This window comes from Diadema setosum, chromosome 4 (assembly GCF_964275005.1).
Source record: "Diadema setosum chromosome 4, eeDiaSeto1, whole genome shotgun sequence".
Taxonomy (NCBI): Eukaryota; Metazoa; Echinodermata; class Echinoidea; order Diadematoida; family Diadematidae; genus Diadema; species Diadema setosum.
The window spans coordinates 13,087,097-13,139,965 of NC_092688.1; the positions used below are offsets into that span (position 1 = coordinate 13,087,097).

The 52,869-nt window shown below is 39.4% G+C and overlaps 3 protein-coding genes across 3 annotated transcripts in view; 2 read left to right on the forward strand and 1 right to left on the reverse strand.

Annotated features, from left to right (window-relative positions):
• The first annotated feature begins 8,845 nt into the window (after positions 1-8,845).
• On the forward strand, positions 8,846-22,971 carry LOC140226882 (extracellular tyrosine-protein kinase PKDCC-like). Its single transcript, XM_072307310.1, has 3 exons — positions 8,846-9,802; positions 18,657-18,852; positions 22,760-22,971. Exons 1-3 carry the CDS (start codon positions 8,861-8,863, stop codon positions 22,969-22,971), a joined length of 1,350 nt encoding a protein of 449 aa, XP_072163411.1. The 5' UTR covers positions 8,846-8,860.
• A 15,009-nt stretch (positions 22,972-37,980) lies between these two features.
• LOC140227625 (uncharacterized) lies at positions 37,981-47,052 on the reverse strand. Its single transcript, XM_072308043.1, has 10 exons — positions 46,997-47,052; positions 45,110-45,415; positions 44,507-44,601; positions 44,016-44,149; positions 43,215-43,385; positions 41,976-42,135; positions 40,730-40,814; positions 40,328-40,481; positions 38,722-38,875; positions 37,981-38,116 (listed from the first exon to the last, which is right to left on the reverse strand). The coding sequence occupies exons 1-10, from the start codon at positions 47,050-47,052 to the stop codon at positions 37,989-37,991; spliced, it is 1,443 nt and encodes a 480-aa protein (XP_072164144.1). The 3' UTR covers positions 37,981-37,988.
• A 5,504-nt stretch (positions 47,053-52,556) lies between these two features.
• The window catches only part of LOC140226883 (E3 ubiquitin-protein ligase RNFT2-like), an 8,721-nt gene continuing 8,408 nt past the window's right edge, over positions 52,557-52,869 (forward strand). The window contains exon 1 of the mRNA XM_072307311.1: positions 52,557-52,869. This exon is cut by the window's right edge and continues 255 nt beyond it. Within this exon, the coding sequence (XP_072163412.1) occupies positions 52,725-52,869 (145 nt within the window). The 5' untranslated portion in view covers positions 52,557-52,724.

The window sequence follows — 52,869 nt, forward strand, 5'->3', positions numbered from 1 at the left end:
GAAATCCTATTACTCAGCTCTGAAATCCATTCTTTTGTATTTGCTGCTCCCTTGAAAGAAAGCAAAGGTTATCCCCCCATGGTGAGACAAAAGAGAAGATGACAGAGAGATTGGGGGGGGGGGGGGGAGAAATTTATTGTAATTCTATTTGGAATTATATACTGATTTTATTTCCAATACTGTCTAGACATAGCAATATGTAATACAGAGACTTAAAGTCTTTGTTTTTGTTTTTATTCTGCCTTTTTTTTTTTTTTTTTGCCTTCAGCAAGATGAGTCCGCAGAGGTTACGTACACTCCTAAAGAATGCAGTATAACGATTTTATGCATTTTGTTACAAGGAACATTTTGGGGTATGCATATTGTATGATGCTAGTGAAATAACGTAATGATGGTTACTATTGGGAAATCAAATTCTAATGCATCTGGAAGGCAGTTTTATGTAAAAGATTTCATATATACAATTTTTCCTTTCATTTTGGATGGATTCAGGCTTATAAACTTTAAAATCAAGTGCTCTAGATTTGGTTAGTTTGTCAACTTGTTTATTTCAAAGGTAGACTGTAAAAATTGATAATACACAGGTATATTTGCATTGTATCCATAAATACCAGAGTATGATATTCTTGCTTCCAGTCTGAGAGGCAATGACACTTGCAGATTCTTCACTCTTGTCCATTGATTGAATGCATGCCTAAAGCCCTGTCTTAACAGATCACAACACTCAGGGTATCCTCTGGAGAATATCATATCCCTACCCTATACGTCTGTAGGATGTGCTACAATGGACATCCTCAGGGTAGCCTCTGGAGGACCTTGGAGTAAATTTATCTGGAGACCATCTAGTACCCCTTTCATAAACTCATCCTCCTATTATCCGCATAAGAATAATGCGGACAATTCAATAAAAAATGCGTTCACAAACTCTGAAAATAATCCGCATTATTTTTACGAGCGCCCGTCCTGGAAAAGGCGGATAATCGTCATGGTGACTGCACACGTCCCTCCTGCGGGAAAGACAGGTGACGTTTGACCGCACCCCGGCAATTATCCGCATTATTTGGGTTTGCGTTCATAAACTCAAAATCTGGTCCCGATGCTGCTATTATGCGGATAATAGAAGGGTCGAAATAATGCGCATTATTCTATCCCCGCTCCGATTTTACGACCAAATGTTGCGGATATTATCCGCATTATTGAGTTTATGAAAGGGGTATAGGGTAGATGTGGGGTAACATACAGGTAAAATTCTGGTGATGGCCACTCTCATGGTAAGTCTTACTCTGAGAAGCCAGATGATGCCAGAAGTCTTGATGTGACTTGCGTGCGCACTGTATGCCACTGGTCAAATGTGAATACCATCACATTCTGGTTATAAACAATGTAGCTGGTTTTATGATAAACATTTTCCTTATTTTCTGGTACTGTGGTAGTTAAGACTTGAGTTATCCTAAAGAAACAACGAAAATGTGTTTACACTGTAGATATATTTCAAAGAAGAAAACAGCGATACTGTGCAGTACTAAAGGTATACTAAAGTAACATACCCAGAGGTTTTCAAGAGATGCCTGTTTCGACAGTGCACGCATCATTCACCCTGTGCGTGATTACAATCTGTAGAACGTTACCTGGTGTTTCCTCTCTGGAGATCATCCGGAGGACATCTTGGTTAAGTCCTTTAAGACAGAGTATCAGTCAAGACGTAATCTCCTCAAATCTTTCTTGTCTCTCGATGCAAAGTGTGCTGGATGAATATTTGGCATGAATAGCCTTAGCTCAAGGCTGACGAATAACACACAAATCGAGTCCTGACTGCACTGACAAACACGTCATTTTCAAAGCCGATTATTGTCCAGCAGAGGCTTGAAGGTAGGCTAGGCTGGGATAGTTCATGGACAAGAACATATTTTTTCCACTGGATGTCTGGTAGGAGGGTAATGTTTTCTTGCCCCATGGTAGAGAGAGAACTAAGACACGCCGGGTGGATTTTACTGTAATTGGACTTGACACTGATGAATTCCATGATGTCACTCCCAGTCATGTGGTATGGAGACTCACTATAAATTACTTGTTATTTTCGTGAAAAGAGGGGGAGGGTTGTGAAATGTCTTTTAAAGTAATAGCAGACAGCAGCCTGTACAAATCACAAAGACAAAAATGATCTCTCAAGAACTGTGGTGCTGATAGACCAGCCTGATAGACCCGCCACAAAAAAAGAAAAGAAAAAGTGCTCTTAAAAAGAGAGCCTGTAGAATTTCCATTCATATTGAGATGAATCAGTCCTGTCATACAGCTGTAAATGGTATTTGACACTTGATATCAATGTTTGAATAACAATTCCTATGACTATCTACATCAATAGAAATCTTTTCAGAGGAAAAAAGAAAAACAAAAAACAAAAACAAAAAGAAGACAGGCAATTCCACATTGAGTGTGTACGAGGCACAAACATGCAGTACGTGCATATGTGCCATGTTACCAGTATTACCTGTTGTACATGTACCTCAAGTAGAACAAACATCTGAAAGCTTGGAAGATGGTTGAATGCTCTCAGGCGAAGTGGTTGTTCTTTTTTTCCCCCAAAGTTTTTAGAATATTCTTACTTACAGATTGAAAAGTCATACATTTATATTTTATAAACATATATATTTTTCTATATTGGATCATCATTTTCTTTTTCAATTTCCCCATTTAACAGCAGAAACAACCTTGTAATATTAGTGCAATCATTATGGCTGGCCAGGATGGTATTGGTACAGGGGTAATTTCATCTTTTTTATAACTCTGAACCTTAGAGTGATACTCTTTGATTGAGACTTTGGGGGGAAAAAATCTAGTTTTGTCATTGGTACAAGCATACAATGTAGAAAAATAGAGCCTCAGTGTCCTTACTTCAATGCTGTGGAACAGAAATGGTAAAGGCTATTCTCGCAACATTTCAAATTGTGATGTTTTATGTTGCCATTCTCACTACAACAAAGCAGATTGTAGTGTTTGTTGAAGAATGGGAGTTTTTGCCACAGTGATGCGCGTGCAAAATCGGCTCAGCAAGTTTTCTTCCGGCTACAGTGACCATGATGTCACAAACAGCCCTGGAGGCTACTGTACTCTGCACTTTTTGTGTGCGGCAGTGAAAGGCAGATGACGACTGAAAAAATTATTATTTTTTTTTTTTTGTGCCGAGCATTCTCATTGCAAAATGTCTCTGCAAACGTCACAAGAAATAATAGACAACTTGCACTCCTGTCTGAAATTTTCCCAGCTTTGTGTTTCAGATGGTGCTTGGTTCGTGACGTGAGGGTGAAAGTTATCTGTTATTTGTGATGTCGCTATCCGTTCACCAGCAGTGTGACTAGGGCTGCTGTTAGCTCTTCAACTCTTTTGTTTTCATTTTTTTTTTATAAAAATTTTTTTTTTATGCCAGGTTCAAGTGTGTGCGTGTGTGTCACACACAAACACACTGCTATAGCTTCTGACCACCCGAGCATTGAGAATTAAGGGTTTCTGGGACGAACACTGCACTAGGGCTTTCTATAGCTCAGTCGGTAGAGCACCGGTCTAGCAATCCGGAGGTCTCGGGTTCGAATCCCGATGGAATCCCATTTTCTTTGCTCACTTTTCCACTAATAATTTATATTCTTTGTGGTCAGTTTTTTCTGTCTTTATTTGTTACAAACTCAAAAAGCTGCATCACTTCGGTGATCCCTCGCATTTATCCCCAAGTTGAATTATCCTTCGGGTTTATGCCAGGTTCAAGTGTGTGCGTGTGTGTCACACACAAACACACTGCTATAGCTTCTGACCACCCGAGCATTGAGAATTAAGGGTTTCTGGGACGAACACTGCACTAGGGCTTTCTATAGCTCAGTCGGTAGAGCACCGGTCTAGCAATCCGGAGGTCTCGGGTTCGAATCCCGATGGAATCCCATTTTCTTTGCTCACTTTTCCACTAATAATTTATATTCTTTCTGGTCAGTTTTTTCTGTCTTTATTTGTTACAAACTCAAAAAGCTGCATCACTTCGGTGATCCCTCGCATTTATCCCCAAGTTGAATTATCCTTCGGGTTTATGCCAGGTTCAAGTGTGTGCGTGTGTGTCACACACAAACACACTGCTATAGCTTCTGACCACCCGAGCATTGAGAATTAAGGGTTTCTGGGACGAACACTGCACTAGGGCTTTCTATAGCTCAGTCGGTAGAGCACCGGTCTAGCAATCCGGAGGTCTCGGGTTCGAATCCCGATGGAATCCCATTTTCTTTGCTCACTTTTCCACTAATAATTTATATTCTTTCTGGTCAGTTTTTTCTGTCTTTATTTGTTACAAACTCAAAAAGCTGCATCACTTCGGTGATCCCTCGCATTTATCCCCAAGTTGAATTATCCTTCGGGTTTATGCCAGGTTCAAGTGTGTGCGTGTGTGTCACACACAAACACACTGCTATAGCTTCTGACCACCCGAGCATTGAGAATTAAGGGTTTCTGGGACGAACACTGCACTAGGGCTTTCTATAGCTCAGTCGGTAGAGCACCGGTCTAGCAATCCGGAGGTCTCGGGTTCGAATCCCGATGGAATCCCATTTTCTTTGCTCACTTTTCCACTTTTTTTATAATTGTAACATGTAATTCACATTTGAATTTCATACTAATTGACCGGTGATGTTGTTAGGGAAATCTGCCATCTACTTGCTTCCGCATTATATGCTATGCCTGAACTCAAAGTTTAAATTTCTGGCGAAAATCAAACATGCACAATTCTGTTCAATAAAAGTATCTCACAGAACTCTGTTCTTGTTGGTTAATGATCCAAAGTGATCCGATGACAAGTACATGCATTGTAACTCCAAATCTTATTATCATTTAATGCGAATGCAACGAGAGACCAAAGTGGAGGTTTACTGCCTCCTATAAAGTGTAAGGTTTTTGTTATCCTTGCCCAATTCTCCCTTGTATCCCCCCCTGGTATCTCCCTTCTCTTCCCCACCCCCTCTCTCAAAAAAAAAAAAAAAAAAAAAGAGAAAAGTTGTTCACTGTTCCATGAACTATATATACTGGCTGTAAAGACACACCTCTTCTGCTTGAAGTCAATTATATGGTAATGGTGTAGGATTGATACAGTATATCCTGATGGATACAGGTGTTTAAAGTAATTGTGCAGTCTTTGGATGGAACGGTACTTTTATTCTTTGGTGTTTTTTGATTTTTTTTTTCTTCTGCAAATCATCCCAGTGTAGCAAAAAGCAGACACTCAGCTGGGAATACTGGCCCTGACCATTGTACGACAGTGATGTCGGCCATGGATGAATGATGCTAATTACAGACTCTGTAAATGCTTTCCCTTGCATATTTACACAGTGATAATAGAGTTCTTCTTCCTTTTCTCTCCCTCTCTCTCTCTTTCCTTTCCTATTCGCGGCCCTTTTTTGTCTTGTCATGATTCACTTGTGAAAGGTTACAAAGAGTTCAGTTGGTTAAACCCTCTCACAACCACCATCTTGAAATCCTGTTGGCATCGCATTCAAACATGATACCCAAGGGACCATAAGAGTTAAGCCAACAACCATAAGGGTCATTCTCATCATAGATAGAAATGTGATATTAGAAATTACAAAACTTCGGAATAAACATTATGATTTTCTAACTTTGCACAAGACTTTGCAAGAGGTTATGTAATGAGAATATACATTTACAGCAGAAAAATTAACATCACTCATATGACTTCTGGATCAGTTTTTCCCTCAAGCATGCTTCAAGTAAGCATGTGAACAGCCACATCGTACAGATATGCTACAAAAGCATGCACTGCACTGCCCTGTGCTGTGCCTGTGCCAAATGCTCTGTATGTATCCATAATTGGTCATCTGCCACATACTACAAAGTCTGTCTTGTAGACTGTCCAATTAAATTTTTGCACGAGATATGAAATTTATTTTGTTAGGGTTGTTCTGTTTTGGATATCTCAACCATTTCAAAACCAATTTTCATCAAATAAACGTTGAATTCTTCTTGGAATTACATGCTCTTTCACATTTGAAAAGAGGTTTCTCATTATCTCACCAAAAAATGTTAGAAACCCCTCTTTAGGTCTCAACCAAAACTATACAATCCCTTTAACTCTCCCATACCTGTGACATGCCTTTAGAGTAAAAGCTGTGTCACCATAGCAACAGGTCATGTGCTACTTGCCTCACCCAAAGTGCTTCAAACTGTGAACAACACCAAAGGTAATAGAATGGCAAAAAAGGGTATGAAATAGAATGCTCCATGGCTGAGCATTATACAGATCATCAAAACCGTTCAATATAGTACAACAACATTGCAGTAGTCACATTCAATGAAGCAAAAAACAGCAACAAACACAACAGTTTTTTTGGGTGGGGGTGGGGAAGAATCAATAGAGAAATGGCTCAAATATGTAGAAATGTTCACAAATATGGAATTTATTGAAAATCGACACCCTGTCAAAATCCTATTTGGCTGTGAAGTATCAGGTTTCTGTCAGTCTGAAGGGACTTGTATTCAGTTGTCTGTTGGGTGTTCTGGAATCAAGCATTTGAAAATTTGTAGTTTTGTTCATTACAATCATCACAAGGTGGGCTGTGGCACGTTCGCCACTGTATGGGTTGAAATTAAGGTAAATATCTGCATTTAAAAGCAATGATAGGGCTCTTATACACTGAGTTTCAGACGTGAAATTGCCAGGCAGGACCCCAGGGCAAGTGCATTTAGTGCAGAATGGGTTGATGAGTGTTGGTATTGATATTGGTGACTCCTGCCCTCGTTGGCAACGAGGTGTGTCATTTTGTCAAAAGTTTGCTGATTCAGGGGAATGATGAAGGAGATGAAAGCTGTGCGATTTCATCCTGATTTACCCATTGTAGTGGCTTTGAATGGTGTGTGTGCTTTAGAAGGCAGTTAAATCCGTGGAGTATGGAAGAATTTCGGAGTTTGGGGAGTGGCTGGGAGTACTGTATACGCTATAATTTTCGCGTACATAAATTTTCGCGAATTGCCGCTGTCACACATTTTCGCGAGTGGTTAAATTCGCGATTGGGGGACCAGAGAAAATATGAAGTGGCAAAGAGAGTGTGAATTTTCAATTTTTTACTAGCAAATAAGAATGATACTAGTTATACACTGCATGAAAAAAAAAAAAAACTTACCAAACTCTCCTAACTAGTAAGTTAGAATTCAACATTTTTGAAGTGGTTAAGTCCATCGCGCTAGATTTGTGACGAGTGGTCCTCTTGCGATAATGGATTGGCTCTCTACAGTATTCGTAAGTAGACGTGGACGTGCTATATGTACATAAACAAGCTTAGCCAGTATGGTCTGTTCGGAAAGCCGTGACATGGTATACTAGTACTGAAATGTTCATATCATCAAGGCAAGGGATTCATTTTGGAAGGTAATATTTTCGCGTGTTGTTAATTTCGCGAATAGCTCCCGACTCGCGAAATTCGCGAAAATAAAACCCCTGCGAAATATATAGCGTATACAGTATGAAGAGCTGTGTGATGTAACTGGAATATTAGTGCTTAATGAACATCCAACATTTTCCAAGTAAGTGTGTGAGGGCACTATGAAAGATTATTCTTTCTACTTGCCCAGATGGGTATTTTGGCAAGTGCCTAACCTTCTATCGAACGGTCTGGTACACATACACTTTACTTGTCCAACAGTGAGTTTTAGTTGGTCCAAGCAAGTTGGTTTGTAACACCTGTGTGTCACATGACTGAAAAATGGAAGAAATAATAATAATATATAGAATGTGTGTGCCCACAAGGAAAATTTGCTGCAAGCATTTTAAAAAACAAAAAGGGAAAAGAATATATCCCCAACTATCAGCCTCTTTGGTAGAAATATCTATCTCAGTACTCTATCCTCTGCTCACCTTCAAAGATCCAAGCATGAGAAAAATGGAAGTCACTTATTATTTTTAAATAATAATAATAATAATGATAATAATAATAATAATAATAATAATAATAATAATAATAATAATAATAATAATAATGATAATAATAGTGGCTACTTGTATAGCGATGGAAGACTTTATGCGTTTTCACTGTTTGAACATGGCTCTAAAGACTCTTTTCTTTAGGGAAAATGCATAACTTTGAGAGGGAAAAATAAGGAGAAAGGGAGAAGGACCTGGTTGAATGAAATACCAAGTGTTCAGCCAAAATTATTTCAAACAGATATTGCAGTGGATACACAGCTTCATACTGATTGCCCGTGGTATAATGTTTGATTTGTTCTTATTGGTTGCACCATCTGTTGTCAAAGACCCTTTCAGACTAGATGGTAAATTAATCTGTTGCGTCAATACACTGTGCAGGAAGAGGTACATGTACATAGTTCCTCCTCCCTCCCCACCCCCCCCCCCCACACACACACACACACATACCTCTTCGTGCAAAATACTGTTTTGTATCATGTTATGTGTGTATGTGGAGCTTGAGGTATTTATTTTACCGATGGCACAGCACACATTGTACCTACCATGTATAGTTGACCCTTGTGCATAGTGCTATAACAACAAGTGAAACATCCATGTTTGTTGCCAAAGGGTTTTCCTGCAAACACAGGATCTTTATTTCCTTGGTGACCACAACTATCATGCCTGTAACACATCAAATCGTAATACCACTCAAAGCAGGTGGGTGCAAGGCATGTGTGGTTTGTTGACTTTGGTTATGGCTAACGTTTATCTGCATTAGATCATCAAATGATAGCAGTTTCAGGGTTGTCGCACCATGTGCTTGATTCTCATGAAGCAGCACTCAACAATTTTACCTCATTGATTCTCACACCACAGATGACACGCCTAGGAGGGCAGGCCCCAGGGGTGAAATGAATGCCTGAGACATCATGCTCCACGCCCCACATCTCTTGGCCCGCATCTTTGACTACCAGACTAGACTGGAGGCAGCGCAGGAGGAAGACCCTCCATGGGCCACGTGAGAGGCGGCAGCGGGACGCAGAGCCTCTGCTGCCCTCGTGGACATTGTGCGCCAGCATGAGGGCGCTGTTGAGGATCCACACATACACAGTGGCCATCTCCTTCTCCTGCTTCGTGTCGCTGTCACTCCTCTTCTACACTTTCCGCAGCGGGGCCGGCGGGGAGGACCCATCTGATGTCAACGACGTTGGCTCATTCTTTTCCAACTACAAGAAGGTGAAGCACTTGGAGAATGTTGTGAAGACCCTCCAGAGCAAGCTTTCAGAGGCCCAGGCCTACGAGAACGAACTCCTCACAAAGATTGACGAGCTGCAGGAGCAGGTGAACTCGGAACATGCTAGCACCATCCAGGTGCGAGGGCTGGAGGCCCAGAGTGGGTGGGCTGGAGTCGGAGAGACGGCGGGCGCCGGTGCGGCAGCCGCAAGTGGCCACCGAGCTACTCAAATCTACAGCTGCAGACACACGGACTCGATCAAGGTGGGCAAGACCATCGGTCAGGGCCACACCAAGGTTGTGCAGGAAGGGACGCTCCTGGGACGGAAGGTGGCCGTCAAGAGCACCAGCATGCAGGTCAAGAACGTCAAGGACTGCCTCCAGCAGGGCATCTACAAGAAGAAAGAGGACTGTCTCATTCTGGCCATGTACAAGGTCCTCAAGGAGGCGATGATATTACGGCAAGTGCGCCATCCAAACGTCATCAAGCTGCTCGGGTTGTGCGCCCGTAGCGAGAACGGGAGTCCCAACATCCGGGAGAGAGGAGTCACCCTGGTGGTGGAGCTCGGCTCCCCAGTCCACCTCCATGAACTGGTGGAGATGCCCTGGCAGACAAGAGTCAAGGTGAGTGGCCTTCCATGTCTTAAATCACCATGGAAAGCCCTATGTATGTTTTATTTAAATCATTGGATTTAACCCATCAATCCCTGGAAGACATATGTCTCTGGTCTGGTGCTGTATCTGATAATCATACTTTCTAGTGTTCATTGTCAGTGATTCACAGGAAAGAGTAGTGTCATTTGTGTCTAGTTGCTTATGAATAAATGTAATTAAGAAAAAAAGTTCTAGCATGCTACCCTCCCACAAACTACTGGTAAGAATTTTTAATTCAGCTTTCCACTTTAATAGTTGATTGTGAGATGGTGAACTTGATGGTGATAGTTCGAAAATGATATTAGTCATTATTGTACCCTGTTTATGAAGCATGTACATGTACATGATTTACTTTGAATACCTACCCGTGAAGTTAAGTACAAAGTTTTGTTTATTAAGTTTGCACTAGTGTTAAGTGTAAACTCAAGATTTTTGTTTAAAACTGTACCTTTAAGTCTTGTAAAGAATGGTAATCTCATGAATTATTTTTCATACGACTCCCTTGAAGGGGGCTGGCAGCATTATGATTTCGGGTTGTTTATCCCTTCCCAGGATAATCATTTTTTCTCTTTTTTTTTTAAAACAAAGTGATGGTGGTGGGTGGGGCATATTAGCCTGCCTTACAGTATAGAAGGACCACTTGGGAGCGTTCTCAAATTTAATCTGAAACATTAACACTCCTTTTGGATGCCTGCATGCACTCAACACCTTTAACGACCTCGGGAGTTGGTTATATTAACAAATTAGATTGTTTCAGGAGGAAATTGGGTCAGGCAATGAAGCGGAAGTGGAAATGGAGAGTCCAACTGTGTGTTAAAGGGAAAACAAAGGGAAAAACGGAGCAAATAAAGTTTACCATGTTGGGAGAGCCACGAGGAAATGTCACACTATTGGTGTGCGTCAAGTAACCAGCAATGACGTTCCCCCAGTAAAGAATCTACCTTTAAAGTGCAGGATTCCTGAGCAGTTTTTACCCATTAGCCTTTTCATCTACTCAAAATGTCCTCATGGTAACATTCATAAACATAAAAACAAGCCAAATTCCATCCAAAATAATGATAGAAGAAATTCCAGGGTTTCACCTCTTACACCATTCTGATAGTTGTTCATCTTCTTTATTGCATCTTCCCTCCACTTCTTGATGCTCAAAGTGCTGCATAAAAGAAGTAAACTAAAATGTTAACTTCAATGCCAATAATGGCAAGAGCCAATTTAGCCCAGGGCATTGTCGCCCGTTGCCATGACAGTATAATGCAATCATTATGAGTCGCAGTTATTGCATCTTTAACCCTATGACTCTTGCCTCTCTCAGCTGTTCCGGCACATCCGTTTTGCTAGTTATCTTTTTTGTTCATCATAGAGGTCCTGAGTAAACTGTTGATAAATTGAAATAGTTTCATCCGTGTATGAATTCATATCGTGTTGCACTAGTCGCTGTGTGGGACTTTGATGTGGCTGCACTTCAGTGTATGAGTCAAACATATGATCCTAGTCAAAATTTCATTGGAGACATTGTCCCCAATATAGATAGAACAGCTTTGCATGTTACAACTTAGTCTTCAGGTACTAAAAGAGTCTAACAGCACATTGGACCCAAATTGTTTAGTTAATGGACCCCATTATTTTGTCATAAGTAGCCTGTAAAAGTAGGCAGGGGTTGGTATTAGTTTAGATTAAATCTGCTAATGGCTTTGAGAGAAGGTTACCTTTTTTCTTATTCCAATGTTGTCTGTCTCGTGAATGAGAACAGACCCATTTACTTATAAATGTCAGTGTGTCACACACCCACTCATAAATACCCCGCTCCCTGTTGTCTAAATAACGGGCTTGCCATAAAAACCTGCACAGCCGCCAGTAATATGCTCCAGCTAACGTTCAGAAATGTGACAAAGCATTTGCTCCGGCTGGTGGAGTGATTTTTTTTCCCCTTCATTTTTATTGTATTTATCATTTTTTAAAATCTTGAAGCTACTCACTCAGCTGCCTGTCGTGCAGAGTCAACTTTGGACCACGTCCAAGTTTGACGGTGCTGATCAAAACAGGTTGCAGTCGTGACCAACTGTTCTGCTCTCCAGGCAGCGAATCTTTCCTGCCTTTCTCCTATCGCAATAACAGCACACCTTGTCATATAAGAACCATAAATCATATGGCTGCGCAATGTCTAATTCTAGAGGATGACATGTCATGTCTAGTAAGTGTTTCCAAGCCAAATGTACAAATTGTGTTTCATTTTTTCCCAACATCAAGGGAGCTTAAGATGCTATCAGCGCAAAAGTTGAAACATCTTACAACTTTACAATGTACATTGCTAGAAGGAGCTTTACTGTGGTGTGAAATGTACATTCTTGTTATTTTTGTTTTTGCTTTTGAAAGTATCCACACAAAAAAAAGAAGAAGAAGTGGAATTTGGGCAACCTTGCAGTATCAGAAGGGAAAACAGCAAACTAAAGGCATAATCATCTTGCTAGGATGAATTTATCTCTGCTCCAGATGATGATGACTATAAAGAAGAAAGAATGCTTACAATAGGAAATAAATTGCACTCCGAGTTGTTGCTGTTATATCATAGTTATCTAAACTATATCATGGATGAGAACGAAGCCAGCAGAGCAACAGGAATATACAATATATGCACATCACATTCTCTACTTTAGTATGATGCTTGAATAGTATACTAGTCCTCTCCCCTTAATATGTGTAACAGAAACTTTAAATGCGTGCGAATGACATCCGTTGTGTTTGTGGGTGTTGATTGTGTAAGCCGTTGCCAGGACTCCAGTAAATATAGTATACCGCGATTGTCAGAAGCACTAGGTAACCACGTCTATGCTCTCTGTTTACATTTCTATGGACACCAAAATCATCATTCATTTCTAGAGGAAATAAATTGGTTGGAAAGATTAAGCAGAGAGTAAGTACTGAAATAACAGGATAGAGATTATGGATGACAGAGGTACAATTTTGTATATGTGCCAGGGGGTCCCTGATTTTGCTCACAAGTAGTTCAACATGCATTGAAAGACTTTTGATGACATTGATCTAAAGCAGAATCCATTCACTGATGTCAAAAGTAAAGAAAGTTCTGTGTTTTTTAAGCTGTCACCTGTAGATCTATGTGATATAACTCTTTGAGTACATTACCCCAAACTTGGCATGGAAACTTTATCAACATGTCCATGACCTTGAAATCTGGTATACATTGTAAATGGGATCATAGTAATATATTGCTATGATCCCATACCCATAAATTCTCTTACCATGTGTATGTGCAGTGGCCTCTCATCAGTTTCAAACTGCCATGTGAAATGAGAAAAATGAAAACAAATGTAAGACTCGCTGTAGGGTCAGTTTCTAGGGCATGCCATTTCTCCTTGGCCCAGAGGGGGGATTTGCTGGACCTTGGTAAATACAGGTGATTGCCATGAACCCCCAAAATGCTGTTTCTGCTTTATTAAATTTATTTATATTCTCTGATACTTACCATCTAACTTTACAGAATGTTTGATTTCCAGTAAAGTCAGAGATTGTTGTTTGGCTGACCAGGAGCAGGTCATGGAGCAATTTTTGCCTCGGGGGCCCACCAGAGGCACAAACATATATGCAGCTGGTACATTTGCTTGTGGGACTAGGAGGTCTCCTTTAAACCCCCAAGTATTACTGGTAGATTTTGCTATACTTTGCAGTCACACCGGCCTTCTGTTGATTCAATACAGGAATTCGGGAGTTTGAGTGTTTTTCTACTTACCCTCTGATCACCACCGGCTTAATTGCCCTGACATTGTACACAGACTGATTGCCGTTGGTAATGAAAGACTTTGATGAAATTTCCACCATGTGCTTTGCTGTGGTAGCTGTTGCTGTTGACAGATCATCTTGATGAGGTATCCACAAGTCTGATATTGCAAGCAAATAAAAAATTGGGAGCTTTCTGACCTGTGTGGGAACAGTGCTACAAGAGAGCCCCAATGCGGCCGTCTGCCGTCGCAATTTCAGGTTGAAGCGCAGAAAAGTCGCATGAAAATATCTGGAATCGCAGTCAGGCTTAAAAGTGTGTTGATTGGTGGTGTAATTTGACTCAGAGGATGGGGGTGGTTGGGTACACAGGGATGGGGTGCTTATGAAGTGAGGATGGTTGTGGAGTTACCTCAGCATCATGGAACTTTTCAACCTGGTGGCTTATATTATGTGATGTACTGACTGATGCAAATTAACTATCTTCAGTAGTGGCATTCACACACACCCAAAATTTACAGTTGTTAAAAATTGATGATGCGAAAATCTCCATTCTTTGTGTGTGGACACACACACAAAATGGTTAACACTCATGATACCTACTGGTGCCAGTCCGACAGTCCCAGACCAGTAAAAATCACTGTGGGCCATTAACTTTTCAGGAATTGCCAAATCTCCTGGTCTGACATGACTAGTAAAAAAAAAAAAAAAATGGAAAAACAAGAAAAATAGCATTCTCAGTGCCAGTCGAAAAAAAGGAACAGGACCAGTAAATTTAAGGTTCAGACCAGTAAAAGAAAAAAAAAAAAATTGGTATCTACTGGTCTGACATGGACAGGTCAAACCAGTAGAATATGGGTTAGTGTATAGCCCCGGGTAACATGATTCAGAAAATCAATCCAGGTGACGTGTTGGATGTACAAAATATGATAAATTCCTTCTCCCTGTTACAGAGCTACCAAGTCTCACGCATTCTGCGTGAGACTCAAGCATTTAGGGCCTGTCTCACGATCTCACGCAGGGCACCCATTTTTTAAACGCATCGGGTGAAGTCTGCAATTTGTGCCAAAAACAAGGAGTATAGCTCAAAGGATTCAAGTGATAGTTGCAATTGAAGGTATATTTCCCTTTTGTCTTTCAAAATTAATAAAAAGATAGTCACTTAAGTATGCACCAGATCGCATCATTAAGAGCTAATAATTCAAAAAAGCTCCATACCATGGGAGGGGTGTCACCCTCCTCGTTCGCGCGCGCATGCGCGCGAGCGCCGAAACGCCGAGTCATGAAAATCTCACTCATAAAAAATTTTTGAACTTGGCATCTCTGCTGTTACTGGTGAATGTTACACATTTCTCCTCTACAATGTGTTATGAAACCTTGCAAAGATATTTGAATATGGTTGGTTTCAAGGGTGTAGATCATCATCCCTTTTCAGTCTAAGCCAGCTGTGTCACAGTTTTCATCATAGCATGAAAGAAAACTACATCCTTGTTACAGAGGTGGGGGGGGGGGCAAGGGTGGGACCTGTGGAAAAAAATATAAGGTGGTGCCAGCCACCAGTTTTATGTAACTGGAACATGGGCAGCATAATTGAGATCAAGAAAGGTGACTTTCTTTTGGTGGTATAATTCTGCCGCCGCTCCGCCGAACTCCATTGGCCCAGATACGGAGCGTTACCCCCTTCTTGGGGGAAAAAAGTTTGTCCTCAAGTCTCTCCCCCATCAGGAATGTAGGTGTTCTGGATCGTGCATTGCTCAGGAGAATGCTAGCCTTTCAGATAAAATGAGATGAAATACTTACCTACAACTCAATGAAGAGATTTCGATGATTGATTCGCACATGAGGAAAATATTGCTCCTAATACAGACTGTCTCTGCACATACAACTTCATGACTGAAATTTAAAAGAAGCAAAACAGTTTGCATGCTTTACAGCATATAAATTATATTAAATTATATAAATTATATTAAATTAAATTAAATTATAAATTGCGAGTGCACAGTACACTACACTAAATATCATATGTCAACACAGTGTATACACATTTTATCTAGACACAGAATGAATAAGGTTTCTGATTTTTTATTTTTTTATTTTTTATTTTTTTACAAAGGTGAACCTAGTGAAAATTGTCATACAGCAGAAAAGAAAAAAAATACACCTGAAAGTAGCTAAAAATGACTTTGAAAAAAATGTTTATAAAGATGTAAGAGTGAATATACAGGCACTGCTGATAGTCATATGGTCTTCAAGGATATTAGCCTCAAATGTTTAAATTTCGCCAATGAAATCAGCCAATTAGATAAGAATGTATCTGTTTCACAAAGTGTCCCTTTCACTCCAATTTTCAAATTGGCTTCAGTGAATAGAATTAATGACACAAGAGCATTGTTCAAGGTTCATTACAAATTTTACATGAAATCAACGGAACATATTGCATTTTCAGCTTCCAAAGGTTTTCATTCCCAACAGTGATATTGAGTCACATACACTTATGATGATTAGATGGGGTCATTTGGTCATCTGCTTTTTAACAGCTCCTTCCATTATCAACAATATTCATTCTGTATTGTCATAAAAGTCACAATATCTATTGTATTTCAGTTCACAGTATTTTCCTGGATTACAATGGGTTTTTTTTTTGTGTGTGTGATTATGTGTTTTCAAATGTCTTATTAAAAATGCATCTTGTTGAAAATAAATGAAATGAAATGAAGTGAAGTAAAATGAAATGAAAAACATGCAATTTTGGAGATGCCTTGTTTTAATCTTCTGTTAGATTTTCTGTCTTTAGACTGATTTTGACCATGGTTAATTGAGGTCAACTTACAGTGCACTGATTTTGTCAATGTAGTTTGCAATGCCAAAAAGAGAGTGAATTCTGTCAAATTAAAGCCAGCTGTCACAATATCCGCTATAACAATTTAATACTGTATGTATTTTCTGATACTGTAACAGGAATGTCAGGCCTTGTTTTCTTTTCTTTTTTTTTTTTGCAATGTTATTGCAACTAACTCATTTGATAAAACCACCCCTAGATGTCTGAATCGCTGGTTTCAATTAAAGGTCAGGAGTGTTTTTCATCAAGGTGATGATATCCCTAGAGCTGTCACTGATCGTGTTGTTCTGTCATGCTAAAAGCCAGCGGGAGAGGTGTTTTTTGGTATTCAGTGTCAGGGCGATAAATATTGAATATTTCCTGCAGAGAAAATGGTGGTGTAGAGTGTTAGAAGGCCCCCCTGCATGCATTTAATTTGATCCGTGATAAGCTTGTTTTCGCTGCATGGATTAAATATTTTATCTCACATAGGACCTGCCCACTATTTGTGTGTGTGTGTGTGTGTGTGTGTGTGTGTGTGTTCATGATAACCAGATTGAATTCCTGTCAAAAAAGGGGGAAAAGCCTGAAATATGATGATTATTATAGTATGTGCCGGCTGTGTAGTGTCAACCTTATCACCTGACCTGGTGAATATCAACTCTCAAAGTCAGAATTTGTGTGAAAGATGGGCAGGATGTATAATGCAATGGATCACACATTTCAAGGTATCCAATTCACTGGGTTGGCCAGTCTCACCTTCCGGCTGTTGGCATCGCTTGATTTCACCAAAATATTCACACTTTTACTATTTTGATCTCCGCAGTTCTTGAATGAGCCTAGAAGCCAATAGATTTGAAATCTAGTGGCAGGGTGTGAACTGTTGTACTCATCCTAAATGACCTAGATCCTACTTCACAACAATTGGGGTTGTCCAATTGTTGTAAGTGACATTGATATTGCGCTTGCAGGTGCCAGGTCAACAACTGTTAAATCTTCACAGGTGATTGGCCATTGCCGAGTGGCTACCACAGGTGTAGCAAGAAAGTGTTGCTGCCAGTGGCTTCCTAAGGTGCAGTAGCAATGTGTTGTTGCCGTAGTTGATGCTTGTATTTTAAACAGTGCTTTATAATTCAAAAGGGGCTTTGCCAAGAAGACATTTTTCTTGTGAAAGGTGGAGGAGTACATATTGATAAAAGGGGTTGATATGCTCACTGCTATTTATGCTTATAAGCCAGCACAGTTAGCTCATGGGCACATTGGTACAAATGACCTTTCTTTTTTCTCAGTTGGTTAGGCACTTCACTCATTTTTAAAGCAGCATGATGCATAAAGCATGCCCACAATTTATGGAATTCATGTTCAAACAAAGAATGAACTTACACAGAGCAGGTGACAAGAATGGTCTGTCAATTGACGCCTTGGCAGGCATTCATTTTGTTGTTTTGTGGTGAATGCATATTAAAAAACAAAGTCTTTCTACCAACATTGCTAAATACATTTGTACCAGGCTTGCTGTCAGGTGGGATGTGCTAGTAAGCACCATTTACAAGGGTTACATGAATAACCATTACATCAGGGATGTGAATCTCAGTGAATTAAAAAAACCAACATGCCTGATTTTGCAAATGACCCTTTTTTTGCTCATGTGCAAAGTGGAACTGTAAACTGGCTTATTTGGAGGCATCAAATAATTTTATGTAAAGGTGATTAAGTCCTGAACTTTGTGAACATGATGCTCTGACAGGGTGGCAAACCTTTGGTCATTGCAGAACATTGTACATTCTTTACAAAAATGGTAGTAAAAGACACAAAGAGAAATATTCACTTGTTGAAGATAGAGAAATGAGTAGAGTAATATTTGCAATACTTGGGAGGATTACCTATCAATATTTCTCTCATTATCTCCATCTGTATTATCTATAAATCTGTATGTATAATTGTATCCATCTATCTGTCATCAATCAAGCGGTCCATCTGTTAATCTATTAATCTGTCTGTCCATCGAGTCTATCTTTGTGTAAATTTGTTTTTCCATCTGTCTAACCAGGGCTGCATGCTAACCCATTTCTTCTGCTGGCCTGACATGCCTGTTGGACCAGTAGGTACATACTCTACTCAGTTTTTCTATTCTTTACTGGTTAATTCCTGCAAAAGTTACTGGTCTGACAGCGACTTTTACTGGTCAGGGACCGTCGGACCAGTGCCAGTGTGCAGCCTTGGTCTATCCATTTATCTGTTATATTTGTGTATTTCATCTCTTCATCCTTCCAGCTTTGTATGGACATGGGAAACCTGCTGCAGTTCCTGGAGAACTCCCCCATGGGCAGCACGGCAATCAGCGACTTTCGCGACGAGCAGTTCGTCTTGGTTGATGGTGTGCTGGTACTGGCAGACGTCGACGACCTCAGCAGCACGGAGCCGGACTGTGACAAGAACCTGCAGTGCCTCGTCGATGGCAAGTCGGTCGGTGAGTTTGCATCTGCTTGGAAGTTTGATTCCAAAGAGCAAAGAAATAGGCGAGGCCTACCAAAATCCATCAAGACAAAAACCATAAAAGTTGCCTACTGTTTGCGCCATATATTTTGCAAGGTATTTACTTTTGTGAATTTCATGAGATGGGGGCAATTTTGCAAATTTAAAGACTCACAAAATTATTTTTTTCTGATCTCAAGATGAATGTGACGTGCACACATACTTTTCTCCCTTCAGTAGGGCCTACTGTACTCCGTGATCGTGAAGTTAACCACTCGCAAAATTGTCCCGATTCGCCAAAAATGAGATTCACTAAGTATATTGCATACATACAATATGTGAGAGACATAGTTTATATTAAGAAATCATATTTGTTGACAGTAGAATAGCGGTCATTTATTATGGTCAGTGTAGATGTTCACCACATTCATTTTCATACTGGAAGTGTGGCATGTTGTGACTGTGGTCAAAAATTTTGGCCTCCACTCTCAGCCCATGGGAAGGAAGAATGGAAATTAGTTACCAAATACATTGCCGATGTTCAGGTATCTAGAAATGACATGCTCACAACAGTTTCCTTACTGATTTTCCTCAGAATAAGGACAGTACCTGGCACTTATCAACAACACACTTGCCAAATATTACATCATCTGCTCTCAGCATTCAAGATCAAAAAATGTTTGGCTCTTCATTCAGATTTCCTGAGCATTTCATCGAAAATCTAAAATGACGTGTTGTAACTTCCCGAAGAGGATATCATGTTGATTTCACCAGATGATGCTTCACTTGATTGTGCAATACACACACATCATGCCATCGTGGATGGAGCAACTGAGATCTGCAGAAAAATGAAATGTTTTCAATATAGGCATAGTCTGGTGTGTTTGTATGTGCTGTATCATAAACATTGAAAACCTTGAGAGTGAAAATACTTTTCTTTTGTTGAATCAGTGCTGGGCCCTCCTGACTGGTGCATTTGAATGCATGTTGCTTTGTACATGTGTCGGCCTAATTGAAGATGTGTGTGTTTGTGCATCTGTTTGTGTGTATGTGGGTGTGGGTGTGTATGTGTATGTGTGTGTGTGTGTGTGTGTGTGTGTGTGTGGTGTGTGTGTGTTTGTGTGAGAGTGTGTCTGCTTGTCTGTGTGTGTGTTTCTAGGTGTCCTTCAGATTGTTATCAACTCAATCAATTTCTAGGCGAGATTCTAATAACTTCAATTCATCGTCCTCCCTTTATGCCTTTTTTTTTTCCCCCTCCAAATGGAGTATGGCAAAATTTTCACTCACAAAAATGAAAATTAGCATAGCAGACAACAGGAGGAAGGAAAACCCATTTTCTCCCTTTTCCCTTCTCTCCCTGTGGAGAAAGACCTTGTTTCTCAGCGTGCAGGCTGCGAGAGGACATGCTGAGCTGTCCTAGTCTGTTGTGATAGGAAGTATGATGGGTGATTGAAACCAAGGAGCTTCTAGCTCCTTGTTGAAACTGAGGAACATCTTGGCTATCACATCACACATGAGACAGTTTCTATTTTTGGTTTCTCTTTCTTTTGCCGTATTTTGAAGGGATTTTTGACACCATGAGAAAACTTCTTAAACCAGGCAAATCAAAATCTTGATGTTTATAAATTGATGTTCCTTTTTCTAGTTCCTCACTTTTTGAAAGACTTTCCAAAACAGTTTTCATTTTTGTGTGGTGAAAATAAGTCGCACAGGAATGAAAGAAATGTGTATGATACAAATCGTTGTGGACCAGTTAGCTACAGAGCATGTAAATTGCATTTGTAACCTATGTGAACAATAATCTTGCAAATCACTGTTACAATATTGATGTTATCATAAAACCGTAATTAGATTGATTACATTGTATTTCCTAGTTCCCCCATCCACTGTGGAATTCCTTTCCAGTTGGTCATAGAAGCAGAGACAAACATTCAAAATGCATTTTGACTTTGTTATTGTGAGCAGGCAATAATCCATATTTAAAAAAAAACAACAACAACAACACACAACTTAAAAACACCAGGGGTATCATAGAACACCAGGTTGTAAACAGAAAGACTATTTTTAGCTGAAGAAAGACAGCATTGAATCTGTGTGTGCATATTCCCGTGTATCATATCTTTGTCATGTCATATCATATCACATCACATCACCTCACATCACATCACATCACCTCACATCACATCACATCACATCACATCACATCACATCACATCACATCACATCACATCACCTCACATCACATCACATCACCTCACATCACATCACATCACCTCACATCACATCACATCACATCACATCACATCACATCACATCACATCACATCACATCACCTCACATCACATCACATCACATCACATCACATCACCTCACATCACATCACATCACATCACATCACATCTCATCACATCACATCACATCACATCACATCACATCACATCACATCACATCACATCACATCACATCACATCACATCACATCACATCACATCACATCACATCACATCACATCACATCACATCACATCACATCACATCACATCACATCACATCACATCACATCACATCACATCACATATCACATCAAGTATGGTGATACACAAGATAGCCTGTACTTTCTTGAAAGAAGAAGATATCATATCATTTATCATATCATTTATCACACATCACATCATATCATATCATATCCAGTAGGCTTATACACACAAGGTGGCCTGTACATTATTGAAAGAAAAAGATATCATTTGTCATATCATTTATCGTATTCTTCATATCGTATCATACCATACCATATCATATATCATGCAATGTTGTGTCATATCATATAATATGATATCATATCATATCTTATTGCATGGTACTGCATTGTATTGTATTGTATTGTATTGTATTGTTTTGTATTATATTGTATTGTATCATATATCATATCATGTTATATTGGATCATATCCAAATAAATTTGAGCCAATGGGGGAGGGGGTAGGGTGACTGGTGGGTTTAGAAAGGGAAAGAGAGAGAGAAAGAGGATCAGAGTGTATAGAGGAGTGTCAAGAGGAAGTCACCTGTCCTTGTCCAGGACACCGTTCCCCTCCACCATGGGTGGAATCTGCCTTTAACTTCCAGCTCTTCCTGCAGGGAGAAGCTTTGTTGATGTGTGTTTTGACAGGTGTATGGGCGAGTGTGGGGCAAGTGTCAACACATGGCGCTGTACGCAGGACAACGAATGAGACACATTCCAGCACAGGTGATCCAGTGTCCCAGAGAATTAGTGAAAAGAGCAATGAATGAATATTGGGTTGGATGAAGTGTTTGAGTCATAGGTCTTTCTGTTTGATGGTTGCACATGATAAATGCATCACCTGAGCACTATCAGAGTAAACACTCTATCTTTGCTCTATCCCCCCCCCCCCCCACTTCCCTCTCAATCTTTTCTATGCTGTACTTTGGTAATGACAACATTGTAACGACGCAAGGGAAATGTGAAATGTGGTTGTTACCGACAGGTGGTCACCAGGGCAGTATACCTGTATAGAGTACCAAAGTGTGATGTCATAGCCATTCATCGCCATAGAAACTAGTCCTGACTCTATTTACATACAGTGTATACTTTAACTTATGGATATTGTTATACATAGATACATAGGTACATGCATACATTTGACATACCTGTAAAACCAGAAATATTTTGCGGCTTGAAATTCTCACAAATTGCCACTGCCATTCAATGCATGTAGTGTAGACAAGAATTTTTGCAAGCATTTTCATTTCACAAATCTTGGCCCTCCTGAAATTAAACGGTAAATGCACACAAAAATTCTGGTTTTACAGTGCATTCAGTTTGCATTATATCACTGTTTATATTCATGTATATTTTCATTCACGTCTGTTTCACCTCCTGATTGCAGTCAAGTGTGCCAGTAACATGAAGTGTGGGGGACTCAATGCCCACCTCAACCTGCAGCGGGCCTATGATGTCTTCATCGGGCCGCTTCTCAGCCACCAGGTGCCTGCCCCGCTCCAGGCCGCCACCCGACGCCTCCTCAAGTCCCTCAGGCGGGGCGATCTCGACGCCGAGGGGATGGTGTACCGGCTAAAGAACCTGCAGTCGGTGCCTTGACCAACCCCTCCTGCCCCCCTTCACAGTGGTCAACCCACAACGGGTGAGTTAGGTGATGGACAAACATACCTTTGTGTTCATATTTCATACAGACAGAGAGATAAGGTCTTCAAATAGTGTATGTTGACATTTGTGTTTTTATTTGTTCAACTGCATTCATATGAATTCCAGGAAGATTTGTGCCCTGGAAGCCTGCACATAATTTTAGGTCAAAACTATTACAGAGGTGTGTTTTCTTTTTCTTGTTTTTGTTTTTTCTTTTTTGTTTTGTTTTTAATTCTCTGCATTTTAATGTGTTCCTAAAAAATATTTCAATACACAAATAGGTGAGAGTCAGATTTTGACAAATATCTCCCCACTCCCCCCCCCCCCCCCACCAGAATTATAGAATTGAAGTTGTGGAAATACCAACAAATGAAAAAAAGTCTTCACCAGTTTTCTGAGCATTTTTCCACATAGTAACCTTACAAACATCACAAGCTCTTGTATTTGTGTATTAGGAATGAAGGCATTTGCAGGACTAATCAGATTTCCTCAAAATCTTCGAGCAATCTGCAAGAAATATCAAACATGTTTGAGAATATGATAAAATATCATTGCAAAGAATATTGAAAGAAAAACAAGAATATTGATTTGTTGCTCATGAAATGGGAGATGGGGATCAAGTAAGCTGGTTTGTGTGTAATTTCACATTTTCAAAAATATAGACCAGTCTCAGAATTAATCAGAAGGCTATGCAGTTCTTTACAAAGGGAAGATGGGACAAAAGTATGAATGAACCATAACTGAGCTTGCACATACATTGCAGTAGAGGGGAAACAAACAAACAAATATCTGACAAGATATAAAAACACCGACAGTAACTGGAGATATCAAATATTCATCCATTTATTGGAAAACAATGTGAAACTCTCTCAGCCGTAGCGTCAAAATATAGGAAGGAAAAAAGAGGAAAGATTTGTCGATGGCTCCGTCAAGTCATGGAGGGGTGGTGCACAATCCGGGACCTTCGAGTATGCATATTTGTTGGGGCATTCTGTCATTTAGGTGTAAAGCGGATTTACAGGTGTGTGGCCGTCAACAGAAGGGGACATATGCGTGACGCTGCGTCCCGCCGTCGGTCGCGCCACCCGCCCTTTCAGCTCAGTCAGGGTTGGGATGGGGTTCAAGTTCACGCCACCCCTCTGGCGGCAGACCAGACTGTAAACGAGATAAGCAGAAATTCTTGCAATTCCCTTCATGCTCCGCGATCATCTTGCATAAACGTATCCATTCATCCCCTTAATTGAGAGCTATGTGGTTTTGGGGGGAGGCGACAAGCAGGAGACAGACAAACTGATAAACACGTACCTGGCAGGTCTGCTTTGTATTTTACCTTGCAATGCTTGGAGCCAAAACTAGTGATGCATAAATGTCATATGTTTGGTTCGTCTCCTGAGATTGACGGAAGAAAATAAAGAAAGAGAAAAGAAGTTGGATATCAATGCAATATCTCTTTGCAGTATGTGTTCGGATAGTAATAGGACAGAAGCATCAATAGGTTCGTTTCCTTCTTTAAGTATTCTTTTAATGGAATAAAAAACTGCAAATTCAAAAGTGCACTCATCTCCACATTTCTGTAGAAAATCTAAAAACTCTTTCAAATTACACTCATTGTCATTATTCCTGTTCCATACCTGCTGGGTCTGCTATTACCCAACCCTCTTCCTTGAAAACAGGCCAAGAGACAAAAACACATGGAAATACACAAAATTCAAATGACAGTGGACTCACATACCTTTCTGTCCTTGGACTTTAAAGTTCAAGTGTCCTTTTTGCAACCCTGAAAATTAGATTCCTTTTATAAGCTAGTACATGTGTATATTGTAGAGATACATTTGTAGGTAATTTTGACCTTTCCTCAGAATAACAAAACTACAAACTTCTTTATGGTGGAGGGGGAATATGGACTGTAGATATCCAATGAATTGATTCTGTTCTCAAAAAAGATTCAAACCATTATTCTCAGGTCAAGAAAGGAATGTACTTTCAGGTGACATGTGGTTAGTTTTTAATTTCTTTTTCTGAAACTCTGAGGTTAGTTTTTAATTTCTTTTTCTAAAACTCTGAGGTTTGTACCTGTAAGGTTTTAAAGACATTATTCTTCAACCATGCGAAATTTTGTGACATTTCCAAAAGGGATATTCGACCTTTAAGGGACAGGAAATAGTCATCCTGAAGCTAGCAGTAAGATTTGTATACACACATTCAGGGGCGGATGTCCAGAGAGCTCCATAATGGAATGAATGGATCAATATCCCCATCATTTACTGACTGACAGTCAGCCATTGGTTCCCTGCCAACTGTATTTCTGTCAGCTTGATATGACAGACACATATGAAAATCTGTAGTCTTAAACATACATGTACGTTCAAATCATTTGAAATATATCGTGCGCACAGACTCAGAGGTGTAGACATACAGTGGACTTACATTCCCCACCCCCCCCCCCAAAAAAAAGAATATTTATATATTTCATTTGTTGCTGTGCATTTCACTGGAATGTTCAAATATAGAAATGAATATATGAAACATGATATTTCCTGTCAAGAAGTAAGGAAGTATACTTGAATGTACATACATGCACACACACACACACACACACTTTTTTTTCAGTGATCTTTATTTGATAAAAAAATCAATTGGTGCGTCACTCGAAATACATACAACTTACATTCAACACATAGACACACACACTCACACACACACACACATACACACACACACAGGCACATAATATGTGGCAACCCAGCTCAGCACCCACAAAGTAGACCAAAGTGAATGTCCACTTTTCTACGTAGTTTAAAAAAGTAAGCTTTAAGCTGTAAACAATATATAACTTGTTCAAATGTTGACCCCTCTAACCCATTCAAAACGAGCATGAAATACATGAAATAAGAGAGAGTTAGGAGACACAGTTGCATAGAAAAGGGAGAAAAGAGGATTTAAAGATTAGATCACTCTGGCATGCTGTGCAGAAGTATTAATGAAAATATGCAGTACACCCTGTTTTGCAGTGAAAGCAGTGCCAGTCAAAAAAAAAAGAAAAAAAGATATGGCCAGAAAAACTGCTAATATCTCAATTTCTGTTTTGTTTTAAGCTGCCAAATTTGTACAGTAGGTAGAGAAAAGATTACTCTCCCAGGTATAGAGACAGACTTTAAAAATTTGAGTCTTTAAACCCAAATGATTATTTTGGTCCATTACAGAGAATTCTAATCAGCGAGTCTCTGTGGGTTTTGAGCTGGGTGGTCACATGATGTGTGTGTGTGTACAAATGTATTAATATACATGACCTTTCACTATTTCTTAATACTTGAGACATGTTGTCATGTACATGAAGATTACGCAGACAGTGAAAGGAAATGTAAGAAACAAGAGAACTTCCTACTGCCAAACCTAAGATGTGTCTGGTCTGACTAGGCTTTGGCACGTGCCCTCCCGACGCGAGTGCCATGGTTGGAGATTAAATTGTGCGGAAGATAAACCTTGGAGGACGTCCAAATTGAAGATTGTTTACAAAGGAAAACAAATCATTGAAAAGGCAAGAAAACAAGTAAAAAAAAAGAAACTGCAGCTCATCTCAGTCCTTGTAAATATACCATCACACCCTTTTGTGCAGTTGGCAATTTGCCAACTCGTCTAGCCAGTGATTATATAATGATAATAAGTCTGCTGACCAATTTCACAATCATCTCTGTCTGACTGGATGGCTGCCCAAACCAAGTCAATCAAATTCCTTTCTGAAAGAAAAAAAAAAAAAAAAAAAAAGTTGCAGAGCTGACCAGATGAAGTTCTTTTGCCCTTTGAGCAGAAAGCTACAAAGCCACTCCAATCATTGTCGAATCATACCCTTTTAATGTGCTTGGCAATTTGCCAACGTGTCCAGTCAATAATTTGATTGCAATAATGAGTGGGTCAACTGAACTTTTTTTTTCTTTTTTTCTTTTTTTCTTTTTTTCTGGCATGCAATCTAGTATCAATTGTCTGGGCCATTTAGTCATTATCCAATCACAGCTACTAAGAGTATTGCTAGTAATTACTCTCATTTAAGACTTAAGCAGTTGTCCTGCCTTTAGAAGAGCATGATGGGACTAAAGGAGGATAACTAACTGTTATCTATCACATTTGTTGAAGTGATATACAGTGTTGTTGGCCCTTCCTTTCTCCAGTTGCATGATTTTGTTTTATTACTTTTCCCCAGAAAGGAACAATCAAGAGAAAAGGAAAATTTACCTGTCATTTCTGTGAATTAGGAAGCCAGTTTTGGCATCCTTCCTTTTTCTTTTTTGCTAGTCTCAACATCAATTTTTTTTTTTTTTTAATGCCAGTAGCAATGTCATTTTTATGCACTTCATTGCTGGCTTTATGCCAGTGTTACATTCTGTGAGGAGCTGTGTGTGCAACCTGCCTGACGTTATTTCCTCAAGAAAAATGCCGCTGTGCTATTTTTGGTCACACACTTTTCATGAAATACCATCATGTGCCATTTTCCTTACCCCCCAAGACATTGACTTCTGTTTTTGAGAACTGATAGCTTAGAAGACTACTCTTGTCCCAGGCGTCCGGGAATAGGCGTTCCTTACACGTATCATTTTTCTCCCAACAGATGGCGGAGAGGATGCATGTTTTGACAACTGGCTTGGGGCCCCGCCTGGAGACGGCTGAAGCTCGCAAAGGATGCTGGGAATATGACGCCGCGGGGGATACGAGCGTGAGGTCACAACGGAGGCGAGGAACTCGTACCTGCCCCCGGTGACAACCCAAGCACCCTTTTACCAGTGTTTGCCAAAAACATCTCAAGTATGCGTGGAATGCAACGGGAGCTGAAAGAAGAAGATAAGAAGTCAACAGGAAGCTGAATGTTATTCTCCCAAACCTCCCCCCCCCCAACCCCGACCCCGACCCATGCTACAGGAAGTGACAGGGAATATAGTGACGGATGTTACACTTCGTGAGGGATCGCAGGTCTACCTCGTTTGGGGAGTTGACACCAGTCATAGTGGAAGAAGAAAATACGTGTTTGAAACCAAATCGTGGGCTGTATGTGGTTTCCTATCTATCGTCATTGGTGAAGTGCTGAGGTCGTTGACCCCCAAAGACCTGCTAAAGACCCAATAGCGCAAGGAAACTTTCACTACCCACCGGGGTATGTTCAAAACTCTGAATAGCACCCACGTCAGCCACGTGCCAGCGAATATGTGCATCAAAGCGGACGCTCATCAGTAAAGATCAACTCCAGTCGAGTTTCTTCGGCTGTGTGTAGACTTACATAGAGATCAGTGATAAAACTGTACACAGTTTGTTGCAAAGATTCTCAAATATACCCAAACTGGAATCACCTTCCTACTTCATGAATCCCCATGCTGTAGGATCTTTAAGGCTACGTCCATCGGATATCAGCCCCCAATAATGCGTCATTTCACAGGAGGTTAGACAGACGGGGAAGTGGTTTCATCATGAAGATGCAAGGAGCAGTAACATTATCTGTTTAAGTGAACATTTTCTTTTTTTATATTTAATGTGGTGGCTGTGTTTTGCTCTCTTGTGAGATTTGTTTTGAGCATTAACTATCAGTGTGTCGAATTCATAGTCATTTTCATTTAGTGAGCAACGAGTTTGATTCCCACTGGGGTAAATGTACCCTACACCTGTACCAAATAAACCTAAAAAACAAATGAGCAACATGGCTGCATCATATCAAAGAGGAATAATCCCTCAAGAAAATTCAAGTTTGATTTTCTGTCATTTTTATCAGCAACAACATGAAATAGTTTTATTTGTTTCCCAGAAAAAAAAAAACAAAACAAAGAAAAGAAAAGGATGATATCTGCTCGCTGATGACTTTGTCTCTTGGTGTATTCCCGGGTTAAGTGGGGTCAAGCTAATGTTGTAGCATCTTCGGAGGAAGGACAATCAGGAAGTCTTTTACAAACTGTATGGCTTCTGTTCGGGGGTGAGAGAAGGGAGGGAGAGGAGCTTGGCGATGAGACTAGTCAGTTTTCTATGATTAGATAGGTAGGAAACCAAACTAAGACAGTCATATCTATTCTCAGTTGACAAGCATATGGCTGTAATTCACACATGGTCAAATGTTCTATAGATGTAACAAAGCCCTTTTGCTTGTCAACTGACAATAGTTCTTATCACACCAAAGTCAGCTGTGTTTGTGCTATTTATTCTCTGTATTTAGATGTATTCCCGACACAGCGCCATTTGGAATGTTAGAATTACTGCAATGATATGTGATCTGAGCCTAAGACTCTTGTCAATTTTTGCATGAGCCTATATATCAAAAGCTGAAATGAACTCCAGCTTAATAATTCCTTCATGTAGATCAGGAGTTGATGTGCCCTTCTGTGATTCCAGCTTTGCATGCTGAATTTAAAACTGTAAAAGTGGATATTTTTGGGCGATTAATTTTTCGCGCTTGGCCGGATAAAAAGACTTTCGTGGGTGTTTAATTCCACGGAATCTAGACATCAATTTGTTTCTTGATCATAGTCAAGAAATTATGATGAAAACCATTTTATATTGGTTTGCACAGAAATCAAAGTCTCAGTGAATAATCTGCAGCAGTTGTTTTTTTTTTTTTTTTTTCCTTCTTTCTTTTTAGGTGTTGGGAAACAGAATTTTCAAAGTCTTTTATGTATTAATGGACAAAATGTATGTGAATGCATCAAATGACTGAAATATCAGCTATGAGGGCTAATTGATAGATACTGTAATTGATATGTGACTTAGTTGTTTATCTCATTCTACTCACAATGGAGCTTGAATGAAAAGCTCTTTCTAAATGTTTGCTCCTTTGATGCAGCAAAACAAGTATGAAAGGGTAGTTTAGGTCACAGAAAATGAGCATGGAAATCAAAAGATTGATTAGTTGCCGTTTTAATTTTGCTTCTTGTGTGAAGGGTTTTGTTTGCAAGGGGGTATTTATTTGATACCAATAGTGCATGACCCCTTGTGCATCATTGGTATTCGAGTTGCCATGCTTGATGCATTCATTCCAAGATGTCAATCATCAACAACAGATCTAGATTTGCAAGGGATTGACTTGTGAAAACAGCAACAGGGTTCACAGGTAAAGGTCTTGCCACTTTTCCTGTGTAACTATGTAGCAATTATCTTTGGTTCTGTGTTTTGTGCTTGACCCAAAGGGGACAGCACTCTTTGTTCAGCCTCAAGCCAATTTAGTAATTATGGCTTCAAGCCACTTTGCGTTTTTTAAAGATCTGTTTGATAAGTTTTTAATGGTTAACCCCCCCCCCCCCCAAAAAAAAAAAAAAATAAATAAATAAAAATAAAAAGAAGAAGGAAAAAACAAAAACAAAAAGGAATGGACCTAAAGCTATGAACATCATAATTTGATCGTTAGTTCAGGCTAAATAGTGATAGTTTTGTGAATGTATGTACCTGATTTTGATGTGAGTTACTATTCATGCATTCTTAAAATGCACGGCATTATATGTTCTTGACATCTTTACATCATTATTTCATAGCTTTGAATGCTTGTCTTACACAGAGCCTATACTTTGCAGTGTGATGAGGGAGGCGTATATTTAGTAATGCCAAGTTCACATAATTTGGTATCAAGTTTATCAAATCACAAGTATGTTTTTTTTCCCCAAGATTTCCAAAATTTTTGTGTTGTTTGTTTGCAATAATTGTCTAGAGTAATTGTTGGGAATGAATATGCAGTAAATGTAAACTACTCCATGAATGTAGCATTGGAGTTTTGTAGAACACCTAACAAGTAACCTATAATACCTTTCATGTATTCGTATAGCCATGTGGGACAATGTAATTACATAGTTATATTTTTCTTTGTTAAAGAATTATGTTTCAGTAATTTGATTTCTGATATGTTTTTCACTGGGCAATATATGGCACAATGTGGAAATATTTCTAAATTTTGTGCTCCACTGGACTGCTGTGATGATTAAAAGGCACAATATTTTTGAGATACTGAAATATGTGCAAAGATAATAAAAAATAGAATTTCAAAATCATAAACAAGCAAAGCCAGTAGGATAAGGAAGTAATGAGATAAAAATTTCTTTTTTTTTATATTCATTATATTGTCTGTCGTATCTGAAGGTTTTGTGAAGTGAGATGGAAATTTTGCAGTGTTTTGTGTGGGGTTGGTTTCCCAAAACTTTTTGTGCAACTTGGAGAATACATAAAGAGTAGAGAGCTTATGTGCATAATTTTTTAGTTTACTGCAAATTATTTCAAGTCACTGCACAGAATCTCCATTAACATGAAATCTGTGTGACATCCACCACACGTGTATGTCATGAGGGGTGTGATGTCTCGTTGTCCATTCTTTTGTAATGCTTCTTATCAAGTGACTCCATTTTGATAAAACAGACTTTTTCTGTTTTGTGTAAAGCTGTACTGACAGACACTTGCTTAGCTCATTTTGATCCGTAAAAAAAAAAAATGGAAAATGGAAAATAAAAGTGGTGGCACATTGAAACAGAAGTCCATTTCTTGATGTGTACACCCCAATTTGACTGCATTTCTCCAAGGGGCCTGTTAAGATGGGATTCTCTCTGCAGCTTGGCGATTGGACATTAAATGTGACTGACTGTAAAGTGCCATCAGTATGCTTACCAGCATGGCAATATCACAGATTGCTGAAGAAACAAAGTTTATGATGTAAACCTCATTTAGTTTATGAAAAGCAGGCAAATGTTTTTTGGGGGGTTTTTTTGGTTTTTTTTTTTTTGTTTTTTTTTGGTTTTTTTTTTTTGGTTTTTTTTTTTTTTACTCTAAGGCATCAATCTTTCCCTCCACCCCCCCCCCCAAAAAAAAAGAAGAATAAGAAATTTACATGCTATCAGAATGATGAATGATGAAAAATGAATTGCTACATTTTAAGAATTGATTTGTTCTAGATGTTTGTTTTTTATGGGGGGGGGGGTAGGGGAGAGGACTGGTATGTGTCTGTTTTAAGTAATTTAATTCCAAAAGAAAGAGGGAAAGAGATAGAAAATGATGGTTAAAACTGTATACATGTACTGATGATGTGCACGGCTGTCATTTGTGCAGCAAACGTTGAACAGTTGAACTTTGTTGGAGGAATTGACAAGCAGTCAGTGAGGAATGGTTAGTACATCAGTTTGTATGTTTTCCATGTTGTTAACATTCCAAGGATAAGGGGAGGGGGATTGGTTGAACAGGCCAATTTTTCAAATTCATGAATTTCTTCCGTCGAGATGTTTTCATTGCAACTGATTGACAAATTGCCCTACATCGACGTAAATAACGACGGAAGAAATTCATGAATTTGAATAACAAAGCAGTACCCGCTGCATGCTATAAGGATTAGAACCAACACTTGCTGTCGGGCGAAAGCTCGGTGGTCTAGTGGAGATGACGCCTGTCCGGTGATCAGGAGGTCGTAGGTTCGAATCCTGCTCGAGTATGTACGCCCATGATTTTTTTATCATGGCTACTACTAAAAAAAAAAACACTGATCAATTCAGTGCTTATTTACGTCGATGTAGGGCAATTTGTCAATCAGTTGCAGGCCAATTTTTCATTGAGAGAAATATATTATGAAATGTCTTTGTATAGGTGGATGAATTTCATTGTTTAGTGTCACACTGCAAGATCATGTTAAACAGCTAGAGGCTGGATTTCAGTAATTAAAAGAATCAAAGGCTTTATATTTAGTATTATAATGATATGCATGCAGATTCTTTTATTTGCTCAATAATGTCTTGTTAATTGTAGACCATACTTTGTAGAATCATGGAATTCATGTAGATTCAGAGACACTGCCAATGTCTGCTTCTCTCGACACATTTTGCCAAAACAAACAGTGACTCATAGTGAAGATGTAAAGTACATGGGATGTAAAGAACGTGGGATGTATTGGTTGCCAGTAACATGACAAAGATTTTTTTTCCACGTGAAGGAAAATGGTTGATCCCACCTAATGTGATTACAATGCCATGTAACTTTTCTTTTAAAAGCTGTGTATATATTCGTTTTGCATACTTTACAGAAATGTGCATTTTACTGAGACAAGTTATTGCCTAGAATTGTACAGTGTTTCCACAATAAGTTTTGTAGTCACATGATCTGAAACAAGAAGTGCAAATAATTATGGTGTGAAGTGGAAAAAAAATATGAAAGCAATATTTTTTTAAGTCGTGATGATGCATTTTTCAGTGATCGTTCTGTGTGTACATTAAGGACTTGCCATTTCTGATGACATGGTCATTTTGTGCAAATTGTTTGTGCTTTGTTGTGGCAACATAACGTTCATTTGTAGATGATGAGAAAAAAAATGTTTAAGATAAATATTGGTGGTTATTTGTATTTGTTTTTTGCTAATCATTTTGCAAGCTTTTTAAAATATGATGGAGTGCTTGCAAGAAAAAGATGCAAAATAAATTTTAAAAAATATATATATAAATAAGTGCGTCGTTTCATATGAATGCTTCTGTTCTGTAAAGAAACCCAATTGCTGAAATATGTGTATATTAATTATGTATATGTATGAAGAATCTGAATGTAAAACAGACAAATACCATTATCGAAAAGGGTTTTTTTTGGCTTTTTTTTTTTTAAAGCAAGGTCATCATCAAATGGCAGAAAAAAATCTTGTGAATGATATTGCCCTTATTGCACACCAAGGAATACTTTGAAGACTTTATTAGAATTGTAACACATATTTTCATCATTTTCTTTGTTTTCAGCAGCTTCAGTCTCAAATATTTCAAATTGATAAATATGGATGTACGATTATAGAGGTTTTTGCATTTAAACTCTTCATTTATCCCTGTGTGTGTGTGTGTGTGTGTGTGTGTGTATGTGTGTGTGTTTGTGTGTGTTTGTGTGTGGTGAGGCAAATATATATATGTAGAAGTGCTCCTCAAAATCATACCCAATCAGCAGGAGTTCCCCACTATACTACAACGTATGTGTAGACTACTTGGATTACCATAATTATGCATATGTACAAATGCATATATATACTTGGTTTTTTTTTTTCAATACATCCTGTTCTAATGTGATTACTCGCCAAATATAATGACGAAACACTAGTTTTAATCCTCTTGCTTGAAATTCTTGACTAATCTGCTTTAATTTTCAACATGTACCTATATTGCTTTGAGGTTTGACATTCTACAGAAATATACTTTTCAATAATGACATCAATATCAAAATCAAGACACTTTAGATATTTTAATTTATAGGAATCAATATAAGCTATATTTCTCTCTCTGTATGTTTTCACTATATTTATTTCATGTCATTACAATAGTCTCTAGCTGACAAATTTCATGATCAGCATCACACATACATTTGATTGGCACACCAATCCACCTAAAAAAAAAACTTATTACGGTACAACAGAATTATCGCAAATTACAGCTCTAGTAGATCACCACCAAATTGCACAACCAATTCTGTCAATCAGACTCATATTCACCAGCCATTACATTAGACACAATGCTGCATAATATCTCACTCTTCTATAAACCATATTCCTCATAAAATAGTGATTCAGAAATTCCTAAGTTCACATGAAGTCTATTACAATTCTCCAAACGGGTAATGCGAAGTATCAGAAGCAGCAGCTCATATATGTATGTGTGATGATACACTTCATGCATTCCAAAAAAACAAAAAAACAAAACAAAAAACATCAATATCTTTGGCACCCTTTTTGGAAGAGGCATATAAGTTGCAAGAGCAAAAGCTGTGCAATTCAATTTCTTCTGAGTGGTCCTCACATCTAGTTCTATTAAAACAAAAACCACCAGCAGTGTATTGTTACAATAATTTCAATCAAAGTCAAAAGTTACTTATAAATCTGACACGATGCAAGTCAAAAGCTACTTATAAATCTGATATGATGTGAAGATGAATCTTTCCTTATTAATAACAATCTCTCCATTTTTCTTTAGAACTGGCACACAATAACCATTAAAAGTCATTTGCACAGAAAGGAGACAATTCCATTCATCTCACCCTCTCATTCACAGTTATCACAATAGATGGCATCAAATTCAAGGTGGTAAGCAATACTTGCAATTAGCCAGAATAGAAACAGATTCCTATCCTATTACTGCGCCACAATTCTTAACACAGAAGCATCAGGATATTCATTCTTTTTCTTGCTTTTACCATTTCTACAGACAACTGTAATTTTTGGGGGAAACAGAAAGGGCAGGATGCAGTTTAGGTGTTACATCAATGGGTTCTGATTTACTAGGATTGGTCACAACAAATTGTGTGGCGTCTACACACGACGACAGCACAGGCACGGAATATCTGGTTCCCAACCACGATAATGCTGTCTGCTGCCCTCGGATCAGTTGATATGACTCACAGAAGTTTCGAACAAAATGACTGCCTTTAAAAGTTCTTAAGATGAAAAATAAATATTCTGATAAAGATATGCAGTGGATGAATAATTGGCTTTCCTGGGATACCTTGTACTGTATTTCAAGATTGTCAAGGTGGCACATTGTACATATAGTCTGTTTCATAGAGATTTGCTTGGTTACAGCGACATACAAATTGAAAAAAAAAATAAAGATATTATTCAGAGGGGTGAAGGTTCAGATGCGAGTTTCTTCACTTTGTTTCCCTCTACAAATTATATTTGTTAAGATCGCAACTGCTGATCTGTAAATTAACAAACATGTCGGAAAAAAGGAACCAGTGGGACTAGAACTTGTCATCTAGTGCTTTCCGGGCAGCGACACTACATACCACCAGGCTGTCCCTGGTTTCCGACATGTTTTTTAATTTACATATCAGCAGTTACAATCTTGACAAATCTAATTTGTAGAGGGATACAAAATGAAGAAACTCGCATTTGGACATACAAAATTTTTACTTTTTTCCATATGCGAGACTGCACGTGTGATTCTCTGCAGTCTTTATACTTTCATCTTCCTATTTTTTGTTATTGTATATCTCTGCTTTAAAAAAAAAATAATAAAATTTCCTCCACTCAAAATATTTCAAGACAGTTCAGCTGTTATGTAAAGGTCTTGCTAGATGTTGCGCTCCATTTACTTATACCAACCATTTGCATACATAATATGAAACCAAAAATGATGTAAAATATGCCCTGAGTTTATCGAATTCTCACAGAACAATACACAAAATATATACATGCTAAAAAAAACATCCAATAAGATTATACAGGTGCCGCTGAATTGTGCGTGAGCAATATGATTTTCTACATAAAATACTGAAAAGCAGCTCCCAAACATGGATGCCTGAGTTACCTGCACCCCAAATGGACAAAGCACCTCTACAAAAAGATTTTAACCAAAAGAAAAGCATGTATTTTACCTTGCAGCATCACAATACAGTGAAAGACACACTAATAAACTGATAGCAAACAATATACATGTACAACGTAGTATCGATATACTTAAAGGACAAGTTCACCTTCATTATCATAAGGATTGAGAGAATGTAGCAATATTAGCAGAACACATCATTGCAAGTTTGAGGAAAATCGGACAATCCGTTCAAAAGTTATGAATTTTTGAAGTTTTTGTGCAGTCACTGGTGGATGAGAAGACTACTGCAGTGTATGATGTCACATGCGTACAACAATATAAGGAAAATATAAAGAGAATTTCACAAAATTTCATCTTTTGAAAAAAGTGCACGGCACTTTCCCTTCCCTTTCCCTTCCTTTCCCTTCACTCGTTACTGACATATGTTATGGGTAATATTATTCCCATTGCCTTTAGAAAGAGGCAAGTCAAGTGCTCTTTTATTATGCAAAAAAAGTGAATATATGTTGAATTTTCTTTACATTTTCTTTATACTGTTGTACTCATATGACATCATGAGCCTTAGTAGTCTCCTCATCCAGCGATTCCAACACAAAAGTTTTGAAAATTCATAACTTTTGCATCGATTGTTCAATTTTCCTCAAACTTTCACTGATGTGTTCTACTAATATTGCTGCATTCTCTTAATCCTTATGTTAATGAAGGTGAACTTGTCCTTTAAGGAGGTAAAGACTAAAACATGCAGGTTTGGAACAGCAAATACCGAATGACACTTGCCATTTTTGACAGGCTAGTTGTTGGGACAGTCTGTAAACACGCAAACACACACACACACACACACATACTTCAGTAGTCCTTGCCTTGATATAGTGTCTGAAACCAGTATGAGGGTGTGTTTTGGGAGGCACTGTCAAAAACTTGCTTAGCCATGTAGTGAATATCTACCATACCCCAAAATCATGAGATTTGATGAGCCTGCCATAGGTATGCGCTATGCGATGAAGGGTGGTGTCGCGATGGGATATGGATTCATATTTTTTTTTTTTTTTTTGGAGCTTTGTTTCCCATGAAACAAAATTTGGATGTCTGATCTCTTAAATTATCAAGCTGGAAAAGCTTTCTAGTTTGACTATCAACTAATTCATCAACTCCTTGTTGGCCTTGAACACTAAGCTAAACTAGGTGTTGGAAATGTCACTGTACACTAGGAATAAGTACACCTGAACATCTGTTGTTTCACACTGAATATCCATGACTCTGCCAGTCAGTTAAACAATTTGAACATGATTTCTGTGAATTTTTACCACACAACGACTTTATCAGGGCTTAAGTTAAGAATTCTTTGGAGGCAAAGTCACTCTTCTAAAGGCCACCGTATTCTAAGACAGTATTGATTGAAAAAGGGATTGAAATGATCAAAAACCAAACAGCAATTTTTGCGAAGGGCACCAAAGGCCATTGCCTTGAAAACCTTGGATTGATAAAAGTCCTGCTTCCACATTTAAGAACATGATTTCAGTTCACATCCAATCAAAAGCACTGCCCTCTATTTTCAGCATCCCTTCTGGTTGGAAAGGAAAACGAACGAGACAAAAGACATCTTCGCCTAACTATTTTTAAAAATGAAAGTAGCAAATAAATGCTCGCTCAAGTTGGCATGCCATAGTGCGAAGGACGTCTCAGGGCCACATCTCAGAAGCGCGAGGTGTCTCTGCCAAAGAGGAGAGTCTTGGTCCAGTCTATGGGAACCTGCATACGCAGTCGCCAGCTGCCAAGGCGTGTCAGGTAAGCCGACCTCCAAAGCACCCACGAACTGAATCCTGGAGCAGAAATGAAATAATGACACTAGCCTCAAAGTCACAAAATGCATGATGCTTCTTTCATCCCATTTAGTGTCTATTATATTCTGGTATTATCTTCTTCTTTTTTTTTAATCAAAATGTGATTGAGTTTGGTTCCAAGTTTGTGATTACCACAATCTAAATCTAAAATCTGAATGTCACATTATATTGAATGAGAGAGTATTGACATGTATGCTAATATACTTACAGAATACTGGCAATGTGACAATTTTAATAGTTTTACGCAAATGTGGCTATCACAGTTGTTACGCTTTTTCTCTAACTGTCCCTGTTGTCTATTCATTTATTAATACTCCTTGCCATAACTTGATTATCTAATCTCTGTTGTCTTTTAATCTCAACATTTCCCTGTCCTTTACAATTTGTATCTATGCCAAGAGCTAATTCAGCTGTACGGTGTTTGTTATTTCTAAGCATTTTCATTTGAGCAATATGAAACTAAACCTAAACTAATTTTCTAGTACTGAAGGTAAACTCACCAGTATCAGTCTGTGTTGTATCACAAAAATTTGCAATATCACATCATTTGATGATTCATTCCTTTAGTTTCCTAGTCAACTCACCCTGAGTCTTCATGGCGGGTGTGTCAGCCAGTGCCTTGTAGTCCCCGACGTAGGCCAGCATCCCAAAGCCCTGGAACTGATATGGCGGCAGGTCTGAGGCCGGTCCTTGGTGAGCCAGGAGCTTGGCAAGGTATCTGCCCTGTCTCTCTGCAACCTACATGAAGAAGGGGGAGGAGTGGGAGGGGAAAGGAATGGGAAAGAATGGATAAGAATGAGGAGAAGGTAAGAGGGAAGGAGGATGAGGGGAGGAAAAGAGGGGAGGATGGGGGAGAGAGAAAATGAGGAGGAGGGGGGGGGGCAGGAAAGAGGGGAGAGGGGAGATGAGGCAGGAAAGAAAAGTAGGAAAGAGGGAGGGGGAAGATGGGGAAAGTGGAGAAGGGGAGTGAAGACAGAAGGGAAGAGGAAGGGAAGAGAAAGGGACGAGGCAAGGGGAGGAGGGTCAGGAAGAGGGGGGAATGAGGCAGGAAAGGGAAGTAGGGAAGATGGGAGGGGTGGAAGATAGGGGAAAGAGGAAAGAAAAGAAAGGGAGAAAAGCGATGAGGAAGGGAGTAGGTAAGGGGAGGGGGTAAGGGAGGAGGAACAGGATTGAGAATGGAAGAGGGGGAGAGGGGGAAAGGAAGCAGGAAAGGGAAGTGGGGGAAAAGGTGAGGGAGGGGGAAATACAATAGTAAGATTATATGGGGAAAAAATAAGAGAAAGGGGAGGGGAAGTAGAAAGGGAAAATAGGGGAAGAAGGTGGAGGAAAACAAGCCGAGGAGGAGGAGGGCAAATATGGAAGATGATGATGGAGGGAAGGAGCAAGAAGGAAAGGGGAGATAATTGAAGGAGGGGAGGATTATAAAATGGTGCCATGGGATATCACCTTATAATAAAAGATGATATGTAAGATACAGGGTGACAAATAGCAGCTGCTCATCTGATATCTCTCCATAGATTCAACAGAATCTATGCTGCATGTGATTACAGAGATCTCCCAGTGTTGTCAAATGACAAGAGAGTTCACAATTTAAGGTTGTCTTTTCACTTATTCAACTGCACTACACACAAATGGACTAATCACAGTTTACTGAAGGGAAACACAAACACTCTTTTCTTGTTTCAGTAACACATTCTCTTCCTATTAGTTTTTGTTGTTGCTGTGACTAGATACTTTCTAGGTGATTTGATAAAAAAACTTATAATCCTGTTCCCAACCAGGGTGAAACATCAGCCATGAGGCTCCATCTACTTGATGTCATATACAATACCTTCATGGCAACTGCCAACTTATAATGAATGACATAAACACTTGTACTGCACTTTGTTTGCATGTTTGCATCTCTGCACGTTTTCTTTTCCTGTTCAATGTCCTTTCTCCTCCTGTCTGTGTAGATGTCTCATATCTAACTGCCAGTGAATAGGGATGATGTCGGATCATCCTATTCATCCCTGTGGTACTGCATTGATCTTCATACATGACTGTCACATGGTAGGATCATTTGATTCAAAGTTATAACCAAGTTAGGTGGGAGGTAAATGTAATGCAATAAAGACGCTTGGCAGGTCATAGCTACATTATGCCTACGAGCATACAACAAATTTAGCATTGAGTGAATTTAGCAGTTACCTGTGCTGTACAGGGAAGAGGGTCTTCCTCTATCTCCCCGCAGTCGCCGATAGCGAAGATGCTGCCATCGTCGACCTCGGTCACCTGTAGTCTTCTGTTGGTCAGGAGCTGGCCCTGCTGGTTCTTGGGTAGGTCCAGGGACTCCACAAATGGCCTTCATGCAGTTCATGAGAAATACAGAAGGACAAAATGATACTTGAGAAAAAAAAAAATTATGAGATACTTCTACTGAAACACATAAAGAGTTTCATTGCAAAATGGGCTAAGCATCATCGTTTAACATTTGAAAGTATTAGTCCATCATCAGATGCAATAAAATGAAACCTTTCCAATCAGACCTCACGTGTAACATAACAAGGAATATTTTGATGTTATGATTGAAATTATCTTGTATTTCCTCACCTGGGAGCAAGACCAGTTGACCAGACGACCAGGCCACAAGGGATCGTCCTTCCATCGGACAATGTCACACTGTCTGCCTGGACACCTTGTGGTACAAAATACTCATGACCATTAATTAGAAAGATGCCATCCTATTATCCACAATCCCCAATCAATCCATCCCCTAGCAGTTTTGGTTTGTTTGTTTATTTGTTTGTTTTTGATTGTTTTTTTTGGGGGGGATTATTTTCATGAGAATGAATTAGAATGATTACATCTTACTCATCAGAATCACTGATCCGTCACCTCAGTCTTTTTTTTTTCTCTTCCGGAATATTCATAATGAATTAGAAAGATTACATCCTACCAGCCAGAATCACCAATTCATCACATCAGCAAATTTTTGTTGTCGTTGTTGTTGTTGCTGTTGTTTCATTTCTTTTTTTAATTGACTCCTCTAACCTGAAAAATGAGCTAACCATGATGGACAAGAAGTTAATGTTACTATTTTTGCATTTAATACCTACATGGTGAACAAGCTCTTTCCTACTATGGCATTGATACATTTCTCCTAAATAGGCATCACTAATGTGAATGAGCAGAAGCAAATCAAAATGCTGCGCCAAGTACATCTAGCAACTTGGAGCATTAGGGACATCTTTCTCTTGCTATCTACCTCATAAAACTTGGACCATCAGTGTTTCTGTTTGAAGTGATGATAATGCAAATCAAATCTAGCCATTTCTATGCGAGCAGGGCTACATACTCTACAACAGTGAAAGTCTTCTTGATTTTATCCAATGTATCGAAAGTGGACTGACTAGAATGGCAAGTACAAATAAGTTCATGAAGTTTGATGCCATGGACCACATTACTGCAATATCACATACTTGTATCATCCAGTTACAGTACATCCTATATACATCATAGAAATTTAAGTGTTGTATCCACATTATACAACACAACATCTATTCAATATCAATTCACACATTGTTGTTTTGAACACATTCAATATAGTTTGTGGCTTCAAAACATGATTTAAGAAATCCTGGAAATATAGAACATATTTTACTTTTGCAGCTTTATCTCTTTCACAAACAACAGATCAATTAAAGAAAAAAAAAACAAACTTATCTGTCCAGTTAACAAGACTTAATGATACAAAATATCAACAGCAATGCCTATCCAGACAAACAAACAACAAATTGATTAATTGAAAACACTGAAATTCAAGGAAAAAGATGCATCGAGATATCATCACACTCACTGCTGACGTTGGCTTGGATGAGTTCCATCTGGCTCCTGGCACGGATCTTCTTCTCTGCGTACTGCTGGAGCTTCTTGTTGAAGGCGCCCAAAATCTTGCGACCCTCGATGAGCGACACTTGCACATGGCCCTGCTCCTGCTTATAGAGTCGTGAGACATCCTGCCGAAAAAAAAGAAGACAGAGTATTCATTCATTCATTCATTCATTCATTCATTCATTCATTCATTCATTCATTCATTCATTCATTCATTCATTCATTCATTCATTCATTCATTCAATCATTCATTCATTCATTCATTCATTCATTCATTCATTCATTCATTCATTCATTCATTCATTATTTCTTTCTTTCTATCCATCTCCAACAAAACTTGTAAATACATTTTTTGTTTACATAAGATATAAGTACATATGCATGTGCAGAGCTGCCAACTTTTGTAAAAGCCTTTCAGTACTATGATGGCTGAAAATCAGTAATTTGCACCTTTTTTGAGTGAAAATCAGTAATCCTTAACAGTGTTATAGAATTTATCATAGACAATGATTTCTAAAATCAGTAATTTGCTTGTAACCTTCAGTATTCTTGTCCAATTTCAGTAGAAATTACTGAAAATCAGTACTAGTTGGCAGCTCTGCATGTGTGTGTGTGAGGGAGAAAAAGAGAAAGGACATTTACAATATCTCACAGGGGCAATACTGGTCACAAATATTTGTATGTGTGTGACAGAAAAGGAAACATTTTGTAATTTTAAAGAATTATGTCCTTTGGTGAAGATAGAATCCTCTCGGAGTAAAACAAAGGTTGCATGATGAGAGGGAATGGGTGGATGGATCACTCTTATTCTGTTGCACATTTGATGAACATGCAAACCACAAAAATTTCTCGCTTTGAGTTGAACAGTTGAATTCAAACAACTGAAGACATATATATTCTGAAACCCTGTGGTAGTCCCTTAACTTGGTAGTTTGTACATCTAGGTTGACTCCAATGCTGACCCAGGGATGACATCTCAAACCACCTCATATCGACCTGAGAAGGTGCTTTACAAATATCAACTATCATTCTGATTACTGTTGTAGGTTTTCCTTTGCCAAATGCCAGTCATACCAACCAAACAAATATTTACACACACACACACACACACACACACACACACACACACACACACACAAAATCTTCAATGAGTATCGGTCCTGGTATCTCTTTTCAGGTACAGACCCAGCACCAATTTCCATACCTCTTTGACAAAATCATACAGCTCTGCTCCGAACTCCACCCCTGTCGGTCCCCCTCCCACGATGATGATGTGCAGCAGCCGTTTCTTCTCTTCCTCCGAGATGCCCGGATGCAGGGCCAGCTCAAAGTTGCTCAGAATGCGGTTCCTGATTGCCCTGGCGTCGCTGACTTCCTGAAATAGAAAGAGAGGGGCAAGTCGCTCAAAACAAAGCACTGTCAGGGTGTTTGACAGTTTTTGGCTCTTCAAAGTAAACACTTGTTCTGCATGTACTCAGTATAAAATACTGTAGCAACAACAAATAATCTTTCAAAATATCCTTCCATATGTCATTTTTTTCTAGGAGCCAGATGAGCAAATTCAAACACACATTTGAATTGCCTCAGAGCGTAACTGTACAGCTGTATGTCTTCATTTTGCAATCATATTCCACAAAATGAAATCTTCTTGCCTGAAAAAGATTAGTACTTAAAGGGGATGGCTAGTAACTGATCAGTGAGAATCAGTGGGAATGCTGGGGGATGATTGTTCCAATCCTTGTGGGATTCATTTAAGAGTACATCGCCCCAACACTGTACAGGCATGCTAACCTGGAAACATTGAACTGCACATTACTTGAATATGAGACCATTCTGAAGCAAATAATTTTCACACAACAATAGATATATAATGTACTCTTAAATGAATCCCACAAGGATTGGAACAATCATCCCCCAGCATTCCCACTGATTCCCACTGATCAGTTACTGGCCATCCCCTTTAAGGCATATCAGGTGCCCTAGAGTTACACACACTTTCGTTTACCTTCAGAAAGAATGTGTGCTCCCGTACGCCCGGCACGCCAAAGGTGTTGCTGATGGCACCAACAGAAATCACCAGCTTGTCGTACTCCAGATTGTACAGTGTGCTGCGGTCAATGACACTCTGGCACGTTACCCCTAGAATGGAGGTTGCATATAAAAAATGATCTATAAAAAAAACATCAAACATTCTTTATGCATTATGTATTGGCATCAATGACATTTTTTCGGGGGGGGGGGGGTGAGTTGTTTAATCTTGACTGTACAACAACTGGAGAAACTCAAACAGCTGTTGTGCACACATAAGCTTCATTCAACCAGCTGAAACTAGGTCCATACATGTATACTCGGGCAGGTGTTTACGGGAAATGTGTTATAGCAAAATCAATTCCATCCTCAACAGGTTCAAGTGAAGTTAACATGGAATGGCATTGCATGAGGGGTAGCTGAAATAAATCCCGAGGAGATTGAGTTACTATGAGCATCTCATGGTGCATACCTTGTTCTTGACATCCAGACCCATGGCCTCAGAGAGATGAAAGTGATCCGACTGTCTGAATCCAACATTCCTCACAGGCTCAATGATGCTCCTGTAAACAAGAGAGTCATATCAATCTATCATCAACTGAAATGCAAAAGATACTTAACATGAGGCTTGGCCCTGATGTCAAGCGTGATCATATCTTAGTGGATTTGAAACTGAGAGCTGATACCTCTGTGTAAAAGCTATTGATATATCAGACCTCTACTGGTCTCAAAACCAGCAACACTCTCATCAACATATTTCTATGGATATAGGTCAGATTTGCAAGTGAGAATTATTGACTATTGTGTGACTAACAAGTACAGAAATATCTGGAAGTTCGCTGATGTTTTGATTCAATCTTGATCCCAGAGTATCAATGATCACATGATAGATACAATCTGTACTTCAAAGTTTATGAAAATTGACGTGATTTAAAAAAGTGGGAGCTTATTAACGCACAAAATGCATCATATCATATCCAATGGTAACAAAACATTGTTTAGCAAGGGCTTGTGTGTGAGTGCCAAATAATTCTCTACCGGAGCAAAGTCAATTTCTTGGTGAGATCTTACCTGAACTCCAGCGTGCCCACTGTGGTACTGGCTAGGAGGGGTGTAAATAGGAAGTGGTTTCTGGGGCTGATGACCACCACATCGTACAGGGACTTGTCCACGTTCCGCAGGACACTGTAGCCACCCCATCCCGTCCCTAGGATTACAAGCCTCTGCCGCCGACCCCCAACACCGGCTGAATTCGAGCAGCGGCCGGATTCGAGGCAGCTGCCGATGAAGATGATCGCAGCGACAACGCTGATGATGAAGGCACTGACAAAGTACTGCGTGATGAGGAGGATGTTAACAGAGCACTGGAGGATGGTGCTGATGACGACGACAATGATGAAGATGATGATAAAGATGTACAGGATGTTGACACCAATCTTTGCAAAACTGCTTTGTGCATCCCTGATATTACTGTCTGAGGTAACTCTGAACTTCTAACTGAAGTAGCTGCACTCCAACTTCTGCTGCACTGGCTATATTGCACAATGTGAACTTGATCACGTGTTCTAATACCAGTAGACCACCCCTGAAAGACTCTTAGCCTATGCGTTTTGCAAAGAAATACATATCTTTTCACTGCCATGGCCGTTTGTTTCATCATTTAAGCCGTCAATGCTGGCACCAATTTGCTCTGAGATGAAATGCAATGAAGACCACAGATGGTAGAACTGTATAGCTGGTACAAGATCTGAAAAAAAAAGAAGGAAAGAACAGCCTAAATGATACTTAATAGTAAATGATAAAGTAGATGCTGAACAACAAAATGTTATCTCCTAATCGAGCTATTCTAGGCACACTCGCTAGAAAATAAATCCACACTTAAAATTCTCTAAAGGATGTTCCCTGAATTCAAATATATATCAAATGTCATACATGAAATTTGAATGAAAGATTGGTCTGTATCTGGTCATGTGGGTTATGTTCCACTGACACTACATCTGGCTTCATGGAATCCCCTCCTATAGACCGATTCGGGTTCGTTGAGGGCAGCAGACAATTTGTGGCACTGGGCGCAGCATAAGCTCATTTTGAGGTGTCTTAGCCGACCCCCCCCCTCCTCTCCCCCACCCCACGGGCACATGTTTATCGCGCACTTGTAACAAAGGTTCGCGCACTCAGCAAGCATTCGCGCACTCAGTACGAGACGCCCATTGGCTAAAACAACCATGCATCAGTTTTTCATTCCGTGCGCGTGAGAGGGGTGGGGAGAGAGGAGGGGGGGGGTCGGCTGAGACACCGCAGTAATGGCGCTGCCCATGCCAAAAATACACATAGCGCGTCACAAAATCGGTCTATACGAAGGGGGAGCCATAAAAGTTAAAAAAGAATATATATATATATATATATGATTAAAAAAACTCCTTCAGACAGATTGATTTTTGATGTTGTTGTCTAACATGATATTTGCTTCTTAAAATACATGTAGTGCTTGGAATCCAAAATAAAAGAATGAAAACTGTCTTTGAACTCGTCTAAAATATTCCTAATCAAAAATAGCACTGGTTCAGTCAGGCTATCATATCACTCAAAAGCTAATATAGTATTAAAATTACAGTGCTTGCACTGTCTTATCATTAGCTTTATAAAGCATTTGTAGCCTGTCTTATTACATAACAAAACCATAAAATAGATTTGTGAGAACAAATCGTTCTCTTTTCCAGTAACTGTTAAGTCTACCCTCATACCATTTACCATTTTGATACTCAGATACTGAGTGATACTCCATACCGGTACTACATTACCATGATTTACTAGGCACCTACTGTCCGCAAAATACTCATGACCCTACCTAAGGCACCTTGACATAATTATAGGCATATGATAAATACCATGCAATTTTGTAATCAATGTTGGTCATCCAATGTCTACCTCGCATGCATGGATAGACATGTTACAAACATTGGATCTGGGATGGAGTCCTGTATCAAAAAGCGGCTGAGCTTTCCTCGTAACATTGTCCCACGCACTTCACTTTGTGTGGTGCCTTTGGTTATTTCCACAATTACAATAACAAAGCTTTCTTGATTTTGTCCCCATAAATGCTCTAGTAGGGGTCACAAATTATGGTACACAACACGCTCCCATTGCACATATATAAGAAGGAATTAGAAGCAGTTTACACGAACTTACAGCACTCGTTGAACTCTAATATTACGGAGTATCTACGGGATCGGATGGGGCATGCGACGCCGGAGCCTCAGCTCAAACCACTAGATCTACACAGATACCGACCCGCCCCACCACCAGCCACGCGCCCCGCCCACCCGCTCGCTGGCCGCCCCACCCCCGCCTCCTCGTTTCTGAGTTGTGTGTGATTACCTATCATACAGCATACCTCCCATCCCATAAAGCACCTTTCTGCATGCAGGGGCGTCGATCCGTGTTCATGATTATGATGGGTGGGGGGGGGGGTGGGGGGGGGGTGGGGGGGGGGGAGGGCAAAACTTCAATAATCTCTATTTGATTTCTACAATTTACAGGACAAAACATTACTCTCGAGATGTGAATTTTCTTCAATTTGTCTCCCTCTACTCCCTCTCAGAGGAAGACAAATTGAAGAAAACTCACACCTCAACCTTCACCCCTCCTAGGCCTATAGGGCGTATTCTCTTGCTATAAAATCACTCTTGAATGTGGGTCCGGGAATTCCGGAAAGGGGAGGGGGTGCAAAATTTAAAAAAAGAAAAGTAAAGGCGACGCACACGCCCCCTTTCATTTTTCCTTTTATTTCTTTTATTTTAACAAAAATAAGTCAACTTTAAAAAAAAAAATGGTGGGTGACCTGAAAAATATATAGCTTACATTTATAATTAGGCCTACACAGACTTGAACATGCAGCAACCCAAACACACACACGCACACACATACACACACAAAAAAGAAAAAAAAATCTACCTGCCCTCCTAATCGCCCATCCCCCTCCCCCACCCCTTCCCCCACCCCCCCCCCACCCCACCCCCATGCAGTACTTGGGTCCCCGCTCACATCCCAATATTCCCACACAGGATAGTGCAAACATTTTTCCTCTAGAATTGCCAACTTCTTTTTCTCTTCCATATTTTCCTTTAGGGCCTAATTTTCTTCTGAATTATGTTGAAAGATGGTAAAATGCCTGTACGTGTATTTCTTGACTGAAAAATTATGTATTGCAGCAAAATAATCAAAAGACATGTGTGCGAGGGAGTATCCCCCCTCCCTCTCCCACACGGGGATATTTTGCATTTTTAGACCTACAAATTCGGCGATGGGGCATTCTTTTGGTTGAATATTTTTTATTTGTTTTCTTTGGGAAAAAGTCAGAAAAATCACTATTCAGGGAGAGTGTATCTCTGCTCTTATGTACGGTCATCACTTGCACTTCGTACTTAAGTCTGGGGGGGGAGGGGGGAGGGGGGGAGGGGGGGGGGTGGCGGGGGCTCCGTCGCGTGGGAGTGGATATACCCTCGGGGATACCGCCTCCCACATGACGGAGCTTTTGCATTTTTAAGAATTGAAATAAAATGATCTGATCAATACTATAAGGCTCTGTTTGGGAAAAATGCGGAAATTGTTAATCCCGGCCCCATGGTCAGTGTACTAAGTCTGTGGCGGGTGATCCGAGCAAGTGAATGTCTGGTATCCCCCTCCCATTCGAGGGGGCTTTTTCATTTTTAGGCTTGAAATTCAACTATCTTCACTATGGCGCAATAAATACTTATGATGGATTAGGCCTTTCTGGAAGTCTGTCAATCAGATAAGCACAGTAGTCTGTTGAGGAAGACCAAGAAGGCGGAAGGATATGGGAGGTATATCCCCAAACACCAGGGGATCTTTGCATTTTTATGATTGCAATTCAACTATCTAGTGCACATTTTTTCTTGGAATATTTGGCAATCCCCGAAGTGTAACGATAGCCATTTATGCATGGAGGGAGCCGAGCGGAGGGACCAAAATAAGGGAGGGCGTGGGAGATGGGAGGGGGTACACGACAACCCCTCCCATGCCGTTCGAGAGCTTTTGCACTTTAGAATTGAATTGAAATACGGGGAAAATATGCCGAACTTTTGACGGAATATTTGGGAATTTTGTCAATCAAAAAAGTGTATATATAGGCCTTCTATATAAGTCTACGGAGAGGAGCCGGAAGGGGAAGGGATAATATTGGAAGGGGTTCCATCCCCCATCCCATATATAGACTAGTGAACTTTTGCATTTTTAGAATTGAGGTAACAGAATTGGTGCACACTTTTGATGAAATAGGGCCCATTCAGAAATTTGTCAATCTCAAAAGTGTACCTACTATAATACTGTAATGGGTCTACGGAAATCAAGCGGGCCCGGAAGGGAATGGAGGAGAACCGGGCCGGGGGGGGGGGGGGTGGGGACAAATGGAAGCGGCTTTCTCCCTCCCATACTGACGGAACTATTGCATTGTTAGAATTAAAGTGAGAGATTTGCTGTACACTTTTGATGAAGGGCCCCCTCCGGAATTTTCAGTCCCCAAAGTGCATGTCCATGGAAAGGGACCAAGCGAAGGAGGGTGCGTGTGTGGGGTTCATTTTCAGAAATGAAATTCAACGATCTGGTGCACACTTATGGGGGGTAAATATTTGTACATTTAATTTTCTATCAAAAAAAAACACAACAAAACAAAACAAACCCAAACAAAGAAAAAAAAAGAAAAAAAAAGAAGAAGAATCTTCCACAACTCGGGAATTATTATAAGTGATCTGTTTGCACCCCCCCCCCCCGGATCGACGCCCTTGCTTCCTCACATACCAAGGAGGTTCAACTAGAGCTCAGTTCCAACTGGCTAATTAACTATAGTTATTCAAACAGACATTTCCTAGATACACCAAAGAATTGCGTATCTAGGTCCATTAGTGTCGTCGATGATTGGATCCAATGGTGATGTTGCCGTCTTTAATTGAGATTCTTTTGAACTGTATATGTCGGGCATGATATTTTGCTTGTTTATTCATTATTGATATAAAATTTCGTGAAACATATTTTATGAAACATACACTAAAGCAAAAGTCAATCATGTCTAGAAATATGTGCAAAGTGTCAGTGAGACTGACTGGTGTGAAAGTGTTATGGCAGACCCTACCCTCCTGAAAAAAAAAAAAAAAAAAAAAAAAAAAAACGATTTCATCACTTTCAAAACGGATGGAATAATCTGCAAGTACATGTATATGTAGTTCTTTATGTCTGTGTCTTCATGTCAGATGTATAAGGCCTAGTGCTGGGACATGCCGAGTCGAGTAATTTTGATTTTTATTTCGTCAATTTTTTTTTTTTTTGCTTAATTTCTATTCGCACATTTCCGAACCTTTGCCATCAAGATATGTATCGCTCATCTTGTAAAAAAGGCATAACCAATAACCATAAAAAAATAACATTATAACTCCTTAACCCTAAATCGGCCGCGAGGGGTACCGTACTAGAACATCCTAACTGCATATATTTTGTTCACATTGGTGATATTATCTTCTCTTTCATTATTCGACTGGTCTCAAACAAGCTGGCATGTCGAATAGAAACCTATCCGTGAAATTTCAACGAGGAATTATCCTATACTCTATCCGATGACAAACGTCGGTCAGTAATTTTTTTTAAAGCAATATATTCAATTCAATTCAATTCAATTCAATTCAATTCAATTCATTCATTTCATTTCATTTCATTTCATTTCATTTCATTTCATTTCATTTCATTTCATTTCAATTCAATTCAATTCAATTCAATTCAATTCAATTCAATTCAATTCATTATTACGCACCCAAGTTCAACATTTCATAACAGTATTCGGGTTTTCCACATTAATTAATACATCGCTCACTGCGTCGCCAACGTACCCGATTTCAACGTACTGCTCGTGCTCAGTTCATCGTGATCTCATCATCATCACACGTACACAGACGTAAGACTCGCTAGTAGAGATAACGACGTGTATAAGAAGTGTCATAAAGACATTGTCAGTAGGCCTAGCTGGAGGTAACCTTATTTTGCGTAAGTCAGTGTACTCTTCTTTATCGCGTATATTTCTTTGCATAGTGTTATGTAAACGTGTAAGGATTTCTAAAACTCCATTTTCGTAATTTTGAGTCATTTGTTGTACAGCTTTGCTCCAGGTTTACAGTAGATAGGAACTCTGATACATACGACGAAAGCTATTTTAGGCGAAGTCATAATATTCGTTCAGTCCCATGCATTGTAAATGGTGCCTGTAATTTGCAATTCAAGATCGCAGTTATTTTTGTTCATCTTCAAATCGTCCTCTTCTAACTCTTCTTTCGATCTTTCTCTTCTTCTGACTCTTCGTATTCTTCATCTTCCTCTTTTCTTCCTTTTCTTTTCCATTCTTCTTCTTCTGTCTTAATGACTCTTCTAAGTTCTTTCCTCCTCATCCTCTTCTAGAAAATTCTGATTTTTCTTTTTCTGAGATGCGTGTGGCACATCACTTGTAGCTTGACATCCCTGTTGGGGGATACATGTATGCTGGATTTTTTCCACTTCTTAATGCTATTGTAACTGTTTACTTGTTTGATAGAAAATATGATTTTCACATATTTATGAACAAACAAGACGAGTTATCTTATTCTCTGCCTGTGCTCGTCGTGGTGCGTTGGAAACTGAGAAAGCTTATCACAAAGCCAACAACTCTGAAATTGTACCATATTTGTGGGTGAACTCGGCCCCTTGTAATGTGGTCGTGAGTGAGGGGCCAAGTCAAGTTTACTCGTTAGGCCAAGTTTACCCACGAATACGGTATTTTCTTTCTGAAAATGGAACACCAGCTAAAGAAGGGAAATTTCAATGATGCCCCAATTCTTGTCATGTTTGAATGAAATAATGTCTGTGAAGATTGGACAACCTGTATATGTACCATAGATTGGAATGTTTAATTGCAGATGATGAACAATACATAACAAATACTCAGAACTGTTAAATACATGTATGTATAAAGTTTTTCCAGCTATTACAGACATTATTCCATTCAAATGTGGCAAACTGCTTGTTAATCTGAATGTTTATGGGATTTGTTTGTGGAGTCAAAAGGGGCCTGAGCTTTCGATCCTTGCCTCTGACGAAGATTCTGCTAGGATCGAAAGCTCAGGCCCCTTTGACTCCATTTTACTTCATTGGCTCGCCTTCATTGGATAAGCAGTTTTCAGCAGCTTTTTTTGCTACTGGATTTGCTTGTGATCACAATTCCAAATGGTACTGAAGACAACTACAGAAATTATCACAAGATAAATTTTGCCATTGTTTACAAGAGCAGTCTTCGATCTTATGCTATCTGTTTGATTTTTACTATGAAGACATTTTACAATTGTAGCTTCCCTTGTCTTTTCTTTGAGCAGTCTTCCAACATGTGTGTGTGTGTGTGTGTTTTTTTTTTTCTTTTGGTAGATAAATCTTGTTTTTGTTATGAAATCTATACTGGTATTCTTTTGTCCATGCTGTGTAGGAATTTATTAAGAGAAGTCTGAAGGAAGTCGGGACTCTATTCAGTAATGCCACCTATTCCCGAAAGGCAGTACATTCCCAAGTGCAGCAGATAGAAGGGATACATGTGTCTGTGGGGGCAGTAGACCAGTGTGCGAATCAAAGAGTTTTATTCAAGTGTCGGCACACTCCAGTGATGTCGGCGGGCTCACTGCGGAGCCAACTGAATCTCGCTCTTCAGAACGTCATACCCGGACTCCAGACGATGGACGCTCCCCCGGAAGTGGATGGAGCAAACGCTTCAGAGCAGGACATGGTGGTGATCGATATGCCGGATCCAG

Bases quoted from the DNA above. Each gene is read 5' to 3' on its own strand.
- LOC140227625 (XM_072308043.1), bottom strand. From the start codon at position 47,052: ATGTTACGAGGAAAGCTCAGCCGCTTTTTGATACAGGACTCCATCCCA. The intron at 45,416-46,996 runs GTTTGTAACATG...CGTCGTCATCAG, and splicing joins GACTCCATCCCAGATCCAAT to CACCATCCTCCAGTGCTCTG. The intron at 44,150-44,506 runs GCACCATGAGAT...CCTCCATTCTAG, and splicing joins GGATGTCAAGAACAAGGTAT to GGGTAACGTGCCAGAGTGTC.
- LOC140226882 (XM_072307310.1), top strand. From the start codon at position 8,861: ATGCCTGAGACATCATGCTCCACGCCCCACATCTCTTGGCCCGCATCT. The intron at 9,803-18,656 runs GTGAGTGGCCTT...TCATCCTTCCAG, and splicing joins CCTGGCAGACAAGAGTCAAG to CTTTGTATGGACATGGGAAA. The intron at 18,853-22,759 runs GTGAGTTTGCAT...TCCTGATTGCAG, and splicing joins CGTCGATGGCAAGTCGGTCG to TCAAGTGTGCCAGTAACATG.